Source organism: Chamaea fasciata, unplaced genomic scaffold (assembly GCF_029207755.1).
Source record: "Chamaea fasciata isolate MVZ Bird 193981 ecotype frontalis unplaced genomic scaffold, bChaFas1.0.hap1 SCAF_1, whole genome shotgun sequence".
Taxonomy (NCBI): Eukaryota; Metazoa; Chordata; class Aves; order Passeriformes; family Sylviidae; genus Chamaea; species Chamaea fasciata.
Window position 1 is genome coordinate 22,483,997 of NW_027094086.1, and position 72,089 is coordinate 22,556,085.

The 72,089-nt window shown below is 41.7% G+C and overlaps 1 protein-coding gene across 1 annotated transcript; it reads left to right on the forward strand.

The window, feature by feature from the left end:
* The first annotated feature begins 5,863 nt into the window (after positions 1–5,863).
* NIPAL2 (NIPA like domain containing 2) lies at positions 5,864–58,334 on the forward strand. Its single transcript, XM_066204635.1, is given in 14 exon segments — positions 5,864–5,872; positions 6,590–6,611; positions 6,614–6,687; positions 6,689–6,946; positions 24,277–24,345; positions 28,601–28,772; positions 37,542–37,601; positions 39,576–39,697; positions 45,740–45,836; positions 49,724–49,859; positions 52,211–52,299; positions 54,099–54,162; positions 55,478–55,572; positions 55,887–58,334. Coding segments are annotated over 14 exon segments (1,362 nt in total). The 3' UTR covers positions 55,982–58,334.
* The last annotated feature ends 13,755 nt before the right edge of the window (positions 58,335–72,089 follow it).

Below are 72,089 nucleotides of genomic sequence, written 5' to 3' on the forward strand. Positions count from 1 at the left end.
CTCCAAGACAGAAAAAGAGGACATGTTTTGGGAGACTTGGATGTATAGCTTTTTGACTCACAGCACCAAAAGAATGTTACTTTGCTCAGTTGTCCCTCAGATTCTGACTTTCTTATTTGGACTTTGTGATGGATCAATGTTTTGTGACTTTTGGGGATGTGTGCGGACAATGGCAGACATAGGTCAGAACTTACAGTGGCAGAATAATGATTTCAGCTCTGTACACGTTGATTAGAAAAAGCAGTTTTGAAAGGGGCTTGTTGCTTTGGCTGTTTTAAATGGTGCGTATGACTGGAGGAAGAGGAAAACATGAACACAAGAGTGTGTGTATGTGTGTATGGAACATAAATCATCAAGCCATCAGGATGTGGATTGGGCATGTTGGGTTGTAGTACAGGCCCTGCCATAAGACAGGTAACAAGAAGCAGGGAAGAAGCCTTGCTGCAGGTTACCTGACTCTGAAGAGTTGTGTCACTGATTTCAGTAGGAGAAAATACAAACCTCAGATACCTATATTAAAGTAGAAAAATTCATTTGTGCAGATCTTAAACTGGGTCATCCAAAGAAGAGCTATGGCATTCTAGCATCTTCCAGAGTGGGAAAGAGTATGTCAGGGAATAAAAAAATTACATCACAATTTTTCCTGCTGTTCATATTTTTTTCCCCGAGTCATCAAAAAACACTCTCTGTGCCTACCTCCTTGGTGTGTTCTCATGTTCATTCATAGCCAGAGCAGGTACTGCTGCAGTACTTGGGCTCGAGGTGTATCTTCTCTAACTACATATATGAAAAGCAGGACTCTGGATCCTCAGCAAGTTCCCCTCTCCCCTCTTGTCCTGGATTCGAGAAAAATGGAGGTCTTTGAGTCCATGCCAGGAAACCCCATGGCGCTATAGCTTGAGGACAGGGCCAATCCAGGCCTGTCATATACCTCTGGATGGGGAGAAGCGTTGAAGGCAGAGCAGATGGGCATGTCCCAAGGATGGAAGGAGTAAGCAGATATTTGAGCAAAACCTCACAGGCAATTTCTTCCAGCTAATCCCTGCCATAATTCTTCCCCCTGCAAACCATCTCTGGTTCATCATTTCCATGAGACAGAAGGCATTTTTTTTACTGCTCACTTCTCAGAGGTCTTAGACACTTGCTTTTAATCATATAGCGTATGCTGACATCTGGTGGCATTCAGCAACAAAATCTTCATTAAACAAATATGTTTCAGTTTTAAGGAGTCAGCATCCTTACTTCCCCTTAGCTGGGCGCAGAAAAGAATTCCTCCCAGACCACTTCAGACTGGGAATTACTCTAACACATGAGTATGGGACTGCCATGGTCGTGGAACTCTTGTGGGACATGTTTGTGGGCACTGACCTCCAGATCAGGAAGGGACCATCAGCCAAGGCACCTGACTGTGTTCAAACACAGTCACAAAATGGAGCACATGACATCTTGTCATTCCCTATTCTGAACACAGAGAAACAATGCACTAAAAAAAAAGTGATGCTAAACTACCATGGGTTTTAGCAGGAACAGAACCACTGTAAAATCTTAGGTGGTAACACTTCTGTAATTTATTTTATCTTTATTTCAAATTGGAGAAAAAGAAACAAAACAGCATGTATGAATATCCAGAGAGATGTACCAAAACCTTGTTTCATGGTATGTAATAAGTAGCATGGAACCAGCTGTCATGGTTAAAAGATACCCATGATGTAGCTGTTCCATTAAAAGTTGGATTAAAATCACGTTTAAATTTCATTTCCTTCAGTCCTTATCCTGCTTTTGATTAGTTTTAAGAGCAGTTGATGGTCTTGTGATTTGAAGATTTTGCATTTTAAATTTTGTGTACATTGTCTGGAATTTTATGTGAAATTGTGGGTTTGATCTTTGACCTCTGTTTACTACAGTCCTGATTTGCCACTAATTTGATAGCAAGACATAAGGGCCTACTGTAAACAAGCCACTCACTTTACATAGCTATGTTTGGCTCCTAAATGAAGAAGTATGTATGGAATATACTTTGGGTACTGCAGCCTCCTCCTAAAGAAATAATAAAAACCACATCACTGCTTAGTTCTCCAGGTAACGTTTACATTGGGAGAAAATAAGTTGCATGCCTAATAGAGAGAGAAAATGTAGTTCATATCCATTTTGGTTTTGTTTGCTTAAAATTATTCTTTAATGTATTTGAAAGCTGAGGCTGTCTCTTTTGAAGTCAGTGGGAACTTTGACTTTGATTTTAAAAGGATCAGGATTAAGCCTAAATTGGGAGGGTCTAAAAGACAAAAATGAAAATGTCCAAAGTCTACAAATCTCTCACTGATCCACAACGCAGAAAGGAAGGACGAAAGCCTTCTCCAAGGTCTGTAACGTACATCTTGATTCCAGGACTTCCATTTTTTGTACATTTGTAGACTTCAAGATGGAAAGCAACTTTCCAAAGGACTGTAATTGCTAGCATATGAAGTAATACATACTTGCACCATGGTCGTGTAAAGCTGCTGGGGGAAGGGAGATGAAAGCTGCTTGTAAAATCCAACTGACTGTTGGTACACATCTTCCACAAATTGTCCTGCGCTGTCCATTACACAGTATTCCCTGTCTGCAACCTGCTTCAGGCAGATCCACAGCTCACTGGTACAGCCTTACAGATAGTGAGTGACCCAGCAAGTCTGCGTGCAGACATTTAACTCAGAGACACGTCTGATCATCCTGCTCAAGCCCAGCACTTTTGGCACTCATCTGACACTAACAGCAGGGTCCTCTGAAGAGCAGGTAAAAGCAAGGTTTTCATCTGTCTCCTGTATCACCCAGCTGGAACCATCCATCCCGGCACCGAACTTCCCATCACTTGGGCTCTATCCTCACAGTGGAACACTTAAGTACCCTGGACAAAGGGCTATTTTCCTGTTTGGCAGAGAAGGAAACCATTGACTCTTTAATTTTCTGTCTTAAGAAGTCTCAGTAACTGTGACCAGAGCCCAGTAGTCAAGGATGGGGACCCTTCTCAGCTGAGAGTGGCTCATCTGCAGTGGCAAAGTGTAAGCTCAGAGAGGTGATGGAACATGGGCAAGCAAACATGAAAAGCCCTCTTGTTTCCTCTTCAGACACCCAAGTGCATTGAGTATCCCAAATGAGGGGGCACCAGCTCAAGCTCTTCATGGATGACTTCCAGGGACTAAAGCAACCAGGGGTAGGAAACTGCCTACTCTGTTGGTTTATGAGGTCCAAACATCATACAAGCTGGAATTCAGGGAGACACACAGATCAGGCACTGTCCCACATCCTCTGCACCCAAAGCTGACAAAGCATCCATTGCAGTCTCCAAATCCTTGTGACCAAACAGAGGAGCATTATCTATTGTTAACAGCAACCAAGGCTTGGCCCAAGAATATCAGCATCCAAGTGAGGGGATCTATGCAATTTACACCCAAAACAGTCTCTTGCCTCTCCACTGTTCAGAAGTAACCCAAAGTGTCAAGAACTTGATGGGAAGCACTAGAGAAGGTGGATGTAATCTCCCAGGCTATGAAGTCCCTTCTCTCCTACTCAAAAATGGCTGGAAATAGAATGAGAACAGTGAAATACTGCTGCCTTACAGATTACTCCATTTAACCAACCTTGTGAGTTTTCAGCAAACCAACTCAAGCAGCATCTACTCCATCTTCACAAGTCCTACCTTGTGCTGTGTGCTGCTCCAAGGGAGTGAGGTGCTACTCACAGGGAGAAACACTCCTGTCCTGATACTGACCTGGTCAGCCACCACAAACACAAATCTGCACATCTGTTGCCTTTGCCCAGGTGTAAAAACAGACAGATCCAGCAACAGCAAATCAGGTCACCTTTCTGAAGATACTTTTCTTGAGGTATTTTTGAGCCACCCTAGCTTTCCCACAGTACAACAAAGACAACAACCAAAAATACACAAACAGAGATTTGTACATGGTGCATTCTGCACGTATTCCCAGTTTTGTGACCTTGCTAATGTATTGTCCTACCCACTGAAAATGCCTCACAAATCCATGCTTTTGAAGTGGCTGTAGTCTGTTTTGCTGGACAGCTGGCAGAGGACACCCCTGATTTGAAGGACCCTCAAATGGAACTTGCTTTGGGAACAAACTTTCAGCACAGCTGTGCACCACTGAAAACTGGGAATAATGTTCTCAGTTAAAACATCCTGCAGATTCCATCTTCTGCTTCCACTTCACGGAACATCTCCTCAGGATACTTCAGTATCCAGTCCCAAGGATTGAAAACCTTTGTGCCAAACATCTCAACATCACTTTTAGCCTGAAAGTAGAAATGCACAAGTATAGGGACTTTGGCACATAGTTAGCTGTTTTTCCTAATAGAGGGTAGTAACTGAGCAGAAATAGTTTTTAAAATATTCTTTAATATTTTAATAGGGCCGGCTTACTATGTAAATAAAAGTTAAATTATTCTGAATAACTGAATAACAGTTTTATATGCAAGACAATCAGAGATCTTTAATAAGTAGAGGATGCCACAAGGGCCCCTGGCATGTTTAGACAGAGTGGGTATGTCTGGACCCAACTGGTGAAACAACTATATATCACTGTTAGATCAACTTCGAAAGCAATTCAACAAGGGCTCCATGTAGACAGTATTACAGAAAACCTGTTCCAATAGCTTTCTTATGCAAGAGAAAACCACAGTCACATTTGTATTTTAGGCAGTGAACCAACAAGAATGAAGCAAAACAACAGCAACTGTCCTCAAAAGCTATTTTGGGCTGCTCCTCTCCTCCCACTCCCCTTACACTCCTTTTCAATCTCCTACCAATCTGGGCATTTTTGTAAACAGAGAACCATACTGCAAAGGTCGTTGGCAGGGTGGTAGAGGCCACAGTGGCTTTTGGCTACCAAAGACAATTTCTTCAGCCTGGGGGAGCATCAACCTCTTTGCTTCCTATTTTGTGCTGGGGCAGAGTTGGCTGTGTTAAGAAGGGTGAGGAATGGGAGAACTTTCCTCAGCTTAGCAACCTTTGACAATCGTTTCTGCTTTTCCTCTTCACCCCAGGATCTGCTATACAACAAGTGCAAATTGAGGATGACAAATAAGAACATTAGCCTGGTGTTTCTGCTCAACTGATCCGCCATGAAGTAGCTGATGTTGACACTTAAATTGTCAGCAGACTTCCAGTTTAGCGCTCCAGTTAGAAGAATGGGTCCTTTCACACTTCCCTCTGGGCTATTGTTTCAACTCTCTTTGGTTGGGGCAAATATCATTGCAACAGTTTACACTCCAGTTTCACTGCACTGGTTCTTTTGCAACCATAACCCAGATTGCCTTGATTTTTTTCTATAATGTAAACTTAGACTATAGAGAATAATTACACAACACTGTAAAAAAAATCTGCAGCAATTTTCACAGCCGTGAAATACTGGAGCTGTTTTTTTCCAGTGTATCTATATATACATGGCTGCAGCTAATTCCAATATTTACAGAGAATTCATTGGAGCTGTGATCACAGAAACTGGTATTTCAAGTTAGACCACACACATGAACAAAATATTTATTGCTATAAGGCAACATTTTGTATTTTGGGGTGTTACACCATCATCTAACTGAAGCATTACCTTGCCACTTCTGTCTTTTCAATATAATTTTCTGTCTGGATTCAAATAACATCCTTGTGGCTCAGACATTACCCGTTTGAGTTGGAAAGTATTAATTTAACTACTGTTTCTTTCTTGTAATTGTGTGTTTCTTCTATTTTTGACCAAATTAATCATACTGGCAGTCAGCTTTGCTGCTGCTCATTTCTGTTAGGGATCATATCTCCTTGCCTGCTGGAAGCTTGCTCCCCAGCCTGCTATCCTGCAGGCTGACTTGTTCTCTCTCAATGCATCTTGCTGATGGCAGGACCAAGGGCCCTACTGGGACTAAGCAATCAATGCCAGTTCTTCTTAAGAGCAGGAGAAAACCACTGTAGCAGGGAGCAGAATAACTGCCCACTGACACCCTTGTGTGCTGCAATAATTGTCAGGATTTGGGGTCTTTTCAAACCCAGCTATGCAATGGAATGAACTAATAGAAGTCAGTTCCTCCAAGGTAGAGTATGAGCTCTCTGGATTGCATGCAGTTATATTGTCCGGAGCCTGAAGATGTGATGTCTTAATATTCCTTTCCATGTTTCTCTAGAAGCCTGCTTCTGTCTCCTGTGTAATTCTACCAAGCTCCTACCTTGCTAGCTCTAGTCCTCCTTTAAATAAGTTTGTTTAGTTGTTGTTTGCCTAGAAAAAATAAATTATCAAATCAAAACTAAAAGAATGAATGAATAAAGCCACAGACTGGGAACAAACACATTGCCTGAAGTCTCTGCAAAGAAACTATTCAGGAAATAATTAGAAGAGAAAAATACAGGACATAAGTAAGAATTTATCTAAGTGACTATCTGCTTTTGGGAACAACAACTTCTAAGTTTTGCAATCTAACAGTGAGGAATTAATACTTAGCCATTAGATTTAGGCACTGATTTGAAGGAGTTAAATTCCCAGGCTGCCTCTTCAGAGCAGGGTGGGGCATTGGGGAAGTCAGAGACAGAAAAAAAGGCACCTGAGTGCCCTAGGAAGGAGCAGCAAAACCTTCTATCTAGCTCCCTTCCTCTCCTATGCTCCAGCCATTCCCCAGCTAAGAGTGTCCTGGTGCACACCAGCAGTTCTGCAACTGGCTGCACACACCTGCGTGCAGAGTGACCCGTGTGAGGAGCCTTCCCCACACCAGGAAGAGAGTGCCACGTCCACATCCTGTTCAGCTCTCCTCAGAGCCACCCCTCCTCGCTGCTGTGACAGTGCATGGCATGGCCAGTGGCTGGGGCCTGAGGGCAGGGTCATGGACATCATCTCAGGCATCCTGGAATGAATCCTTTGGGGGGCCAGGAACCGGGACTGGGCCCCTGTCTGGCCCCTGGTACAGCACTCACAAGGTAAGTGCCCACCGTGCAGCACCAGGAGCAAGAGGACATGGGGCGAGGCTTATTCATGTCATCCTCTCTCCTGTGTCCTCTGCAGACCCCCATTCCAACAGCTGCTTTCTGCTGGCTCTGCTACCTCTTCACCCCACTGTTCAGCCTGCACGGCCCTGTCTGCCCCGCCGAGCAGTCCTCTCTGAGCAGGAGCTGGGCAGGGCTGTTCTGGTCTGTGCTAGAGCATCACTGGTTTTTGTCATCTGTGTTTCTGTTGCTGTCAGTGCTGACAGTGGATTTAGGCAACTGAGAAAGAGAGACTGAAGCAGCCCCTGAGAACTAGCAACTTGAAGCATCTGCTAACAATAAAAATGAATTGGAGGTTGATTAAACCCTTTACCTTTTCTCTGCTTTTTGTTTTGCAAGCTAGAAGGCATGGAAGGATACCCAACATTCTCGATTTTCTCTGCATAAGAGGCAAACCACTTTTTCATTATGTAAAGTATTGGTAAAAATTGTGCATAAAACAGCTTGCAACTAGTTGCTCTCCTTTTTCTAGGAGCAACTCAGTAGTAGGTGATAGCCTGGAGAACATCACAAAACCTTTCCCCACTGGATTCAGTAGCATTTGCTACTGAGTGGATATCCATTTGGCAGGGCACATTTTTCAGCCCCATGTTCTCAGAGTGAAGGAAAACAGAATTCCTGTGCACAGGTTCCTGGTGCAGCAGGACTTCTGGCTGATGGCTGGTGGCAGTGCTTCCCAGGGCCAGAGCTGGAGTCTCTTATTGGGAGACAAGAATGTGGAGCCAGTGGTTTTATTGTGGATGTGTGAATTAGGGTCTCAAGTGTGTGAGGAAGATGATGGCAGCAATAGGGAATTCCCTTGGCATGGGGATACCCACCTGCATGTCAGGGTGGGGGCTTTTTGTTTGCTTGGAAAACCTCCCAGTCCTGCCCCCGTACTCCTTGGGGTTGTTGCATGAGTATTGCTGGTTTTTAAACACGATAGTTTTCTGGGTAGACCTTAAGAATATTTTAGAGCTGCTTGGGTGTCTGTGGTTGAGACTGATATTCTGTTCTTTTATTTTTTAGTTGTAGCTTTGGAGCAGTAATGGGTAACTTTAGGTCATGTGTTGATGCCAACCTTAATTTTTCCAACAGTTAAATTCTTCTGTCTGTCCACCCCCATTTTCACATTTTACATTTTTGGATGCCTCAGAAACAATTTCCTCCTCCCATTCATGGATATCCTGGCTGGGATTCAGTGGATCATCCTATTTTCAGGTCTTCACACAGGGGCTCTTTCCCTTCCCCTTTTCTTGAGGTCATTTCATCCTCTTGGTTTGAAAAGGAGCTCTTTGTTTTCTCCCTCTGCAAGAGACCATAACTGCACTGGCTCTGATCTGCCTGGGAACATCCCAAGACAGCTGAGGTGAGTTATTTTGGGGAAGTATTTTTAAGCCCCTTCAGCCCCTTCAACCCCATCAGGAGGTGAAAGAGTGAGATCCCCTTTCAAGAGCTCCTAGACATGAGGGGCTTGGCATGGCTGCCAATTGCAGTTGCCTAGTGCCACATGGGCATCAGACACATCCACACAGGAGCAGCAGGTCTGATACATTTTTTAGGGAAAGCCATGCACTAAAAAAAGTGGCTGTGTCCATGTAGCTGTGTAGTATAATGCTTCTTTTTGTTAGAATTACATTTCTTTCTCTTGATTTAATTGGGATTATTCTCCTGAGAGTCTCCTGATCAGGTTGATTGGATGCTAGCTGTTGGCATAAGGGTAGAAGGGGGAACACATGGCCATGGGGGAAAAGAGCTGGAGGTGGGATTTCTCCTTGGCATCAGCGTGGATATAGCTTGGTTAATACTGCTTGAGGAGCTGCATCTCTGAAACCAGCAACACGCAAGCCATGCTCCCACAGCCCTCCCTGTGTAGGCATGGTGTGTTATGGGACATGAGTGTGTTTAATGGTGCAGTAAAATCTGATGAAATATGTACTTAGTTACCTGAAGTATTTCCTGCAAACTCATATCGTAATATTTTTGTGTCTGCTGGAGTAATGAGGGTAGGAAGCCACAACATGTGGGCTTTGTCTGCTTAATAGAAAGTGTATGTAATTGCCTCAGTGTAATACATTTTTATTTCCCTCAGGATTTCTCATAGGCTTTTACTTATTTACAATATTGTTGTTTATGGACAAAAACAATTTGCAGGATTAGTTGAGATTATTATCTGCAGTATTGATCTTGGTTTGACTTTGTATCAGAGTAGGAGAAAACAGCCAGGTGAGAACAGTCTCTGAGGACTCGGATGCAATAGAATAGTTTGGGTTGGAAGGGACCTTACAGTCCAGCTTGTTCCAAACCCCCTGCCACGGGCAGGGACAACTTCCACTAGACCATGTTACTCAGAGCCCCAAAACAACTCTTCTGTAACTCAGCATTTCACGTGTCTGTTGTGTGTAGACACTCTGTAGTTTTTCAAGTGCAGAAGCTGAGCCAGAGATAGAAATTTATTCCACTTCTCATTCTTTTTCCCTCTTTGCCTGTCACTTCATGGACTCGAAATTACTACTGGCTGCCTAGACAGCCACCTCGAAATATTGTCTTACTTTGTGTGTTGTAGGAATAAATAATTTCTGCTCTGTATTTAGGGGTTGACAATGCTGACAGTTCCTTCAGATGGATCTGTGGCCTCTTGTCCCCTCACAGTCTATTTCTGCCTGTCAGGTGGTGAGTATGTGCCTGATCCCTTGTGTGGTCTCATCAGCCAGCGGTGTGGTGAGAAATCCCACAGATGAAGCAGATTCTTGTACATGTCTTTCCACTCTGCCTTCTATCATATAGATGAAATCTAGATTTTGTGTGGAATGTCACAATTGAGGTTTTTAGCTCCTTCTGTTCAAGAAGAACATCTTCAGTGCTTCAACTCTCGCCTCTTTACTTGAGACTTGATGTCCAGTACCACTGAGCCTCAGCAAGGTGAGCGCATCATTTGGTCCTGTTTTTTAAAGTGTCAGCACAGTGCCTGCTGGTACTTCTGATACCATGGGGGCTGCTTCACCTGTGCTGTGAGGGACCCAAGGCAGGAAGACAGGGAGCTGTCTTTCTCCATGGAGAGAAAGATTTTCTCTCCATTTGCCTTGGCTGAGGAAGCACCCCAGACACAGTGAGGGTCTCTTTAGCTGGCACCATCACCAGAGAAAAATGTTGTCATGGTACATCCCTACAAACATTCACCAGGACATTTTAAACACTTAAACAATGACACTTCCAACCATGGCTTTCAATTAGGAAAAGCTCTAGAGCAAGTCAGGGTGTCCATAGGAAGTGTGGCTGGGCATCAGAAGGCAGCATGGTCATGGCGCAGGTGGGTTTCAATCAGGACATCTTTCCTATGCAAGAAGGAAGAGAAAGGCTGTTAAAGGTGAAGACACACCCTCCTGGGGTTTTTAATGATATTTTCTCAGTCTCCATAGGATACCTCGATCTCCAGTCTGCTCCCTGATGCACTGCAGATGTTAGCTTTTTCAGGTTAATCAGTAAACCAGTCCCTCAGCATGGGGAAAGTAGAGACAAATGTCCTCACCCAGCTTTCTGCTGGTGTACTCGTCTCTGAAGACTGCAGTGAAGCTTTCCCTGTTCAACGCCATCCCCCCAGCTCTTTATTCTAAAACTGTTCACTGAAAGCAAACAAGGGTTCAAAACACTGACTCTATTTCACCCTGTTGTCCTTTAACTATCAGATTTCAGAGTTCATGCAGTTTCAGTTTCCTTTATCTTGTTGGGAAATATGTTTGGGAGAAAATGCATACCATTTCTTAGGTACTAGGGCAATGTATATTATTTTCAACTCTAATAAATCAAAGCTTAGGAAAAGGACTTTGTTCAGCCTTTCAAATACAGCTTTTTTGAATCTCTCATTGGGAAATTCAAAACTTAAATGTTATAATGAAGCACATGATCACAGAATGGGTAAGGTTGGAAGAGATCATCTAGTTCAACTTCCCTCCTCAAGTAGAACCCCCTAGAGCACACTACTCAAAATTGTCCAAAAGGCTCTTGAACCATTCCAGAGAAGGAGACTCTACAACCACTCTGGGCAGCCTGTTTCAGTGCTTTGTCAGACTCACAGTAAAAAATTCTCCCTCATATTCAGGTGGAATCTCCTGTATTTAAGTTTCTGCCCATTGCAGCTAGAAGGAGGAAGCATTGTGCGATTTTCCGGTGTTGTTCTGCTGTCAAGAATCCAGCAACTTTCCATGGTTTAGTGCCCATTTAATTAGTGTCTGCTAGAAAACAATTTGTGGCTTTGGCTGGTACATGCAGCAGGACTCTCAGCTGGGCCAGCTTGCACACAAGCTCTCAGGCCCTGCCAGAACTATAGGTCTGATCTGCTGAGGGTTGTGCTCCGATTAGTTTTAGTGTGATCGAGAAGCTGACACCAGGAGGCAAAATTGAACACTGGGTAGAAAATATTGCCCATATCTTTTTTCAACTTCGTACATTCATTCTGCTGTGCTGAGCATCAACTGTCCCTGCAGATGTGAAGATGTGATGTGAGCACACAGCTTGTAGACTGCAGCCTCCAGCTTAAAGGGAGATCAGCTGCTGCTGGGAACCTACTCACTACTCAAAGATAAGGGAAATAAGTACAGGAAAGCATTACCCCTTGCCTGTCCGTTTGCACAATACTGTAAGCATCTCTGTATCATCCCAGCCCTCAAATTTCATAGGGAAAAATAGCTTTTTTTCCATCAACCATTGCAAGCAGAGTGGGAGTAAACAGCGGAGCTGTTTATCTCTCTGAATATAGAGGAGGCTGGACATGAAACAGCAGGTCTGGAACAGTGGGAAAATAGTCCAGAGACTGGAGGCAGTATGCAGTTTTATCAGCCTGCTTGAGGAGTGACCTGCATATCTGGTTTTCACCAGGCACTTCTCTGGGTCCCAGAAGAGAATTTTCTAGTGTGTGTTATTGGCAGGCCTCTAGTACCCTGCTTGGGTTCCCCCTACAAAGCCTTGTGCCCGTGGCAGTTTCCCTGCTGAGCCCATCGTGGTGCTGGGCAGCAAAAAACAGCGAACCAACCCAGCTCTGCATTCTGAGCTTGGGGCACACAGACTCAAAGCAAATGCTGATGATGAGAGAGCTTACAGTCCAACTATTCTGGACATTTTCTTCTCTTCAGCATTGCTGGTGGCATTGCTCTCTTCACTCCTACTTGCAGGAGTGTTTCCTCACCTGACAGACAACAGAAGCTGGTGAGCAAAACCCTTTTGTTTAGGCTGATACCTCACAATTCATTTTGAAGAAGTCTTGGTAGCTCTTCCTGAGCACCTCATCCAGGACATTGGAAATGAATGCTCTTGCAGAGCTGGAACCATGCTGAGTACAAGCTGTAGCTTGTCCCAGTGTCTGTTGTCTGATTCTCACTGGACTATTTTTCACAAATCTCAAACTGTTTTCAATGCTTCCTTTCTCAGCAGGTGCTATGGTAAAATGAGTTTTAATCTTTTCTGAGGATGTTAAAGAACATTTGCGTTTGGTTTTTTTCTTTTTTTTTTTTTTTAACTGATGATTGAGGTGACTGCATGTTAAACAGGAGCTTTGTAATTACCCTAATCTGTTTTAAGAGGTGTGAGAATGTTAATTAGGAAATTTCTGGCAGTAAGGAACATTAAAATACTTGTCATTTGTCAGAAAGTGGGGTGCAGAAGATGGATGCAAAGAAACTTGAGTCACTAATTACACATATCCTACCTAGTGCATAATTTAGTTTTGCTTCAGACTGCTTCAGAATGGTATGTTACCGAAAAATGGGGTGCACAGTGCAGGCTGTGTCTGATATCCAGCTTAGCCACTGACTAGACAGCTTAAACTATGGATCCAGCAGACCAGGGCAAGTCCTCCTCTTCCTTTAGTCAGCATTGAGTGGGAAAGACTCATGGGATGAATCTGAATCCCTCTGCTGCTTTGGAGGTGCCTGGCTCAGTATAGTGCTTTGCCCTTCCTGTTCCCATCTTCTAGACTAGTCTAAAAGTAATGACTTTAAATTAAATTGGCTGTGGCCACTGTGTTGATTTTCAAGGCTCACAGCGTGTCTGTGAGCTGCAAAGAGATGTAGGGTGAAAGTATGGCTGCTCATACCAACACCTGTCTGTTCCTGAGAATTCATGAGGGTGCTGTGTGGATCTAGGACATCACTGTCACACAAAGGAGTAGTGTTACTTCCACCTTGAATCTGTGCTTCTGCTGCTTCATATGCCCTAGCACACATCTGACTCCTTGACGAGGCAGTTTGTGTGGGTAAATTGACAGGAAAATACTCACTGATGTAGTTTTTAAAATGGAAATTGTCTTTCATGTAAAATCTCACCTGTAGCACCAGCCCCTTATGATTTTGTGATCCAAGACTTCATTGCTCTTCAGAGCTTAAGTATGATCCTTCTTTTACTATAGTCTCGAAATCTGCTTTGGGCATTGATTAAAAAGGTGTCTAAATCTTATCCTTGCTTGTCTCCAACAGTCTGCTGTATCTGATTAAGTCCTCTTTGAATGAATCAAAAGAAAACAAATTACTTTAGCAGAAATCTGACAAAACTCAAGAACCAAGGCCTTAGAAAGATGAACAGACAGCAGACTGTGCACTTCAGTCATAACAGAGGTGAGGACCTTTGACTAACCTGGTAACTAAGACTGTGATTATTTTATTTGGAGTTTTGGTGACATATATAAACTGTTATGCTCATGTTTATAATGTCATCACGGACTGTCCCAGAAGAATGGTGTTCACTAACATGGGCAGTTGGGAGGTACACTTTCCATGCTTAGACTAATGTGGATTTGGAAACGTGCAGCCAGAAGCTTCAAAGAGCAGCCAGTTGGTGTGTGAATCAACACCAGGCCTGGAGCAGAGCTCTTAAGAAAGGAATATTTGCAGTATGCTTAAAAGTAAATAGTCAATATCAAACTAAATGTGTGCTACTTACACTGAGGTTGTACTGGTGTAACTCCATTCTCCTCAACGACATTCATGGTTGATTTGCATCACCTTCGCCAGAAGCTTTGGCCTCGTTTGGTGATATGTTTATCCCATAATGGGGAAATGAAAAGAGATTATGGAACTGTGATAGCAAGAATCACAGAATCACTAGAGTTTAACTCTTGGATGGGGCACACAGCCACTCTCTGGCTATTTTTCCCTTTGTATCCTGGTGTGTTTTGCAGAAACAACGTTGTAATGTAGAGGTCTATGGTGAAGTGCAAGGTTTGGAGGAAGTCCTTCCACACATGAAAGCAATGACCCAGAGCAAAGCAAATACTGGCTCCTTGGACAGGACTTCTTCATGGTGGCTGAGGTGAAGTAGAAACATAGAAGTGCATATCCGTTTGTGAACAAGTCTGCCTCTTGCTGACATTCAATTCCCTAGAACCAAATCAGCCTCATGGGAGCTGAAATCTCCACCAGAGTCCTAGCTACCATGTTCAATGGCTTGACAGTCATGCTTCTGTAAGCAAAGGAATTTTGCCAGCTGATACAGATTGCACTTGAAGCCTTTTTCTTCAATAGCCAAGGATAGTTCCACTGTAAAGATGTTCCTGTGAAAAACAACTAAAGTGTGGGGTTTGTGTGCATAACAGACTTGTACCCACACAGTTAACTCCCGAGTAAAACCTGGTTTAATTTTCTGGGCTCCAGCCTGGGAGTAGAGAGATCGTGACTCTGTTTACTTTGCTTTATGACTCTAACCTACTATTTCTTAGTGTTTCTTTTCCATTTTTATTTGGGGTATTGCTGGGGTTTGGGGATTTTTTTTCTGCTTTGTAATTGACACAAGGTTCTTGCATTTATTGACTTCTTATCACATTATTTTCTTTCCTGTGTTTCTCTCTCTTTTAGTAACAGTCTTTTGCTCCCAGCAGTGACTAAAGCACCGTAAACATTTTCATACAGTGTCTATGTTATCATGCAGCAATGACTCAGTCCTCATGTCAAGAGCCAAGCTTGTAGTGTCTGCAGAAACTTTGGTCAAACAAATAATAGCAGCTTCCACCTGATCAACACTAGCTCCACCTCTTGACTATGGTACTGGTTTTCACCGGAGTTAATGTTCTTCATAGTAATTTGTATGGTCTGTGTTTGGGATTTGTGATGAAAAAAGTATTGCTAGCAATCAGGATGTTTAGTTGCACAGCACTAAGGTGCGTTTTGTTCCTCATACTGCCCCATCAGTGTGTAGGCTGGGGATGCACAAGAAGCCCGAAGGGGACACAGCTGGGACAGTTGACCCCAACTGACCAAAGGAATATTCCATACCGTTTGGTGTCATGCTCAGCATATAAAGCAGGGGGAAGAAGGAACAAAGGGGACATTTGGCATTGGTCCTCCGTGCAGCCATTACCCATGATGGAGCCCTGCTTTTGTAGAAATGGCTGAGCACTTATACACCAATGGGAAGCAGTGAATGAATTCCTGATATTGCTTTGCTTCTCATGCAGTGTTTGCTTTATCTATTAAACTGTCTCTATCTCAGCCCACAAGTTTTTGCGCTTTTACCCTTCCAATTTTCTCCCCCATCTGGCTGGAAGAGTGGCTCCAGCTGCCTGAGGCTGAGCTGCTGGCTGCTGTGATAACCACACATCAGAGACTGCCAGGACAAACTGAAGAGCAGTGCATGGTTTAACAACCATGCATGTGAGAGATAATAGCATCTGGCTCATGAAAAGGATACTCAGTTCTCCTTCATCTCTTTAATTCCTGAAAAGAAATTTATCTTCCTGACCCCATTTCCGTAGTAATCCCTGTCAAGAAGAAACTCTATAATCATTATAACCTATATTAATGCTAAAATAGCAGGGAAAAAAAGACAGCAAGTTCTATATTGGAGAATCCACATAAGATACAGTTTCTGAAAGACCAACAATACTCAAAACCAGGGGGAAAAGCACCACCACAACCTTCTTATCTCTGTAAATACAACAGAGCATATAAAATGGTGTTAAAGGTACGTAGAAAGGGAAAGGGATCATTCAGCTACACTAATTTTAGTTTCCTCTTGCAGAAGGCAGCTATGAAGTAGATGCTTTGGACTTTTGTGAACTAAACACCTACTCTTTATGTCAACATTCGCTGTGAATTACAAAATGCTAATAATACTTTTATACTTTAAACCACTAAACTATGGTTTGTTGTAAAATGTCAAAATGTACAACTGCAGTGTGTCACAGGGAGACAGCTGAGCAAACACAAGCCCACTACCTATTTCTTAGGCCCTTGAAAGAAATTTGCATGTGAGGACATTCCTTTAGAGTTTAGTTTTCTATTCCAAGATTTGCATCTTACAGTTTTGAACATAAGTATCTGCAAATTAAAAGCATCCAGCTGTATGTTTGTGTGTATGCACCCATCTACATACATGTGAATATTTCAGAGAATGCAGAACCTCTTGTTTTAGATCACCACTGATAATCTAGCAGTTGTTTATATTTAAATGAATAATGCTGCTAAACAGAAGGTTCTGCCTTCTGGAGTCCACTCATTTTTTTTTGCATTAGGAACTATCTGTAAATGATTAACACACTCTCTGGAAATGAAAGTAGGAGAGCCAAGTGCACGACGTGCAGGAAGGAAAGCAAGGAGCTATTGCAGAGTGCCCCTCCTCTGCAGGAACAGCAGACTGGAAGGGCCTTTGTGCTGCTCCTTCCCCTGCCATAAAATCAAGTAATTCTTTTAGCAGATGGATCCAACTTCATTCTAAATGCAGTCTGGTCTTGTCTTTTTTCCCTGTCCTGTTGTTACTCCTGTTAGAATATTTCTGAAATGCCACTGGCTTGGAAGCAGTGTGATTTCCTGCCTGTGTTTACCCCTGTCTGACATGAAACACTCCGTGTTTCAACAACTGAGTGTGTTCACTCAAGTTGTGACATGGAGAAGCATTTTCTGTGAAGATCAGAGGAAGGGTTAGTTACAGCTAACAGAAGATTATTTGAGTTAGAATGGGAGGCGAGCCTGCCTTTGTTTGAAAGTGATGCTGGAGAGGTGCATGCTGGAAGAGGCATGCCATTCCTCTCAACTGGTAAAGGGAGATTTTTATATAAAAATTCTTTTCAGGATTTGCTAAATAATGTATTAAGCTGGTTATATTTCTGTCAGGGTTTTCTGTTTCTGATTGAAGTAGAGTCAGAAATAGCTCATTTGTACTTCAGCAAGACGTGTACTACAATAGCAAGAGGGAATGAGCTCTCTGTGCTTGGCTTGGAGGCACATTTGTGTGTACATGCAGAGGTTGTGTGTACATGCAGAATGAGGCGTCCCTCCAAGAGTAGTCCTTGTGCCTAGCCCTGCCTGATGTAGCACTGAACAGCACTATTTACTCGGTTGTTCAGATAGCTCCCTTTTGAGCTTGCCTCCAGCTTCCCATAAGCCCTGTGTGACTTCCTTGGCTCTCAGTTTAGGGGTCCAGGGAGCCACATTAAGCAGGGATAGGAACCGCACAGCCTCTCAGTGTGAGCCAGACTGTTGCTTCTGGGGATTAATATTCCTAGGCTTGGAGTGGTCTGGCTTGGATCTTACCTTGTACAGCAGGAATTAGCCTGGGTCAAACAGGAATATCCAGACAGCCTGCTCCTGGGCAGCAATAGAAGTGCATCCTCAAGCCAGCTGGCCATTTTGTGGGAGAAGCTGGTCAGGCAGTGTTAGCTTGCCTCCCTGTTTCTCCTGTGGGACCTGGAAACTGGCAAAAGTTTATAATCCTATTCTTGCTTTTCCTGGTATGTAATTCCTGTAGTTGCCATGGAGACGATATGTGATGGTATGTGAGAAAATCTTTTATTAAGATGTTTTCAGCTATGATTGAGTTTTTATACAGTCATGGGAGAGGTTTTTGTTTGCAATCTAGCAGGCATTATTAAAAACATGAAATGGTCTTTGATTATGCAGCAAAATATCCCAGGAACTAAAGTGTCCCAAAGTATCACAGGCTGTTCATGGAAACAGTGTAAAAATCCATTCTGCCCCTTCTCCATTCTCCCATTTATTTCTAGTTTTAAGATTTCATACCTGAGAATAAGAAATTGAAATGTAGAAGTTGAAAGGTTTGGTTTAACTCTTCAAAAAGGAAAAAAACCCTGCTTTCATAGTGGTCTCTTAAAACTACCTGAAAGTAGGTTGTAGTGAGGTGGGTGATTCTTGTTTCCCTAGTAACAAGTGATAGAAGAAGAAATGGCCTCAGGTTGTGTCAGGGAAGGTTTAAATAGTACAGCAGGAAAAATTTCTTCCCAGAAAAGGTTCTCAAACATTGGAACAGTCTGCCCAGGAAGGAGGTTGAGTCACCATCCCTGAAGGTGTTCAAAAGATGTGTAGATGTGGTGCTTAGGGTTTAAGTGGTGGACTTGGCAGTATTGGATTATGGTTGTACTGAACTGCCTTAGGAGTCTTTTTCAACTTAAATAACTCTATGATTCTAGGCTTGTTAACAATACAGCGGGTGGATATGTTTGTATATAACCTTAGTAAGCACATTAAAAGTTACTTTAATTGCTTTATTTCACAGTTCATATTCTCCAGCTTGCTATGTATATAAATTAAAATAATCGGAATGACAAATATAAATAGGATCTCATGAAAGTGATTAAAACACAGAGATAAATAAAAGAGTTCCACTCCTGTAGTTGCTCTATCCTCTCAAGCTCCCCCACCTTTTCATAACTTACCAGGCTCTCATTCTAGCCTTTGCAATTTGTCAATTTTCTGAAAAAAGATATGTTTTAAATTTGTGAGGTAATGTATTTACCAAGTCTCTTCTCTCTATTCCTAACAATGATGATGCCAAATGTTTTAATTCTCTCCTTCTCATATATTGAACAATGTCCTTTTCCTTTTATGTCACACTGAACAAATCAAATGTATTTTCATTTCATGTTCCTACACCGGTAATTGCCCTTTTACTCTTATTGCAGCTGTCTTTCACTACTTCATATGGACCTTAACTCATATCTGAGTATATGAATTGCACTATGAAAACCATTGGAACAAGGACCTTGTTTTATTTATACATCTGTAAAATACTGAGTACAGCCAGAGCTCTGTGAATAATAATAGCTAAATGATAAGCCTCTCCCAATTCCACATGGTAGCTCTTTGAAAAATATGGTTTTTGTTAAGGACTCTGAATTCCTCTTGCTTCAGAGTTAACTCATAATTGGAAGTTTAGAGCATGTTCCGCCCCTTTCTCTTTTTTTTTTTTAAATAAGACCCTTTGAGGTCTGACAAAATCCCAGTTATTGGAAGTGGTGCATAGCTTTTGAAACAGTACATGCCATTAAATTTGTTGGGAACATCATTAGATCACAAATACATAGAGAAATCAAGAAAAAATAGGAGCAACAGTTTAACTAGCCTTGATGTGTGAGCTGACAACAGACATTTAAAGTGTGTAGGGTTTTTTCTGCTCATCAGTTCAATTTATAGGCATAGCAAGTTTTCATAAATAATGGCCTATACCTTTTTAGTCAATGCAAATTAAGTTCCTTTTTCTAAGTTTTCATTTCACAGACCTGGCAACTGCACTTTAATGTGCTTTAGGAAAACACACATGTAGTATGGATAAATTGCATTTCACCATATAGCTGAGTATCCAATGCAGATTTTAGTCTGCAAGTGATAAACTTACTAGAGTTATTGCCAAAGATGCTGATTTCAGCCTGGCTTTCATTTGCCATAAAACCCTTATTTTACTTTGACAATAAATAGAGACTTTGCATGTAAAATGTCATTTTAAAGTACTGTCAGAATGATGTGTAAAGGTGCTCTGGTAAACAAGCATCAGGTCCTGCCTGAGTGCTGGGAGCAGGACCGTACCCAGTTATGTGCCACACAGCTGCTCACTTACTTTGAATAGCAGTGTGCTGTCACTCCCTGTGACAAATGCATTTCTCCTGACTGTTGGTTCAAACCTGCATCCCCCATGGCTCAGCTTGTGCAGGACCCTCGTGTGGCTGGGATGGGGATGCCAGGAGAGTGCTGAGGGTGCCTTGCTTGAGGTAAATTTGCTGTTACTTGAACTCATTTACCCCGGCATCCCCTGTACAGGTCAGTGTCACCCCTGACAAACTGCACAGGGTCACCAGTTTAAAACTCTTGCTGTGGACTGTAAATTTTGACCCGTCTTTAGTGTTAAACATTGGCAGGTGGCTGATAAAGAACATAATAGTAATGAGGTATGTTTTGGATGGATTATTTCAGGCACTTAAGCAAGGCAGTGAGGGAGTGGCAGGCCAGAGGAAGGCATTCCTCAAGCCTGTTTTGCCACCAAGTAAAATGTTGGCAGATCCACAATCTCAGTCCATGGTCTGTGCGCTCAGAGGTTGTCTAGGGAGGACTTCAGAGTGGGTAGGTGACTTTCATGGCTTGTTCCAAAACATATTAAAGTGAAGTAAATTAAATTTCTTTGTTGTTTTTTATTTTCTGGAAAACTTAAGGGCAAGATGTTTCTGTGACAAGCCTCATGTATTTGGAAGCACTGGAAGAATGTGTCAACAGTTTGAAATCTGGGGTCTGACAAAGTGGCCTGTATGCTCAGACAGATGTTTCGGTGATGAAGAAACTTGCATTTTATGCCAACAGTTTTGAATATTTAAAGCTCTTTCCTGTAGAAGTCCTTAGTTGACTGAAGTAGTACCATGGCTCTGAAGTTGTGTCTGCAACTGAATTCCCCAACTGAGGTTTGTCTTGAGACATATGTGTGGGAAGCTCTGCAGTGCTGTGGATGATATCACAACTGGATATCACAACTGGAAACTCAGAGAATATCATGTTTATTACTTATTAAACTGGCTGTTCCACCAGTCCTTTAGCCTCTGAAGGATATTAAATGGCAGACACTGGACAAATAATGAAGCCTTTCACATGATAAGAGCCTTCACCAGAAGGGCTCTGGTGACCTTCAGGGCAGTACAGCAACCATTTTGTGATCTGTCTTCAGTTGCAAGTCATCTTTCATCCATGTATGGTTTTCCTGGCCTGAGATAATACTGTCCTATTTTTTTCTCTGAGCGCTGCTGTATGTGATAACCCTGGTTCGTTAGAAATTGCCTGCTGATTTAAGGTTCACTCTGATTTGAGATGTTTACAATGTAATTTCCCTCTTTACTGCATTTCCCCCCACTTTTATATTTAATATAGGCATGTGTGGGTATGGAGCCTCATGAGACAGTTTTGCCATGCTGTAGCTACGTGGTGTTACTATACTTTCATCTCATTTCCCTGAATGGATCCATGTGATATTTGATCTCCTTAGGGCATCGTATTCTGCTCTTAATCTTTAGGGGTCTGTCCAGCCCTGGGTTTGGAAGCAGGGTGCTATCACCATGCTAAGCAGAGCTCATTAACACCTGTCAGCCTGGAGCTGGCAGTGCAGTATATATGCCAACAGCAACGCTCAGGTGAAACATGTGGTCATTGCAATGAAATGACCTGAGCCATGAGGGGAAGGTTTGAGCTCAGCCTGTCACTACACATTTGCCTTGATCATACACATGCACTGTTTTCTCTTGTGTGCAGACCAGGAAGTTGCTTAAGTTAGGCACAGAGGAATGTCACAGCATAATGATTTTAAGCTAAAAGATTCAGATTAGATTTAGACTAGATACAAGGAAGAAGCTTTTCACAATAAGGGTGGTGAGGCACTGGAACAGTTTGCACAGAGAAATTGTGGATGCCCCATTTCTGGAAATGTTCAAGGTTGGATGGGGCTTTGACCAACATGGTGTAGTAGAAGGTGTCCTTGCCCATGGCAGAAAGGTTGGAATTAAATGACATTTAAGGTCCCTTCCAACCCAAACCATTCTGTGATTCTCCAAGAAGAGAACTGACCTTTGCAAGATTATTTCTGTTCAGACACAGGCTGGTCATTATGATAGAAATCTTGTGTGTCCCACAGTGATATCTGAGCCAAACTCACAGGTACCTGATGAAGCAGCCACTGTGGTACAAAAGCAGTTGCTGTTCTGAGGAGCACACCCATGATGCAGGGCACTGGAAAACCCACTATTGGAAATTTGAATCACAACCTCTAGAGGCACACAGCTCAGGTCATCATCAGTACCCACACATGGATCTGATTTAGCACATTATTTTAGATGACCAGTGGAACACATGACCTCATCCTCTGCTCAACAGCTGCATTCAGGAGCTGGATGGAGACCCTCTTGTGGTCTGGCTTAAGATCAGTGGTGTTTCCTCCCTGGTGTGCTGGTTGCCTACTGAGTCCTCTGCAAGGTTTGTGATCCCCTACTGAAAACTGGGAGGAAGGAGCTGCAAGGGGTTGCATCCAGAGATGCAGCCATAATGACAGGATCAACTTCTGGAACAAAAACAGCCATAGAGAGACTCAGTTCTCTGCTGGGAATAGTGGGGATTTGTTACAATTAATAATGTAAATGCAATAAAACGATGGGGCAAATGAGGGGGCAGTTTCTGTTTTCTATTCCCTTCTGTCTCCTTTTTCTTAAACACTTCATGAGGAGGTTGACAAGACCACTTCTCCACCTCTTCACAAGGGAGAATGTTGTCATTTTAAAAGTCCAAGTCTTTGGTAGTGAGAAAACAATTGTGATTTAGTTGCTGTTTTTTGAAGCTGCTGTGTGTGCAGGATGAAGTGGTCAAACTTTGGACAAGATCAGTGCACAGGATTTGATGCTACAGCGTTAAGACCTGGGTGGTGTCCATGTGACAGCATTTCCCCAGAGAGGAAGGAGGCTGCTGTGTCCTGTAACAGGGAGTGCTGATCTCAGCAGTGATGTCTGTGCTGGGCTCTGCTGAGGTGTCGCATCACACACTTCCCACTGGCTCCAGCAAGGTGTGTTCCCAGAGCATGAAAAACACAGTGTGTGTGAGAGAGCACAAGACATGCTGCTGGAACACCCACTGGAGGATCCTGGGGAGAGGGTGCAAGAGGGGAAGGACCTGCAGTGGCTATGCACAGGAGGCTATGGGCTAAAATCTTGAGTAATGCATCTCATTAAATGCTTGTATGCAAGCTGTGACACTGATGCTGTAATAGTTAGCAGAGGGAGCCCTCTCACTTCTTGCATTCTTGTCTCTGAATGCCTTTGAACCCATCAGTCATGTCTTGGTGACACCTGGCTGGCAGCCAATCACTTCTCTCAGAGTTGTTTTGCTGTCTGCTTCTCCTGCCGACTCCAAGCCACTACAGAAACACAGGGGCTGGAAACAGTTGGATTCTGCTGTATGGCTTAAATATTGTATTTGACTTGTAATACGGCTGTTGTTTCTTCACACTTTGGGGGATGCCTTTCCTCAGTCTGGGAACTATCTAGCCACAATAGCAATCCCCTCTCCAAGTGCTTTGGGACAACATTTTGGGACAACAACTCTTTATAACTGTTGAAGGGTAACAGTCCCTGTGGCTGGTAGGCATTGCCTGTTCAGAGTTGCCCAGGGACCTTTTGGATAAGTGTCATGAGAACTGATGCTGTAAGCACAGAGTTGGATGCTGCTTTACAGCCTGGAAACAGTTGCTATGCTGGGTTATATTACCATGACCTTGTTTATAAAAACTGTTAGGATGTTTGTCTTCTCTACAAGCTAATGCTCCTCAAAGCACTATAGAAGTGACCTTGAATGGGTTTTTAGTACACTTAGGATGGCTTGAAATGTGTTAGAACATTTTGAAAGTGGACAGGGAGCTCTATCAAGTACCTGTTGTTTGACCTTTCTGAAATGGCATCTTTAAATTACTTCTTCCCGAAGTAATGAATCGTGCTTGAATGTTTTTCATTTCTTGTCTTCATAGAAAGCTTGCAAATCTTACTGAAAATTAGACAGTCTGATAGGAAATTAATGAAATAACACAGTACATTAAAGAAACTGTCAGGAGACCTATGTTCCTGGCTGCCCTGTCAAATAGTGGATATTTTAACACATAAGATAATTATGTTCCAATAGGAATGGTTTAACTGCTGATGATTTTCCTTCTGGATAATGTAAAAACCAGGTCCTCTTTTGGGGAAAAAATCCCCTCTGTCTGTGTTTTTCAACTGAAACCTGCCTAGTTTTGTCTTTCATGAGATTTAAGAAGGTGTTCCACTGAAGGACAGCAAAACCAGTGTCACGCCCTTTCCATTCCCACTTGTTTACTACTTAAACTCTAGTCAGCTATGCAGAGGTATTTCTTACCACTTTACTCACTGCAACATGAACTCAGTGACTGAAAAGTACAATAATTTGGTTTTCATTGGGTTATGTGCTATCAGAAAACCACCATTATATTGCTCTTCTTAAACTAAAAAGTATTTTTGTATTTCTTTGTTTTGTGATTTGCAGACTCAGCTCTTGGGAGTTTTACTTGCTGCTGCTTCAAATTTTCTCATCAGTGTCTCTTTGAATATACAGGTATGATATGGTTTCTCTTTATTCAGAGTTGTTTATATTTAGCAAGTACTTACATTGCAGTTTGGTTTTGATGAAGTTCAAAATGCAAATTTTGTTGCATTTCATAAACCTTCTCTCTTTCTTTCACTGTAATCTAGCAGTGCCCTGCTGTAGTTGCTAAGAGCTAAGAGTTGTTGGGAGCTCTTAACCTGTTCTGTGCTGTGATTGTCACACAGGAATAGAAGAAATGTTCATAATTCCTCCTCCTTTTAATGTGACAGAAAGAAATACCAGCTTTGAGTCACGTATGGTCCCACTGAACCTGGGAGTAAGGAAGGATCCTATAAGAGACAGTATCAAAAGTTTTGCTGAAGTCCAAAAAGATTACATTACCTGGCTTTCCTAGATCAGCTAGGTGGGTTACCTTGTAACAGAAGGAAATCAGGTCTGACAAGTTGAACTTTCTCCTCATGAAGCTGTGCTGGCTGTGACCAATGACTGCATTGACCTCAAGGTGTTTTTCAATACCTCCCAGAATAATTTTTATATGATTTTATTGTCACTGAAGTGAGACTGACAGGTCTGTATTTTCCAGGGTTCTCTTTCTTGCCTTTCTTGAAAATCAGGACAATGTTCACCACCTTCCAGTCAGCTGGGAACTCTCCAGATTCCCAAGACTGCTCAAAAGGAACTGAAAGAGGCTTTGCAATTACATCATCTGGTACATTGAGGATTCTTGGATGAATCTCATCAGGCCTTATAGATTTGTAGGGATTCAACTGGAGTAATAGTTCCTGCTCAAGTTGAAGGTCAGGTGGGATTTGATCAATCTCACAGCCATGGTCCTCCAGCTCAGAGCACTGAGCCTCCTTGGTCCATCATCTGTGTTGAAGACAGAGGCAAAGAATGCATTAGACACCTCTGCCTCGTCCATGTCCCTGTTTGTGAGGTGCCCATCCTTATCCTGTAACAGGCTGATGTTACTTCTATGCTGCCTTTTGCTATTATATATCTGAAAAATCTATTTTTATTGATCTCCACATTTCTGTCCATCTTCAACTCCAGCTGAGCTTTGACCACAATAATTTTTTCCCTACAGTGGCAAGCTGCATCTCTGTAGTCTTCCAGGTCACCTGACCTTGCTTCCACTGGGCACACACCTTCCTTTTTTGCCTTAGACTCAAAAGAAGATCCCTGTTTACCAAACCAGCCTTCTGCTTGACTTCTGACACTGGGGAATTGCTGCTCCTGTGCCCTTAGGAGGTGATGTTGAAGAAGTGACCAGCACTGACAGACCCCAGCATTACAGAAACATTTCCCAGAGGACTCTTCTGACTAGTTCCCTGAGAAGCCTGAATTTGCTCTCCTCATGTCCAGAGCTGAGGTTTTCCTGCACTTTTCTTCCTGTCAATGAAGATTTTAAACTCAAATGTTTTGTGGTCTCTGTGGCCAAGACGGCGCCAGTCACCACGTCATTCATGAGAGTTGACAAGCAGCAGATCAAGGAGGGCATCTTTCTGAGTGAGCTGCCTGTTCCATAAATGCATAAAGACATAAAGGTTTTTACAGTCTTGGACCCCAGAATAATTTTGGCCAATTTATCTTTCCTTCTGCAATTAAGATAAAATAATCTGAGTAAACACTATTTAAATCATGAAAGTAATGGGAGGTGTTGCCCTTTAAACTGTGGTAAAGCGTTGTAGGATGTCAATTATAAAATCCTTTCTGTTTCAACAATTAGAATACATACTCAGTAGAAAGTTAAATTTTTCATTATAATCTGTATCTTGTAGACTTCATTGTATTTTTGGGTCTTCTAACAAAAGTTTATAAAGCACAGAAGACATTGTTGTGTAAATTGTCCAGAATCAGTATTTTTGCTAGCTTGTATTTTAGAAGTTGTACGGGTCTCATATAAAGCTACTTCTTGCTTTTTCTGGTAAGGATGAAATAGAAAGTTGTGGAATATGAAACCTTTTGTTCATAGTAACCCAGTTTATTAAAGCTAGAAGGTTCTTCAGTGATTACCTTCTATTTAAACATCATTAGCTGGAGAATCCCAGAAAGAAACCTGTTTAGCCAGAGGTGGTAGGCAAGTTGAGGTAACTGCTGCCTCTCCAACATGAGTTCCAACCTGCGGGTGGTGATAGTGTTAGGAAAACCTCTGAAGCTGGAGTAGAAAGGTAAAGGTGGAGTGAAGAAAAGTGAAGGTGAAGTGGAAATTCAGTCAAGCTATAATAATGAGGTTGTTCAGATTTCATATCTTCTGTCTGCTGAGGGTACTGAGTGCCAAAGTAGATGCTTTGCAAGGCATCTACTGAGGCATACAAGCAGACTTTTATTGACTTGTAATAGTAACAGCCCTTACTGGATTTGAACTATCAGCTATTTAAATGCTGATTAGGGAAACACAATGGCTCTCATTGGCATTTGACAGAAAATTTAAACTTAATTTTTTAAAAATCCTTTTAATTAGGTTTTTCTCCATTGAGTAACACTATCTTCTAAATATGCATAATGACTTTCCCTAAATCTCAATGTTTATTTTCACACTCCTATTAACTGGCAGGCCAGATTTTTTTTTGTTCTGTCCCTTTCTGATCATGTAGTCTGTTATCCTGCTTCTCTTCCCTCAAGCAGGTTGTCTGCTAAAGAACAGCTCATCATTTGCAATGTATTTCAGCCGAGTTATAAACAGCCTCCACCTAAATACCATTTGCACACATTACTGTGCAAAGAAGACAGACATCTGGAGAAAGAAGACTGTAGGGGAGTTACTGAGCACACCTTCCTGTGTTTGCTGCACATCTTTTCAATCTCACTGTGCCCTCAAAAGCTAATCCTACAAGAATCTGGAGTTAAAATACATCTCAGGATTCATTTAAGAATTTGTCCTATTTAATTTTTGGCAGAAACTTGGATTCTTGAATACTTATTTAATATTCATATTCATATAATATTATTTAACATTCATTTAATTTGTACCCTTATTGGGCTTTTTTTTCCCTTTGTTTATAAAAATTGAAAATCCTGGATGTTACTCTGAAGAACATCTAGGTGTGTGGCTCAAGTTTGATTTCCTTTTGCTCTTTTTCTCCTTGGACGGCTAAATCTCTTCCTAGAATTTCATCCCCGGAAGATGTGCCACAGCACGAAGCTGCAATATGTGCTGCATCTTCTCAACAAGAGCACTGACTGTGACAGGCATTGCTGTTTGTCCTGTGCTCTGTCAAGTAGCCTACCGAGAAGGATGGGAGTATTAGGAAAATCCTTTACAACCTCCCCAGGCTGAGAAGGGAGACTTCTAAAATCAAATATCAAGTGATGGAGAAAAAAAAAAATTACCACCATTTGTACTGTAATAACTGTATCATTTGATTTCCACTTTTTTTGACCCATGTGCAGAAAGGCTGGACAGTAATCTGAGAAAGGAAAGGATAATCTGCAAAATTAATTTGGTAAACATTGCATCATTCCCAGTAATGACACTTCCTTGACAGAGACTGCCTGGACTGTGTTTCAGAAGATCAGTGTGATCAAAGACCAATTGTCTTGTTATATACATGTTCTTGCTGTACAGCCAGAGAAAAAAAACAATTACAACTTGTGCAAATGATACCTTCTTCATGTAACAGGAAGTGTTAATGAAGTATTACTTGAGTATGTGTCATACCTGTGCCAAATGTTTTTTCTTTAGAAAATAATGCTTTACTTATGATGTCCTTCTAAGGTCAAACAGGAGAATGTAGCCAAATCATAAATTCTATTTAACTAATTTGAAATCCTCCCTACAGAAGATGTGATTAAGTGCTGCCTTTTTCATTTTAAAAGTGTATTTCTGGTGAGGATAGGTTTCACGGACAGGAACACCCTCTTGTCTGTTCCCCTGTCCCAGTTCGTTGCCACAGTTCTGATTCTGCCCCGTCTCCTGCCTTCGGGTGTTTCCAGATTCAGAGCACAACTCCTGAGCATTGCTTTGAGACAAGAACAGATGTGTGCAGTGATAGCTAGGAAGCACTAGCTAGTATTCACTTAGCATTTTTCAGGTTTATAATTTTTCAGCCCTTTCCACCATGGCCAAGAAAATACATCTGAAGCAGCGCTGAGTTAATACAAAGCTCTGCAACAACAAGCTCAAAGTCTTGTTTAAAAAGAAAACCTCAACGCACCTGGAACTTGAAGTTGACAGCCCCCTTAATTATTCCACTTTTGTCAGACATAAGAACACAATGGAAGTCTTTCTATTCATGCCTGTTCCTAATAATTAATTTTCTAGAAATGCGCTCATCTCCGACTGGTTTGCCAAGCAGAGCAGAAGCCCTACTACAAGAGCAAGCTGTGGTGGTGTGGGATTACCCTCCTGGGGCTTGGAGAGGTGGGAAATTTCACAGCCTATGGATTTGCCCCCATTACTCTTGTCGCTCCACTGGGATGTGTTTCTGTCATAGGTGAGATGATTTGCCATTTCTTGCTCGGGTATATGCTTTAATCAAATGCTTGCTTCTGGCTAGAGGAGTAATCCCACAGAAACTGCAGCAGGAACACAAGAGGAAAATGTTAATGTTGTGGTTTGAAAATAAATTATTCATATAATTACATGAGCTGACAGTTTGACAAAAACAGTCTGCTTAAATCAAAGACTGTTCTAATATATTTCTTTTTCCATGGTTTTGTCTTTTGCGTCACTCTGTGCTCTGCTAGCTCCTGCCCAGTGCTGTGACAGTGTTGCCAGCTCTGCAAGCCCCCAAAGAGGGGGACTGGCATCCTGCTGCATGCACAGAGTTGTGCTGTGATCCTGAGTACCTACCATGCATTTTCTGGGTTACCATCACACCAAGTGGTTTCTGCTGCCTGTTCCCTGCCCATCACCATGATTCATGTTGATGTGGGCAAACTTGCTTGACACTCCTCAGCGTGTGACAGAAAGGGCCATGGGAAGGTAGAAAAGATGAAACATCTTCGCAGTGAACTGCCTAGCTGTAGTGGAAGGAAGCAGCTAACAATATGTGGGTGCAATTTAGCAGAGAGGGAGGGGGAAGGAAACTGCAGGCAATTTACTGTAACCTTTAATGTTAAACTATTGCAGAATTTCAGATATAAAGCCATGTTAGTTCATCATAGTAGGAAAGAGTTATCAAAGAAAGGAATGACATATTGCCTGAGATGAAAATGTAAATTAATATGACATATCCCAGTGTGATTTTGGTGGCGGTAGTTGTATCTGTAAGAACTGTAGGCATTGTCAGACATCTCTGAACATCAAAGAATATTGGCCAATCTCATTTGTTGTCCAAACTGAATAAAATGAAAATACAGAAAATTAGAAAGAAAAAGCAAAAAGCAGAGAGTAGGAAGAAAAATCCCAATATTTATTAAACTGAAAAAGATGAGATCACATTTAGGGTTGATTTTTATCTGAGCAGATTCCTTCTTTGCTTTTGCAAAAGGCAAAGAAATGTTGCATCTGATGATTCCTTCATTCTTCACTTCCCTTACTTACAAAAAATACCAAGAAACCATTTTCCTAACTGTTATGTCTTACCAAAATTCTCATCCACTTTCATCTTTTAAACTGGCCCAGAATGCTTAATCTGGAAGATCCCAGAAAGCACTTTAATACCTTATATTCCACTTCCGTAAATCAGCTGACAGTATTCATTTCATAGCCCAAACAACAGAAATATCTGAAATTTTATTTAGTCTAGCAAACATTCCCTTAAGGAAGAGCAAGTCAAAATCGTGTAGACAGCCAATTAGAGCAATAACATCCCAGTAACACAAGATACTTTCCTGTCTTCAGGAATTAAAGCCAGAGAAAGAGCATCCTTTTTATTGTAAGAGCTCATCATTTAGGGCAATGATAAACTGCCCAAGTCAGATGTGCATCATCTGCTAACAGCTGGGCAAAGGGTAGTTTGGGCAGGAGGTCTTCCAATTTAAAAGATCAAGAAGTATTTTTTCTCATTAAGCTGTGACCTCTTTTAAGTGGTGGAGGGTGGCCTTTGCAGAGTCTAGCTGATAGGTTTTTTTTGAGGTATTGTTTAATGTGTGTCTTTCATAAATTAGTTTTTTTAAATGAACAAATTAAGTACTTGATAGCAAACTCCAAATGCATACCTGAACCCTAAGTCCAACCTTCTGAGAAGCATTTTGTTCCCAAATTCAGTGTCAACATGTCCCATACGGTAGGGGCTGGCTGTCACTGACACTGTAAATGCAGTACATGTGGTGCACAGAGGAGAACTGGGCTTTGCAGTATGTCCAGTCATCCAGGGGATTCTCTGCAGGTCTCTGTGACTCTGGGTTTGCAGGGAAAGTTTCCTTTGCTTGGAAACCAGGGTTTGGAGGAGGATAAGGCAGACTGGAGTCTCTGCCCAGAATGAGTTTGGGCTGTACCCGTCATATATCTCCAGACTTCTGAGACGGGAAGCATCTTAAAATAGATGGAGCCAACATCTATTATGCTCTGCTACCACATTTAACTACATCCAACTGAATTTTGCACTTAACCCGGTATCAATTAAATAGTGAAAACTTTGTGCCTCTTTCTATTGAGCTGGATTGTTCCAGTGGCTTGTTTTAAAAAGAATACAGCACCAAAGATCATGAACTGGCATGGCACCAAGAGATTTAATTTCTTTTTTTTAGAATTAAGCTAGAAGAACTGTATTTTTCTTCTTACACAGTGGAAGTATTTCTGTGTGTGGTTGCAATGATGCAAGCTCTACATCTGTTCAGGGTTTTAAATAGTTTGAGAAGACAGCAGTTGTTTTCTTCAAGAGGAGAAATTAGTAAATTTTTAATTTAAAAGTGGAGGAGTAATACATGTTTGATGTGATCATTAAGAAACTTTCTATACTTGAAAAGTAAAACTCATGTTTTACACGTAGCTTGGGTAATTTTAGGTTGCAGTGGTTTTAGCTCATCGTCTTGCTTTTGCCTGCAGAAATGACTTGGGGATGGAAAAGGTGAGGAGAGGCCAGTGGCATTGGAGATCATTTCTTCTGCAATGTTCATCATTCTGTGGGGTGTTGTTTTACACTTGCCTCACTTAGCCTGACATTGTTAAGATCCCTTTGCATTTTAAATGCTCCTTATAAACAGCAGTGGAGGGGGGCTTTAGGCTTTGAAAAACTATTCCTGATGTACTTCAGGAAGATTCTCAGATACTCTGTAGAAATGGATTTCTCCCACTCCCTGTAATGTAACATCTTTGTGGCCCAAGAACTTGGAATTCTGAGGACTCTGTTACTAATGATACCTAGGAAACATTAATCAAACTGTTCTTTAAAATACTTCATTTGTACTTTTCTAGAAGATGCAACAAAAGGATTTTCAGGGTTTTTCCTTGTCTCTGCAGTGTGTATGTCCTATAATCCAGGTTCCAGAATTAAGCTCATCTTAATGGTCTATCCTTTGAGCAATCTCTCAGATGGGGAAAAATGTTTCATGTTTTGTTTACCACTTTTCCAGTACTAATGTTCGATCATGTTGGAAATCTTACAGGTTCAGTGTACAGGACAGCTGTCAAGAGGTATCTGTAAATGTTTTTCTTTCTATTCAGTGGAGCCTTACTGTCCATCATATAAACTAAAAATAGGTTTTAGAAACCAATTAGATGTAATGAATTTGTTCCCAGGTGTCATTTGAGCTGCAGAAATTAAATGCTTTATGTAACTCAGCTTCTCTCCAGTTTTTTGTGACTCTGTGGCAGACTACAATAGCTTGTGTTTGGGGATGGATTGAAGTATCTTCAGGTTTTTCAGTACTGGGAGGGTCCTGAATCACTTCAGCTTGGAAGATAGGATGAGGGTCTGTTCATATAAAGCATACTTTGAGGTCACATCTCAGAATGTGACTGGCAGCAACTGCACCCTTGTAACCTGAGCACTGCTCAACTGGTTTACTGCAAAATCAAGTGGGTAAACTGAAACTGCGTGATTTGATGGAAGCACACCCTTAAGTTGCATAAAACAGAGTAAATGCTCGGTCTCAGAGTGAAGTATTGTTGCACAAACTGAAAGAGGTGCAATAGTCTGAATCGTATCTAGTTCTTCTTCCTTGGTATTTCATCCAGACCACCAGTGAAGTGTTCTTCTGGATGGGTGAGTTTAAATGCCTTTACCTGACTGAGTCTGTGAAGCTTAAGAAAATGAACATTGAAAGCAAATATGAAATTTTGTGGGGTTTTTTTGCTTTCTTTTGAAAAGTGTTGGAGAAGACAGAAGTAGTGCAAGCAGTCTATGCATTAATGAGGAGAGCACTAATCTTTTCAGATAGTACATAAAGCTCATCTAGGAATTGAAAAGAGGAAAAGAAAGTCCACAAATGAACTTCAAACTGTTCATTTGAAGTTATGAACAGTTGCTACAAAAATTATTTCGTGTAAGATTTGATAGTAAAAAAAGAGGCAAAAAGATCATATTCATAAATAGCTTGAGTACCAGGAAAACAGCTTAATAGCGAAATATACTGAAATAGTTTTGCATAAGGAAAAATAAATCTTGCACACTCAGTTGAGTTTTTTATGACTGGATTGAACAAAATACAGAGAATACATACTATGAATCAGTATGTATTTTCTATCTTTTACTTCTTCTGTTGTGTATTATCCCCTTCTTAAACAAACAAACCCCAACCCCAACTGCAGCTTTGATGTCTAGGAAACAGACGAGTTATTTTGTGAGCTGGATTCTCACCATTCATTGTCTGCTAGTGGCAGAACCCACACATCACACTGCTCTTTATTTCTATTTGTGCTGGAGAAAACCTACATATGGAGATAATTGTAAACGATCACTCTCCTAAGAGAATGAGCAGCTGACTGAGCTATGTGTAGCACCATTTCAGCCCTTCCTCAAGTCACTTAATTGCTTATAATGAAAAACCTCAATTTTTGGATCATTTTTTCAACTTACATTGAAATTCACATGCTGAAATGAATACACATTCATTCAATAATGTGAATATATGATCATTCAATATATAATGAATATATTAATTCAATAATGAATGTAAACGTGCCTGGTTTAGACTGATGTATGAAAAGATGAAGACTTTTAGATAACAATTAAGCTCCTGAACAAACCCTTTTCCCCCATTTCCCACCCAACAGTTTTTATTATCATGATTTTGATGTAGTGTCAATTCATATTTTCCATTAGAGTTTCAGGAGCATTAAGGAAGGCTCTGTTGTGTAGATACAAACATTTTACAGGACCCATTTACTTCTCAAATTATGGGTTTTAATATATGCATGCAATCAAGGCATGAAACAAACCCAAGGATTACGTTAGGATGTGTTGGTTCTGAAATGTTTAATCCTCAACAGATCATCTCACAGATTTTCTGCCCTTCTCTTCATCTAGCAGGCTACCATTGTCACTAGGAATGGGAGTTGGATCTCTGCCTACTTTTGAAAGTTTTACCTTAATAATTAGTGAAAAAGCTAAAAATTATTCTGATTCACCCAAAAATACACAAGTCTTCTCAGATGGCCGGGGATACAATCTTTGCCTTGATGACTTGAAGGCTGATAATCCAGGCCTAAGGTTGCCCCTGTGCTGTATTCTCAAAGCCAGTGGTTCAAAACCAGTGAGGCCTCAGAACAATGATAAATTGCTTGTTTTGTTGCTGAGCTACTGCCTGCTTACTCTCTGACATGATTTTTTATATGCATTTCTGTGTGGTATTCTATTGCTAACCAATTAAAAAAACAAAACAAACAAAAAAAAAAAACAAGAAGAAAACTACTCCTCATGCTGACACAGATCTCAATCTTTGTAACTGTCTATGTTTTTTTAAAAAAGAAAGCAAAAAAAAATGCAAAGATATATTCATACTTTTCAGCACAGCAACTGCCCAAGTTCCTCAGTCTATTCACTCATAGACTTAAACATAATGCTCAGTGATTTACTTCTCACATCAATATAATGGTGGAGGAGGAAGCACAGTTTCTCTGGAGAGGGAACAAGAGAATTCTGGGATGGGAAAGGAAAAATTGTGGCTGAGTGGTAGGGAATTAAACTTACATTGTGGTGATGGGCTGAAATCAAGGGGAGTTGGTCTAGGAGGAGAGTATGGGGGTATAACATCACGGGTAGAGAGGAGGAGAGGTGGGAAGATACGAGACACCTCACCTGTGATCTGAGGGAGGGTGGGAAAGGAGAGGGGAATCTAGGGAGTTTCAGCAGGTCTGCATTTAAGAACGGAATTTGGGATACAGTAAGGGCTTATATTCATATATCTGGTAGGCCTAGTTATTAGTCTCTGGGTACCCACTTACTCTCCTGCAAAGAGTTCACGTGTCCTAGGACAGCTCAGGTTAGAAGAAACCTCAGAAAGTGCCTAACCCAACCTCCTGCTCAAAGCAGGATCAGCTTGGAGGCCATCCAGCAGAGAGGAGAGCAGTGTATGTTGGCCTTTTAGCATATTGTCTTGAACTACCTTTTCGGGAGGAGTTAATGTCTTAAGCCACTGAGTGCACCTTAGATTGTAAGTGTGAGCACAAAGAAGCTAAGGAAGAGGAGCAGAGCATTTGTGAGGGTTGTGAATTTCTTACTGGGCTCCTGGGGAACACTTTGGTGTCTGTCATTTGTCTTGCCTGCAAAGGCTGCAAAGCCAGCAGAAGGAAAAACTGGCAAACACCAGCCTGCATTCCCAGGGCTCCTTTCATACCCCTCCTCCCCAACCCATTTGCAACAAGACAAATCGGCTTTTGGTTTCTTTGCTTTAATCTGAATCATGCCTACCTCAAAATTTTAAGAATATGGAAGACTATCCCAAAGTCAAACCTGGGAGTTAAAACCCCAGAAAACTAACAAAAGTAAAATTAAAATATCATGTTCTCTTGGCCATGCTACCATAACTTGACTAAAATTTAGTCCTGGAGGTAACAGCCAGAGTTTGCGAGGCTTCTGATCAGCCATGTATGTCTTCTAGCATCTCATCAAGTCTGTGTAATTGTTCTCTGCTCATTCTCTTAGATCTACCCCATTTCCTTTTCTTCTTCACTTGAATGCAACTGGACCATTAGCAGCTTACCCACAGAGGGAGTTGTCTTTTGCGTTCAGAGTATCTCCCGAGTCTCATTCTCCTCACCTTGGTCTTGTACCTCTCCTCCTACTTCAGTTTTTTCTTTACTCCCAGATGGTCTAATATGTGTTCTTAAAACCTCTCCTATTTTTAGATTCCTTTACATATGACTCTACATCATAAAGAGTATTAATTATACACAGATTCTGCTAAGCTCATGATCTCTGGTGCAATACCAGCTATCTCTGGAGAGAGAGCTAGCTGCATTTGAATCCATTATTAAAGCAGAGTGACAAGTTTCATTATCTGGCTGCATTCCAGCACCTCCATGTGCCCACTGCCAGCCTCAGAGGTTGTGATCCCCCTAAGTCTACACTTGGGCATAACTCATCTTACCCCAAATTGGATGCCAACCATGGAATTGCATTTAGTAGACCTCTGCTGAATGCAGAGAGCCCAGACCTGGAGTACCCTAAACAGACAAACAAAAAGAACAGAAAAAAAAAAAAAAATCAGTGAGGTATCAGTCCTTTAAGCAGCAGCTCTTTGCTGTGACAGAGACTGTCTAGGTGAGTGGGTTGAGGTGGGATTTGTGAAAGCTATGAGAGCAGGGAGACAGAGCAGTAATTAATTCCTGCATTATCTTGGATGCTGCAGCTTCTTTCCTGGTTTTTGTCGCTTCTTTTTTTTCTAAACCTAGGTAGCTCTGCTATTACCAATGTTGCTTGGATACCATCAGGCAAGTCATCGCTGAAAAATTGAATAAAGAAAACTGTATCAGGCAACCTAATTTCAATGAGGCATTTTCAGTTGAAGACCCTTTTATTGCACTTACTCATTTGCACAGATCCCCATCATTCTTGCTACAGTTTAATTTTATGACTTCTGCTATATCTGATTTTCTACTGAGTGGAAAACAGAGGTCTGATGCCGAATTCCAGTTCTCTGTTTACCTCTTGGTATGAACCTCTCTAGATTTTTCCAGAATACATCTACTAGCTAACCACAAATTAAATTTTCTGTGAGAACAATAAAGATACAGAGGCAAAGATAGTTGTAAAAATGTTAAACTGTTATTTCAAGAATAAACCATGCTGTAGACAAGCAGAGAGCTCTTGTAGCAGCATTCCATGGCTCTATTTCAATGTGCCCCTTCACTGTCCCTCCTGAACCGTCCTTCTTTGAGGATTCTGAATGAATCTAACATTACTGATGCATCTCTCCCAGAGGACTTTACTCATCTCTTTTACAGAGGAGCTATCCAGCCTCTTTTTGTTCTTGTTAGAGGTAGATATTGCGTGCTGGAATAGAGCCATGTCTCCCATCCATCCGAGGTTCAAAGCCCTTCTTTCCTCTCTAGCACATGTCCACACTGAGCTACTAGCCACAAAACCTGCCCCAACCACTTCTGCTGCTCATTTCCTCACTGCTGCCCATCCTGAAGAGGCAGGACTAGGAGCTGGCAGAGGCCAGATGCAAGAGCTGAACAAGAGAAAGTGTTTCCCAAAAAACAGGAAATAATTTCTAGGACTCTCTTCCAGTTTTCTCCTTCCTCAGAGCAAGTCACTCTGAAAGACCGTGGACAGTACATGTGTGGGGTTTTCTCCCTGTTTCTCTGCAGATGTCATGACCACTTCATTCATACTAAATACTATGTTTTTGCAGTGACTTTCTTCTTCTCTGTTGTACTGCTGTTACACTGCTTATAAGCTTCTAATACATTTAAGACTAAAAGAGCAGAATTTTATTGTATGCAATTAATTTAAGACTAAAGGAGCAGAATTTTATTGTTCTATGATGCAATTCGCCTTGAGCAAGTCCATAGAGTGACTAGGTGGCCAAGTGGAGAGTGAAACAGTAAGGTTGATCAATGCCCAGTTTTCCTGACATTTCCACATGTGACTGAATCAGAGCAGTTTAAGCAGTGTCCCTGCGTGGGAAATAAGAAGGGTATTGAATCTTTTCAACCACGTAAGGGCCTGCTGGGTAGGTCTGAAATCTTACAGAAACTGAGTGTTGGTGGGTTGCAGGAATGGACTGCTGGCTGTTTATATCATGGTATGGTGCAACAACAACACCCATGAGATATATTTAAACTTGTCCCAGGGCAGCTTTTTGCTTTAGCACTTGATATTCTAACAAATACATGTATATATATAAAGGTCTTTATATTTCTGTTCTAGGTAGTGCATTTATTTCTGTCTTTTTCCTGAAGAAGACCATGAGGACTGCTGATATATTGGGTAAGTGAGCATTTGCTAATTTAGACATGTGTGCTGCCATATGCTTACCAAGCTGTAACTCTCACGCAGCCCCCCACCTTCACACTCCCACTTTCCCAACCAAGCGCTTCAAGGCAGATACTTTCAAAATTGGGAAAAAGTGATAAAAAGAGAGAGAATCTTCAATGCATGAGGAAAAGACTGTATTTCCAAATCTCTGCTCTTACAACCATAACCCATTCCTTATGTGTCTTTATTGCTCAAATTTATTTTCATTTTCTATTTTTGCCTCTGAGGTTGTCTTTAGTATTATCTTTATGAGTACACCACAGAATAAATAAAAACAGGGAATTTATTGAGTTACTTATTCAAATATAAGATTTTTTTTTCTTACTGTATAGATATTGCACAAAAATTCAAGCTCAGTTTAAAGTGATAATTTCCCCTTGGTTTTAGTTTTATCACTTCAGAAAACAAATAATCATATCGTCAAGTCTTCAGCTAGCAACTGCGGTCTTCACTGTAAAAGCCTGTCAACTTTTTGTCTGTGTCCAAGACTTTTTGCATATCAAAACAGCCCACTTTGAACGCAGTAATTGTGAGAGAGAAGCACATTTCAGGATTTGGGCTTTACACCAAGCCATCTCAACTGGGACAGTGCACCTGATGTGAGGCACCAGATATTTCTGTGGGTTCCTAACATCTAGGCTTGATTGTCCAAACTGTAGTGAGGACAGCTGTTCTCATGAATGTGTTGGAGAGATCTGTTCAGTATCGTTCCAGGAATACTATATACGATTTATTTAGGTTTGGAATCCAAGTTTGCCAGCTCAGCTGCTAAATTCAAACCCCCCCTTCCCTTCACTGATCATGTTTCCCTTATGGCCTGTGTGTTGCTTTAACTAGTGTTCAGCTGATTTATTTTATTTCTGTGAGTTTGACTTTGCAAGATGGATTTAACAATGTTGCTACATTCCATAAGAATGAGCTGTATGATGGGAAATATGGTGATGGTTTTGCAAGCACATAAATATAACACAGTTCTGCTTTTCCAAGGGAACTGTTTGAGATAGCAGTGCCAACAAAGCCCTCCGGATGTGCTTTGTTTTGTATTCCTGAGCCTTGCATTCCGCACCGATTTATAGGTTTACCAAGAATTTCAAAGATTACTTGAAGAAAAATTGATTAGCTAATATCTTCCTTAATCCAATACAGTTTACGATCTTAGGATCAGCTCACTTATATCTTGATACTTCAATGAACATCTGTGTTTGTCACAGGCAGATGTCCACAAGGCAGAACTTGCAGCTTTTTATGAAAAGCATAATAACGCAAGTTCGACCTTGAAAAGGGGCCCTGGCAGTCTAGTGGCTGAACAGTCTATTGCAAATCATCCATTTATAAAACAGTTCATAGATCTGCAAATGCAACAGGGAGTGGCCAGAATGTTGGCCCTGTGACTGCTTCACTTGAGCGTTGGACTGGCACATGTGCGTTGCATCTGATGCTTCCAGGGCAGGTTGATTGCTGGTGCAGATCTCTGTGGCCACACTGACAGAGATCAGTGGACAATGATGTTTATTTACACTGGTTAATGATCTAACTGACTGCACTAGTAGGAAACTTGTCCTTTCAGTTTAGGCTAAGTTTGTGTGATGCACTTTGTGCCTGGGAGAAATACAAAGGATTAATTCTTCTTTGTCATACACTTGGATTTAGAATTGTCTGTATTTGAAAATGTATTGTTGAGTTGGAACCCTAATTCACATGGTTTTACTGACAACTTTTTTCACATTTCCAAAATTCTTTGAGTCTTTAATAAAAATTAGACTAGGTAAGACCACAAATGCAAGGCAGTCCAATTGCCTAAGTATAGATTTGTTTAAATGGACTTAAATTTTCTTATGGAAACTATTTCTGAATCGGCTGCAGGTCAAGTATGACCATGATTAGCAAATACTGTATTGCCAAAGTAATGTGTCCTTTTCTTTAAAGGAGGAACACTGACAATAACTGGGATATACTTGTTGGTGACATTCGCTCCAAATGTACCTCAAGAACTCACAGCAAGACAAGTGCAGAATTACTTAGTAAGCTGGCCTTTTTTGGTATATTCAGTGAGTATCTGGTTCACACTACTCCCTTAATCAGAAAAACCAGGGTTACTGGGCTTTTTATAGCATTATGAATTAGTGGTAAAAAAGCTGCTCCTGAAGATAAATGGTGTGATTTTCATAGGAGAGAAAGTCCCTCATCATCCTACTGAATCCAAACTGAAAATATGCAGCAACAAAAGATATTTTTTAAATACATGTCAGGGGAAAATCATAATTGTGCAGGATTAACAAGAGTGGAAAGATTTTGATATTTGGGGAACTTGAGGGAAAACGTAAATATTGGTACTGTTTAAATTTCCTATATATGTCTTCATGCCACCCTGTCTGCCTATACATCTAAGTTTCAGGGCTTTTCTGGAATGTGATGGAATTGTGCTTTTAAAAATCAGGCTATGTATGTTCTTGGTCCTTCTTTTTGTCTTTCATACCACTCTGTTTTACTTCCATGTTGTTAAGCCTGGCTGAAAGGACCTTGTATGGAGCTGAGATGTGAAGGGGTGGCCTACTTCACTGCCATTTAGGTTAATCTGAACCTGAGATAGAATTCAAATACGAAAATACTATTTTGATTAAAGTATCTATATACAAACATCAAGCACCATACATCTTCTTTGATGTGTTTAATTAACACCAGGAACAAGACCAGAGTGAGTAGGATGAATTTCTGTCCTTCTTTTCCTCTGGAAATCTGAAAATGTTTTCTGCCAGCTGAATGTAAAAGATGCAATATAGGAGCTTCAGAAGTGGTTACTTTTTCCCAGTAAAGGGACTCACTCAAATTAGATTCTTGGTGCCCAGGCTTTTCTTAGTAGGCATCTCACTTAGAAAGCCACTGAGTAGACAGTTTAAGGACCTTAATCTTCTAGCCAACCTGCAGATTTTACATGCATCTAACTATCCATGAACTACTGATTAAACACAAATTGCATGCTACCATAAAAAATGTTGATCCTCTCTTTCAATTTTTTGTGCATTTTAAACTCTTTCAATTTTTTTGTGTCCTTTAAAAGATCCTGAAAGATGATGATACAGCTCAGTGGAAAAAAAAATAATATTCATGCTGTATAACTCACAACATGTACTTTCAGTTAGGCAGTAGAGAGGCTTTTGAAGGCAATATCCAAGAGTTTTGGGGTACCCAGTAAAGGTAGCTTCAGCATCTAAAAGAGTTTCAAGAAGTCCATGCAATCAGCAGAGTAAGAGGAGGGAGTTCAAAACAGGGGTATCAGTGCTCTTTCTTTTCTACTGAATATCACCCTCTACCATGCAGTTCCACTTACAGATGATAAAGTAGCCTGACATTTTAGGCACTGATTTTACATTGTTGATTCACCCATTTGTGTAGAAATGGTGGAGAGAGAAAACTCCCTATCTACAGCCGGTGACACCAGAAAATTCTGTGTGATATACCATTCACATTTTCTTGAAAACAACAGGTTCCTGGAAAAGGGCTTTTCCCCACCTGAGGACTTATTTGACTTAATTTCAGGAAAAGTTTTCAAGAACACAATTGAATGCATAGGAAGAGTGTGCTGTATTCTTCTTAGGAGACATTGTGAGGAGGTCGTAGGTAACCTCTGAACTTTGTTTCTCCTCTTATCTCTTTTCCCTAACTCAGCGCGCATCTAATTCTACATGTATAGCATAGGTTGTAGGGAAGGATGGAGCAAATACAAAGCAAATCCTGACCCAACAATTTATCAAACTTTCTATGTTCCTTCTGTTCATCTGTGAGTTTCCTCTGACCAAAGAAAGGGTACGAACAAAGGGCTTCACAAGAGACTGAGATATCAGCCTGATTACCCTGGCATGCTGCTGGAAGATCAAGCAAACCCTGCTGTAAACATTCTCTTTGGGCAGGGAACAAGCTCTTCAAAATTAGTTGTAAAATGCCTGGCATATGTTGGCTGTTGAGATATAAAAAAGTGGAGCAGAAGCTGCAGAATTTCCAGTATAAATATACAATGAGGAGACAGTACAGAAGTATAATGCAGCCCAACGATCTTTCTAAAAGTAGCCACAAAGTGTGGTCTGCTGAGAAATACAAAGCTCCAATGGTACAAAATGTTCTCTGTGGGTGGTAAACCATCCCCCTGTGGTGCTCCACTGGTATATTCTGCAGAAGTAGCCTCTAATTCCCACAAGACAACTTTGAGTCACCTTCTGAGACTCTGCAGTAACGTAATTATGTATAAGCAAGAATGACTATCCTAGCTTGTTTTTTTCTCTTTTGGTTATGTGCACTTTGAGTCTCAGCAGAAGTCGTAAATCATAGATGAAGCTCTTAGGTTTCCCTAAACAGAAGCGTAGTAAGAATTGGGTTGTTAATATTTAATCTCTGCAAAATCAGGTTCAAAACATTTCTACTTTTCTTTCAAAGCGCCGAGAAGATCATCCTGTATATGCCAGAAAAGCATTTGAGGCAGGCAACATGGTATTTTGTTTTGGTGCCTTCTGGTAATGCTCAGAAACATGGAAAACATGATTATTAAAACATGTTGATGAGATGTGGGCTGGAGGAGACCTCAGTAGAGATTAGTTGTGATAGCAAAGATGATTGTAAGCAGGTGGAGTTCCTTCATTTCCTCTAAACAGAGTATGTGAAGCTGATATAATCTCTGCCCTTCCTATTCCTGGACTTCATATTCATCACTACCACAGCAATCAGTGATGAGACTAAGGACTGTTTTGGGTAGTTCTTGGAAGACAATTTTAGGCAGCAGCTGGGGCACCCCAGCTGTGTGAGGCTTTGTTAGAAGCCATGGACTCTGCTCGCATAACTTAATTGTCACAGACTCTCCCTTGTCTTCTTACTAAAGATGACCTGTAGGTGGGTCACCAAGTGGCAGAGAACCATGGAAGAATAGTGGGTCATGGCTGCTGGGCAGCACTGAGATCAAATTGTTTGAATTTCTAGCTTAGTATGTGGGACTTGACAGAGCTGAGTAAACTTAAACAGCAGCCCTGAAAAGCAAACATCATTTATCTCCCTAGGTCTGGCCACAGGACTGCCATCTCTGGCCTACACCATGGCTGCTTTTGGGGTTTCCCTAGGAGATAGAGGTGACCATGCACACAGACCTGTGTTTCCCTTCCAGAACTGCTGTAAGGAACTCCTGTGTCCTTTTGATTGTTTTGCTCGGCTGTTTGTTTCCTTTCAGACATGTCTTCTTGGTGGGTTTGCTTGGTTTGCTTTGAAGCAGGAGGAGATCACAGTGGAGCTTTATTGTAGCTTTAGTGAGAGAAGAGATGATGAAATGATGAGGACCAACAGAAGGCTGATGGACAGAGCCAGCCAGCAATGATGGCCTGGTTCAGTCAAAGCTGGTGCTGCTTGGCACTACCTGCCACTTAGGGGGCTGGACTGAGGTAGAACAGAGAGTGGAATGACAGAGCTGCTGTGATGGAACAGTTTGAGCCAGTGACTGTCCCTTGGCTTGTTTATGAATGATTGTTCTTGCACAGTTTGAAATCTTAGTGACAGGACAGATGATGGTGCTTCCCCCTGCTGCGGTTGTCTAGATGATATAAAATGAATCAATGTAGGTGTAGCTGCCTGCAGTAGGGTTGTCTCATGGCTTTCTGCACAATCTGTGGTAACCACATCAAGGGTCTGGGAAGAGTGACAGGTTTGCACTGGTGAGGGAAGCAGAGTTCACAGTGCTGTTACCTGTGCCATGGCCCAGTCCAAGTCCCACCATCCAGTGTGCCAGTCCTGAATTGGTGTGTCATGGAAGAGGATACCTAGGACATCTCAGGGACTTTTTTCTTAATGTGGGTACCTTTCTGAGGGGAATATTTACTTAGCACAGATTTCTTCTGTTCTGTTACCGATTGTTCCGTCAGAATAGCAAATAAAGTTACCTGGTGGCTGTGGTAGCTGCAGCCTGATAATGTGATATGCCCCTCTGGCCCACAAGGATGTGTTGGGCAGTGGCATGAAAAGCAAAGCTGCCACCTTTACTTCTCCTCTCAAGTCCCCTAAAACCCTGTCACAGTTTTCAACAGGGAGGCCAAGATGAACTCACCTGTCTGCAGATCTCGACATTTTTTGTGCCCTGGTTCATGGTTTAGACTTACCCAGTGTTGCACTGTTGAATAAAGCTGGAGAGGCTGGCCAAGTTACTTACTGTGAGATTGAGGCAAAAGCCTCTTTTTCCCCCAGCTGTTTGCCAAGTTTTCATCTCTGGGTGCAAGCCTAATGGGGAAGGGCATCAATCTGGAGGAAGAAGAGACCAGCACTTCATAAGAGATTGCGAAGATTATTCAATTAGGATTAGCCTGGTAATCCAGGAACATTTCAGGGTGGGGTGTTTTTTTGTTTTTTTTTTTTGGTTTTTTTTTTTTTTTTTTTTGGTTTTGGTTTTTTTGGTGTGATTTTTTTAATTAACCCACAGCCAAATGCTTTATTCTATTCAACACATTTGAAAAACAAACAAACACTAACCAAACACACCCTCCCCCTCAACTTTGTAGTTTTGGTTTTTCTAATCTTGTGATAAATATTTGACATTTTTAAAAGAAAGATGGCATAAAATCTGAATTTGTGCTCTTCATGTTTTGAAATGCAATAGTCTCTTGGTTGTCTTTGGGAGCAAGGGATCCACGTGAAGGTAAATAAAAATTGCCTAAAGTATAATTGTGTTCTGTTAATATTTTTAAACACTACTGAATTGGGGAGGGTATAAGTGTGGCAGAGAATTTTAGTAACTGGGCAGAGCTGACAGCTTTCCTGCTGCAGTCACTCTCCAAAATGAGAAATGGGCTACTTACATTATATTACCATCACTAGTAACTGTTCAGTCACCTCTTTGGAAATGTCATCAGCACAACACCCAGGTACTTTTGAGTCTAGTGCTGCCTTATGGTGGCTGTTGATTTAAGAGCGAAGTGGCGTTATAAAACATAAAATAGTATGCTGGTGACAAAATCAAAGAGATTAACAGGTGTTTCTATGATTTGCTTTGTTGGCAAAAAATAACAATAATGAGATTCAGTCATGATGACAATCTCATTTTCTGTCTTATTTCCCCCCATTTGATTACTTTCTGACATGCACAAATGACATCTTCATGCTGTCTCTAAGGCTACCCGAGTTCTGAGCACCCCTTAGTGCAGAGGTGCATCACTCCTGCTTTCATAAGTCTTCTGGGCTTCACAGAAGCCTTATGGCCCTTGCACTTGCTGTTTTCTTTAGGTATAGAGGGATATTTGGGCAACCCATTTGGGTAGGAGGCAAAATACCCACACTTTTGAGATAACAAGAGTTACTGAGGGAATCTGCAGAGACATTTGAACAGGAAGTCAGCAAATTTAAGGGTCGTTTAGCTGTCACATGTTATTAAAGGAGCAAAACTGGACCGTGCATGGTAGAGGTGAAGCTGCATCAGCATCTCAACACGTCCAATAGTGTGGTCTGCTAATGTGTCGTTGAACTTTTCAAGGTAAGGTCCTGGCAGGTACCTGTGTTTTGAAAACTGCCATTTGAAATAAATTCTTTCTTCCTTATGATGTATGGCAGAAAATCTGGACAAAGTTTTGAGGAGAGTTTTTAGTAGGAATCGTGAGAAGGGCAAAGAGGGTAGCAAAAATAAGCTGGCACGTCACAAAGAGTGAGTGACATTAGGAATACTATAGCTGAAAGGAGAGTTTGCTCTTCCTTTACTCTGTAGGAATTATAGACAGAATTTCTGTGCGGATTATTACTGATAAATATTGGTACCTTTTCTGTCACATTAAAAAAAGTCTTCTCAACATTACCAGTGACAAAATGCAGATAGAAGTGCAAAATGAAAAACTGAAGATATAAAAAATGCTCCAAGTTTAACTTTTGCTGTAACAGGAAAGATGGCAACAGTTGTTTGATAGCTCATTCACGTAGTCAATAGTTACTTTTTAGCAGAAGATACTTTATAAAGCCATTCTTTGCTTTGAACAGATAAAGCAGCAAAAATGAATGTGACATCTCAAAGACTTTGAATGAAGCATTTCGTAGTTTCACAGCTCTTTTCTTTTATTAACTTTCCTTTCTTTTATTTTCAGATTTTAGAAATTATAATATTCTGCATTCTCCTCTATTTTTACAAAAGAAAGGCTGTGAAGCACATCATGATTTTGTTAATGATGGTAGCTCTGCTGGGTAAGAACATATTATTCACTTTAATGTTCCTGTCTGTTATCTGATAATTCCTTGTCACTCCATCTCTCCAGAGAGATTAGATTAAAGTCATTTCAAAGCAGTGTGCTGAAGAAGAAACATTGAAACGTGATTTTTACTGGGGTCTCTTTTTGAAGAGAAAAGCTGATTATTAAACGTAGTCTCTATGCTTATTGCTGGGACTATTTCTTTTTACAGATACCCTCAGATTAATATGTTATGTACAATGGTATTCTGAAACTTGTTTTAAATAACACTTTAGGTTTAGATCCTGGGTAAGTGGACTATTCAAAACTTTGTTTTGGAGAGCGGGCTGTGAAAATCAGTTCTCTAAAGCAGAGCAGCTGGAGACCTTGTAAGCGCTCTGTAAAAACATGCAGTTATGTGCTGTGACTGTACAGCAACTTTTAATTATCTATGACTATTTGCATGTGCAACATTTTATATTTTACCATCTTTCCTGAAGAAGAACAACTCAGTGGGCCACTGAACTTCATTTTCTATCATTGTCACCATAATCAATAACCAGGGGAATACAGGAGATCATGTTATCACAAAAGCTTTCAATAAAGTTAAACTTGAATCAGTTTTGAGTAGTGTCAGAAGTTCATCTCTAAAGCTCCTGTGCTTGCGGGGTTATGTCAAGAATTTTCGCCACTCCATGTGACAAATTCTCCTGTCCTTGTCTTGTCATTTCTCTGTGAAACCCTCACGGGACACAAGTCTTCGGTTGAAGTGAAAGGTGCCATTGAAGTCAAAGGTTATTTTTTCTCCGAGTTCAGTGGGTGCATGTATCAGTCTGCAAAGACTTACATTTCTAATGGAGATGACCATGAGGGTTTTGATAAAATAGAATTTCACTAAAGTTTTTCAGTTACAAGATTTAGATTTAACTGAATGTGAAAAACCCTCAGAGATTTATTAACTCCCTTCCTTCATATCCCTGAGTGGTTTCTTACTCAGCTGAAAAACTCAGACTTTCAGAACAACTTTTTGGGGACAGTATTCCTATGTAGGTTTCCCAGCCCTAGGAACATTAGGATCTGTAGCTTTGCAGAAGCATTGGAGGATTTCTGTGCTCCCTGAATGAGGCAGAGATGGAAGACCCCCCAGAGCCTTAGGTCTAACTGCTCTTGGTTAGGAGGAGGGAAGTGTGAGTGTGGATATCCCCCAGCTCCTAGCACAGAGCCTTGGAGCTTTGGCAAAGCCTGAGCTGCTCTGCAGCTTCCAACACAGCCATGAGGAGTGTGAAGCATTGTGCACTCCTTCCGCGTAGCTGGAAGCCTGAAGATTTCCAGATGTGTTCCTACACATCCCTGCTGCAGTTCTGGGCAGGCCCACCATGATGCTGCCCCGAGCAGCCCTTGGAGACGTGGGCAGTCGGTCTGTAGAGCCCTGCTGGCTCTGCCCTGCACCCTGCCAGCCCTGGTGCTACCACCGTGAAGGGGACACTCAGAGCTGCTGAGCAGCAGCAGGGCTACAAACCTGGGCCCTGGCAGGCACTAACTGCAGTCTGGTGGTCTGGCCACAATCACCCAAAAATACATTTTCAACTCGTGGCTGCTGAGGTTCTTGTGAACTTATGCAACCTGAGGAAAAATGTGTCGTTATTTCTGCTCTCTTAGAAAAGACACAAGCAAACAAATCCTGGTTCATGGGACCTTCTGAAATACTGACATTTCCCTTGAGCATGGAACTCAAAACTGCATCTGACTCTGGTTCCTGCAGCTGTCCTGGAGCCTGGCAGTCCCCACAAATCTACACTTAGAACACTCTGGTTGGACTCTGACCTTTCTGCTGAGTGAAGTAATGGAGGGGCTGAAAAATTGTCCCTTACTTTGCTCCCAGCTGTGTGACACAGCCCTTGCAAGGCCCCACCTGCAGGAGGGGTGTGTGCTCATGGAAGCTGACAGTGTCCTGGTGGAGTGTTCATACAGATGTAAATTAAATATGGAAAGGAGAGAGCAGCCTTTTGTTTCACTGAATATGCAAGCTACTTTCACCATCAAGAAAATACAGAGGTGCTCACAAAATCTGATAAAGTTTTGCTTAGTACAGCTCTGCAAATCCGTTTGGTGAAAATCATCTTACCACGTGTATGTACTGTTATCATAAGTTTGGGGGAAATATTTTAGATTATACTGGGATTTTAGAGGTTTCTGCCGTAACAGCTGGAAAGTGACATCATTTATCACACTAGATTTGAGAGGAGATCATTCTGACAGAGAAAACAACTTCTAGGTTTGAAACTTGTTTCAGAGTTACTTTAATGAAAAATATAATTTCACTTCTCAAAGAATATACACCAACCAACCAACCAACCAAACGCCCTGGTGCTTTCATTTCTGTCTTGTTAAAATTATAAGGCATGGAAACTGCCCTTCCATCAGAAACAAAATTTAGCAATCTAAAATACTCATTTTTTACCTGTAAGTGTTCTTTTAAAATAATAACTTCCCCATGTTAGAGTGCAAATTTCAATTTTCTGTAGATGTCTTTTTGGAGCCTGAGTGTATTTTTGACTTTTTATCATAGCGTTTGCTTCACTGCAGGCCAGCGTTTGACCTCTGCTCAGTTTTAGAGCTGTGTTTGTTAAAGCACTTCACCTGTTTCCATTACAGAGAAAGAAGTGAAGTGCTGGGTGGAAAGGTTTTCATGAAAACAGTGAATTTCATGGTGATGAATAGGATCATCACAGGATATATGCAACTCTTAAACTCCCCCTGAACTTTTGGACTTTCTATAAGAAAAATGCTTGCAATCAAACCCGCAGACCTGCATTCATTCTTCTTCCCCCTCCTTTTCTCCCAGCCTCTGGCCTGAACCTTTTGCACAGTGCAGGTCTCCTTGCCAATCTGAACGTTACAGGAGGATGAATCAGACCACTGAAATCCAACACTCCTCAGCTCTGCACAAGGGTGGAACTGGATCTCAGCTGGGAGATGGTGCTCCTGACAATTAACTACCTTTCTTCAAAGGTCATCTCTGCAGCCTGACTCTTGAAATTTTTAGGGTTTTTGAATTTGTTAAATTTTATTTGCAGCAATCACAGACTTGGTTAGCTTCCACAAACCAAGAGCTCCAAAAGGAAATCTAAAGTAACTCTTAGCTAAACTCCCAGCCCCTTTTCTGAAAGATTTGTCTTGAAAAACCTCTCTGAACTGGCAATATGTATTAAAACCATTGCCTGCTGTCTGAAATTTGTTTGTGGTGATCCAATGATAGTGATTAAATGGATTGACAACACACTACTGAAGTACTCCTTCTGTGGGATAAATCCAGTAAATGGTCGCAAGGGCCTGGCCCTTGAAATGAAGTGCAGACCCCTGTGTTGTTTGTCTGCTCTTCATAAATATATAACACATGGGGAGAGTTAGGTGCTATGGGATGTGATCCCAGTAGTCAACTTTGTCCAGCACCTGTTTCAGGAGAGAAATCCTGAGGGTGACAAGTTATTTGAGGCTACCAGTGATGCATGCAGGCTGCTATAAAGAGGCATCTTAACTGCTTTGAACAGATAACCAGACCTCCCAGACATCTCCTGAATACTGTAACATGGGCTCCAAATTAGCACTTGGAGCTAAATAAAGTATGTGTGGAAGATGTGGAGGCTGTTGCACCTTCAGCTGGGAGTCCAGCGTGCTAAAAAGACTTAAAGGCAAAACACAAAGCACACTTGGATCTAAGGCCACTGAGCTTATACAGTAGCTTAGCAAGCATTTATGAAATCATACACTTGTTTTAGGTGCCCAAGTCCTTCCTCAGTCTTATTTTAAATGATCAGGCCTGTGGCTCTGACCTGGGTCCTTGTCCTCCCTCCCTGATATGCTGAATTCACTGCCCTGCTAATCGCTTCCTTTCCCTTTCAGCATCACTGACAGTCATTGCTGTTAAGGCTGTGTCCAGCATGATAGCACTTTCCGTGAAGGGGAAAATGCAGCTAACTCACTCTGTTTTCTATATCATGAGTGTTTTAATGGCAACTTCTTGTGCTTTCCAAATCAAGTAAGTGAGATTCTATTTACCTACTAACCTTCATACATGTTTTATCTGACAGTTTTATTTGGTACTGATAATGATTCCTCATATAAGTTGCATTTTAAGGTAACAAATTCTGGCAGATCCTTGACAGATGCATAAATTGTCTCCAGCTGGTTGTATTGTTTATGTAAACTTTATTTCTTAGTTTATAATTGATTGTTATAGACACCACCTCCTCTCATTATCACCTTCAACAAGGTCTTCCCAAATTCACTTGCCTAGTTTTGGCACAAGTCTTAACACACTAAGTGAAATTTATTCTTATGTAGTCATTTGGGGGTTACTTTCAGAAATCTTTATTGCTGAATAATCAAATGGCCATGTTTATCCTCATTATTCATGTCTGTGCTCCAGCTTTACGGCCCCAGTCAGACTGAAGAAGAGAGTTTATCCCAACTTTTTCCCTGCCTCTGTTAAATCTGCATGTTGCACTTTGCTATCCTGTATGATTGTACCTTTCAAGTTTCCCCTGCAGGCCCCTGGTCTGTGAAGCGATTGGTTTATGCTGCCTTTGCAGATTGCTGGGGGTGGCAGCATGGTAAAATATGTCTTGCAGCTGAACAGAGTCTGTTCCCTTTCTGCTTGTCCTTCTGCTTCTGGTGCTGATAGCAGCCGTCAGTAATCTCATCTAGACTGCTCCAGTGTGAGCCTGAGTAGTTAGTTGCATGATTATTTTCCAGCAGAAAAGCCAACCCAGCTTTTTCATGGCAGGACATACCATTCCCATGTGGAATCAGAAAGTCCATGCATTATTATGCACTGACTCTCCATGGCTGACTCAGGAACTCCCCTGTAACAGATTATAAAGTGATTTACATCCAGCTTGTCTTTGCTGGGAGAATAGCTCTGGGCATTTAAAATAGGAAATAAGAGCTTGCTAAATATGCTGAATTAACCTCTCCATCTTGTAATTTTTTTCTTTCTTTCTTTTGCTGGCCAAAATTAAAGCAGAAGTGAAATGTGCCCATTTCACTCCCTGGGCTCAGTGTCCCTTTCTCTCTACCCTTTTGGATGCATTTTCTAACAGGGACAGTGCTGTCAGTCTAAATTTTTCATTTTATTTGTTTTCTCTCTTATTTTATTTGACTGTCATTCATTAGCTGAGAACAGCCTGTGCTGCAGCAATCTCCTGGATCCAACGCTGTGCCTTGCTATCACTGTTTTAGTCCCTGTGACCAAGTTTGTTGCAAATGGGAGAAAATAATGAGGTGTTTTCAATGACTTCAAAATCCTGACTATCCTGTGGATATGCAGGATTTCTTTATTTTTAAAGCACCATGGAGACTGTTCAACAGTTGCTAAAATAACCACGCAATTATTTTAATGGCTAAAACAGATCCAAGCTTGGATTTTTACTGTGCACATATATTGCGCCAGTGAAATGTTCAAGTGTGGTTCTTTTTACAGGCTTGAATAATACTCTGCAGACTCCTGATTTTTCTCTCTGAAATGACCATTCACATAACAGAATATCTACAGGTGCATCCACAATGTCAGCTCGTGATTCATCACTCTATGGGTGAATGTTGATAGCTGTGGTCTCTGTACAAGTGGGTTAATTGCTTTGCCTTTTTGCAGATTGTGCAGGCTGCTCCAGAGCCAGTGTCTCAGTCTTGCAGGTCTGTGTGCAATGCATGCTCCTGTGGTCCTGCACACTCTTGCTTATGATTCTGGTGAGAGTTCATGTTGCCTTTCGGAAGAGCAGGGCAGAGAGTTTCCAACCCAAGGAGCACAATCTTGAAGCCACCTTCCTGGGCTTTCCCCTCAGGACAGTGTCTTTCTGAGGTGTGATTGCATGGATAAACATACAAATAGGTGTTTCAGCCAAGCTAGACTGAGCAGTAGCAGCAAGGTGAACTTCAGCAAAGGGAAAGTTCCTAGGAGAACTCACATGTTCGTGTCCATGATGCCAATATACCCTTACACAACCTGTTTGAATTGGAGCAACTTGTCCCCGGCTGCTTGCAGGCAGCGCTGCTTCCAAGAACCCATGCAGATCATGAGCAATAATACCCTAGCATTCCTCCCTTATCTGTGGCAGACAAAAGTTTTCCAACAGTGCTTCAAAAATATATCCATTGAGAGCCTATGGCCAGAAGAATCCATGCCAACCTCCTTGCTTTCACCTATTCATTTGTACTCTGCAGAGTCTAAACCAGAAAGTAAATTCAATATGTGTATGCTGTTCAGGGCTACTTGCTATTGTGGTGAGAAATGGTCGCACTTATTGTTAAACTGACAAGAAGTGGCATAAGCTGACTCAAAGTGCACGGAACATCCTGTAGGCATGAGATGCAATAACACTTATCTTGCAGGTTCTTGAATCAAGCAGTGCATCTGTATGAAGCAACAGCAGTTGTCCCCATTAATTTTGTGTTCTTCACCACCAGTGCCATCATTTCAGGTTTGTTTCTGACCTTCTTCCTCTACAGAAATATTTTTTAAACGTCAGATTTTCAAGAACAGGAACCCTGCGAATAGGAACCCAAACCAGTCATACTTGTCTTCACAGAAAGAAATTTTTCCTAAGTCATAAGTGTTTAAGTTCTGAAAAATAAATAAGTTCACAACTTCTGAAACAAAATTAATGGCAGGGTGTTAGAACTGGATCATCTTTAAGGTCCATCCCAACTCAAATCATTCTATAATTCTATAAAAATAATCAAATTCTAACCTTTCCAAAATAGATATGTGTGATTTACTGTACCTTGCTGGCTTACTAGAAGTACCTGCATTTATCCTAGCCTCATGCTGACATCCAGTAAATGCATTTACCATGTGCACACCCATCTCTCCCTATACGAACTGGTAGAGTAATTTTAACAGCCTGGCAAACTACTCAAATGACAACCAGCTGTGCTTCATAGTAGTTAGCGTGTATTCCATTTCAGAAGGTGGAATTCTGGGTTAAGTGAAGGAAATAAAATGACTACAAAAACTTTTTAAGCGTTTAACATTTTATTCTGGGTGAGAACTTTGAACTCAGCATTGTTAAAGAGGGACTGCAAATCTTGGAAATGGTGTGCAGCCTAAGAACATGAGCTGGGAGGACGACTAAGATGCTGTATCAGCAATGAGCCAAAATGATCATGTTGTTAGAACATTTATGACTCATTTTAACACACGCTGGGGGCTTTCCTGTCATTGCTGTGCAGGAGTTTCTCATGCAGAGCTGCCATTAATGAGAAGGGGAGTTAGCTTCATGCACAGATTGCCTCAACACCTGTGTTAGAGGAGACCTACACTTTGTGACTGAGAGGAAACTTGCGCCAAAAGGGGGTTGTGTTCCTGTGACCATATGGGGAATTTGGCCTGGTGCCTCCTTAAAAGATCAAGTACCTATTCAGGAATGGCTTAATAGCTTTGAGAGTGGATACACATGCATTTGCACCAGGTTAGTTAAACCAGTGTGGGGCTTAGGAGAACAACCTCTGCTGAATCTTGCTGGTGTGCTCATAGAAGGTACCTTGTCTCATGATTCCCCCATTCCCAGTTACAGCCTTTGAAGACACAGTCGCACTTCAGCTGCACTGGGTCGCACTCTGGCGTTTCTAAGCAGAGCTATGCTCATCAGTGGTTTAAAGCTAATATACTTGGCTGTTAATAGGGGCAGCTGAGACCCAGATACACATCTGGTTCTGTCACCTCCACTGCAGAGGTGCTAATTCCTGGAAGAGGGGTGACCAGAAAGAGCTAGTGATCCCTTCAGCCAGAAAGATTTGGCAAACTTGGCCGCTGGAGCCCTTCACTTGGTGTAAACATCAGGGACAAAGTTAGTTATTGAAAATCTGTTCCCAATTGGAGTTAAGATGTCCACATGGTCTGCTGGAGTAGCTTAACGAAGTCCATGAAGAACCTCTTAGTTATATTGGTATGTCTCTGCTTGTGAATAAGACCTCGAGTTTGACCTGCACAGAAATTGTTGCTGACAATGCAAAAGATATGTGCATCTGTGCAATTGCTAACCCAGCACATGTTCCAACCTGGTTGACTAAATCTTCTCCAGTCCTATGCAGTATCTTGAGAAAGCCTAGATTATGGAATATGGGACATAAAGTGAACACATCACAATGTGTATTAATACTTTATTTGGGATTTTTTTGCTCCGTTTAAGCATGACACTTCTCCTGACCCTCCCAGCTGTAATTCATATCACTTGGAAGCCAGTCAAGATCTGCAATTCTTGTTTCTGTCACATTCCAGGGGTCATATTTTATCGGGAATTCCAAAGTGCAGCTTTACTGAGTGTGTTCATGTTTCTGTTCGGGTAAGTGTATCAGCCTAAAATCTGCACTAAGGTTTGTACTGAAACAGCACTGCCTTGTGGAATCTCTTCTTTTCTCAGTAAGAAGAAACCCGCCTTGTTATTAAAGTATTATGGAATAGCCATTATAGTAGGATAAGAAAAACATTAAAGGAAAGATTGATGTCTGTGCTTTGGGAGTTTGGAGGCCTGGTTTTGAATCCAAATATGTAAAAATGTGAGACACTTGTGAACTACTAATCTCATGATGGAATGAAAAACCAGCATCATGTGTTCCTCCAGCAGGAAGGAGAAGTCACTGCTCTCTACCAAATATCAAATTATAGAGGGTGCTTTCACAGCTGTGAGACATCTCCTCCCATGTTACCTTCCACTGGTGTGTCTGGCTGTTTTTTTCTGCCCCTAGGCATGGGCAATTGTATGAGCTGCTTGCTTTCAAGGCAGTACTGTAATAACTTTCCCCCATCTTCCCGTGTCAAGAAAGACACAGCATGCCTGTGGAAAAATTCAGAGCATGCTAAATAACTTTCTGAAGAATGGCCTAGGTGTTGTGAGAGCAGAAACCTTCTGCTGGCTCTCCACACCACAACAACTTTTGAGAGAGGTGACAATTATAATTATGGGCACAAAATGTTTAAAAGGCCTCCCTGAACTGCTAGAGGTGTCTTACCACAGTGTTGTCAAATAAATAGGGCTGATAGCTACAGACATCTCCATCTTCTGCAGTTGGGCTGGAGTAGGTGCAAACAGCCGCTATCTTGTCTGACTGCTGGAAAAGAGACAAAAATGGAGATGAGCAACCATGTATTTGGCAGATAGGAATTAGGGGTTGTGTGTCCAACACACAGCAGATAGAAGATGCGTCTAACCACAGCAGTTCTTCACTGCTCCTGGCTTACAGCCTGCCCCTGAGACACACAATCAAATGAGAAAAACAACAGAGATGTCAATTGTCCGCAGCATGACTGAGTTGTTAATGAAATTGCACGTGCTAGAATGCTAGCTTGGATGATCTGTGAAGATTTGCTCAGGGATTCAAATGTTGAGGTCTCACACTCACAGGCATCTGATTAGGTATATATTGCTGGAAGTGTAATTTTGGCTGTGGAGCCTTTGGAACTGATAATAAAGCTTCAGGAGGCAAAAACTAGACTGAAAGAAGCCCAAAATAAATTTACAGAGCTGCCAGGAAGAAGTGTTTCTTTATAAACTCAGCAACTTGGGTTTGGAAGTCCTTGAAAAAGAAACATGGATAGAAATTCTCATCTCAGATGCAGTGAACTGTTTCTAATGATACTGTGCCGCTGTTATTTTGCAGGTGTCTCCTATCTTCCCTTGGTGTGATTATAATTGCAAGAAATAAAAAAGAGGAGCATTTACACATTCCTTTCATTGACTGTGGACATATTCCTGGTAAGTAGGGCTTTTTTTCTGTCTCTGTTTAAATGAGGTATCAGATAATGGGGTGACCTAGGAGAATTGAGTCACGAATGTTCTCTAGTCATATTTAATAAATATACTGTTCCCTTAATTTCTGTTCCTGTTCCCAACAGATTTTTCAAAGGGTTTTTTTCAGGGTTTTTCCAAGCTATTGTTACAACCAGTCAAATGAAAATAATGATTAGTGGAGCAAAAAATGTTTAAATGATGGATTGGTGGGGAATTTGTTTTATTAAAATTCTTCACAGAGTTGTTGTTTTTTTCCTTCTCTCACCATATTTCCTTAGGACAAAAATTGACAGGCAAAATACAACCAGATTCTCACAGTTCATGCTATGGCACACTGAATAAGGAAGGTGACTTGGTGAAAAGGCAAAGCTGAAAGAAGAAAGCGCTTTATGAGCCAATTAACAGGAGGAACACCACTGGAACAAGGATCAGTAGCACCTTTTTATTGAACATATTCAAGTATACATTGAACTTCTGTATGTTGATAAGTCATATTATTATTTAATCCTAATTAATTTATCCCATGATTGTACCAAATGTGTTCTAAAGATAAAGGAAACCTTAACAAAAACCAAATAACCATTAATGAAATGGAATATTCTCGGAGTATCAATGCCTCTTGAGGACATTCTTAGAGCTTTAATCGCTTTTAAATGCAATGAGCACAGAACAGGATTATAAAAATTCTCCTTTGGAACCCCTCATATCTGTGTAAATGTTTAAAGATAAAGGTGAGAAATTAGAATTTTTGTAAGTGATTTCAAAGTATTCTGCTATATGTAAAATCCATTTTAAAACCTTTTCCTTCCTGTTCAGGAGTCAAAACTGTGAGCATGTATGCAGTAGACACAAATAGGTACACAAAAATAATTTTTGTGTGTAGAAAAACAATCCTGATTATCTCCTATCATCAGATTAATTCTCTTATCTGCCAAGGAAATCAGTACTTGTGTGAGGAGTGGGAAGATAGTATTTGCCATAAACACAGGCACACGGGCACACGTTTGAGGTGCCCAGGCAAGGCAGGACTAGGGTACTATACTTGACATTTTACATCCTTCCAGAGGAGTCCTGTGCACTGGGCTGGACTGGGCTGGGCTCTACAGTCTGTTGGTATAATCTGGTCTGAGTTTTAGCTTCTGTTTTCAGCAAAAGAAGGTTTCAGTGAAGAAAATGCATAGTTCTTCAGAGGAAGTAGGGTAGCCAGGGGCTCTCTCTTGGTATGTCTTGGAAAAAGACCCCTAAAGAAGTAGGGCAACTCCTGTTACCACTGGTAATTCTGCAGGAGGAAAGGCTGCAAAAAACAGGACCACAAAGAGTCACGGTAACTGTACAATTTCCCCTTCTTTAAATGGTTGTGTCTCCACACTGATTTGAAGAGCCAGCAGTGATGGGAACAATGGCAGTACAGGCTTTGTGTTCAGATTTGGGACGTCTGGGGGTGTCTCAGTCCCAGCGTCCCATCAAAAAGGCTTCTTCTAGGCATTCATCATGGATGCACTTATCCCTGTGCGATGGTATTGATCCATCTCAGGCAGCACAGCAGGGGTTGGGCACATCCTCTGCATAAACAAATGAAAGTGCTCCTGAAAAATGTTCATGTCTTGTTTTAGGATTGAATTGATCTGCAGTAATGGGTAGGGGCAGTAATGGGTAGAGGCCACAGACTGTGTGTATTTTGTTTCAGGTGGGGTTTTTTTCCTCAAATAATTGTTTATTTAATTTTAAGATAGGTACAGCTGAAGATCCATAAAACAGTTTCATTTCAAATACTGCAAAACTCACATAGAGCTGCAGTATTTTGCATGCAGCAATGTCCCAGGAACTATGGCATTTGGGGACTTGTGAAGTTGTTTATCAACATGGATCTTTTCCAGCAGACACGGGACAAGACTCTCTGTCTGCACCTTACTTGTACCAACTGTTTAGCTTGGCCTTCCTTTCCCTTCCTAGCATCTTGAGTTCAAGTTTCTAAAGATTAAAATAAAAAAAAAAGCATATGACTTTTACAGGCTTTCTCCAGGGAGTAAGGACATGCCTGTCTTTCTTTTGCAAGTCAAATTTAAGCTTCTTATTAAGTCTCAAGTGAGAGTATGTGCTAAAGATGGAAATAAGAGGCCTACAGGTTTTCATTCTGTGACCTGGGAAACGAACGGGTGAAAGGATTTTGTATTGTTGCTTTTTTAGATGATTGGCCTTGGGCATCTTTCCGAAATCTGTTTCCATGGCTCAGGAGGGCTGCAGGAGGCAATAAAGGTTACCAGGTGTGGAATGTTCTCTTTAAAGCAAGAAATCAAATGTAAAAATCTGTGGTGAAAGTTATTTATTTTAAATTACTGTATTTCTTCTTGAACAAAGGTTTGTTTTTTTCTTCCTATGGGTTTATTAAAAAATTATAAGGGTTAGAATGTTTTCTTTTAACTCTTGTGTATTTCAAAATAATTTGTTGACCAAAACACTGGTAGAAATTTTGTGCAATTAAAAGTTGTGATTTGACATGATCTTTGAGATGTTAATATAGTCCAACTAATTAATATATTTCAGGATTGGAAAAACTCAGTTATGAGAATTCATTACTACTCTACCAAGAAACGGACATGATTTGTTTCAAGTATCAGTTTCTAATCAATGTTATTTTCAGATTTTGCTTGCCATACTTAGGTTGCAAATACCACAGATAAATGCCTGCTAAAGGAAAAGCCTTTGCACTGGAATAAAAAAAAAAAAACACCATTTCTAGAGCCCTTCTCCTTAATGAGTTGTTTTCTTGCAGTGGTTTTCTTGACATTAAAAATGTGGGGCAGATAATAAGCTGCAAAACTGGTGCCTGCAGACTGAATTTTCCTGAACAGGTCCTCCATGGGACCCGCAGAAACCAAACCAGGAGAAGGTGTGGTAGGCAGTCAATGTCTCACGTGGTCCCTCAGGCTCCAGCTTGGGATTTTTGACAGAGCAGGACCAGCAGGACTCATTTAGTGCTTGTTCCACTGCTGGTCACGCTGCGGCAAAAGATGAAGTATTAACTGGCCATGGGCCTGGAAATGGGAGCTCTGGAGTAGAGCAAGACTGTTTAATTTCTGCAGTAAAATATCAGGATGCATTTACCAACAGTTTCAGCTGGCAAAAAAATGAACAAAGTTTGGACTGGTTTTGTCTGTTTGCCCTTGGGAGGGGACTGGTGTTCACCTGGCAGGCTGATTGCTTGCAACTCACTTCAGCCCCACTTTTGGCAGACTCACATTTTGCTTGTAAGAGCACTGGTCACCTAAAACTGAAGTAAAGAGGCCGAACTTTTTAAAGGTTTGAGTTTCTGTGCTTTGAAGCTGTGGTTTCATGCACACGGCAAGCTGCTTGAGTGGATCAGCACTACCAAAAGGCTCATCCTCTTTTTCCTGGCTGTGAGGTCCTGTGGCTTCCTGTGGCCAGTTCAGCTCACCCATCCTGCAGAAAGCATCAGCATCCTTCTCCTTGCTGGGATGGCTCTCTGAACTGATCCAACCAGATTGACTGCAATGTGTGTTGGGACTGATGTGAAAAGGGGGAGAGGGAGTGAGACCTCTCTTGCTTCAGGGGAACTGTAATGTTATTTCTCTCCTTCTGAGGAGATTCTCTATATAGCAAGCACTCTGCTAAGATCACTCTTCTTGTATCACCATGCCCCAAATGCAGCTGATAGATTCCTGAAGCTCTTTTAAGTGCCAGACTCACTGGCTTGTGTATACTGAGTGATGAGTGGCCCCAAGAGGGACTGTGATAGGCAGCTTGTGGCAACCAGCAGTGTCCCAAGGTCAGCTAAAAGCCTGGACACATGTCTGACTATAAATGATTCTAAGGGCTATTTTTTTTTTTTCAGTGACTGTTTGCAACAAGGTGTATAAACAGTGCTGGAAGAATGGACTGAAAAGTCTTCTATACTCAAACTGTTCTCTCTCTCAATGTCTCCTTCCAGCCCTCTTTATGCAGGATTGATGGTCGCTTGCAGAGAAAAATGCTCCCTTTTATAACACTGGGGTGCAGATGATTAGACTGAGCTGTCTGTCAGTACGCCCTTTTGTTACTGTCCTCTGAGGCCTGACATTTTTCTTGTTCAAATTTGTTTGTTCATTCCTTCTGCAGAAATCAGCTGGACTGTGTTAGCAACTAGCTGAAAGGAGAGAGAGGCTAAGTACCATAATTATTATTGGAGAGCCAAGCTGGAAGATTTACAAACCGAGACCACTTCAGGAGCAAAAGACAGAGAAATGTTTAGTTCTCTCAATTCTCAGGAGTTTGAGAAATCCTGAGTTTGCAATGTTTTTGGGTTCTGGGATAGAGTCAGGGACATCAGTGAATAAATAGTGATTTGATATAATTTTGTTGTGGTTTTAGTTTGGGGTTTGTTTTTTTATTTATTTCCCACCAATTTGGGAGTGAAGGATGACTGTTCTCTGCCTAGAGAGGACATATGACATTCCCATGGCAGATGGGAGATGTTTCAACCTTTTGAAGCTGGGAGATTTGTAGAGGCACCTCCCAAGCACCTGGCTGATGTAACCCTTCAGTTATAACATAAAAGGAGGCAGCACTGGCAAATACATCACTGCATATTAAGCACTTCTGACCATGTAGGAAGGATCCTTGTCCTCTTGCCATGTGTCAAATCTGCTCAGAGCACATGTAGCCAAGCTGGCCTCTGAGGCTACACATAAATATAATTTTGAGACATGCTAAATGGCATGCCCTGAGCATCATTTCAGTGCCTCTTGGCCATGTAGTGTCTTTAATGCAGAGCTCTTGCTGAGTCTTCCCTACGGGGAAATTAGACTGTGTGATATCTATACAACACAGGATTGCTCTGATAAGAAGATACAGTACTGCCAGGATATTCCCATGACCTGGGAAGTGGTTATAGGGAGGGCCCATCAAGGAAGTTGTGTAAATCTTCACTCTTGGGTTACATTCCCTTTACTTTCTGGTTACCACTAGAGTAAGCATGGACAATTTTGGTATCCACAGAAGCAGAATTATTAGCACCTCAAGAATCTCCAGGCCTAAGTAAAGGATTAGGTGGCTGCTGAGTAGATTTTTTATTTAGTCTAAATCCCAGTTTTGCAGTTAGGCCCCTAAAGCATGTCTAAGACTTTCAAAGTACATTTCGTAGTACAAATCTCCTTCAGTATTTTGCTTGCTAATGGACCCAGGCATCAGTCTCAGGGAATCTGTGTCAGTTCACAAAGTAGCAATGAGAAGGATGCTGTTGAGCAGCAGAATCAGAAATGTGTCATGGTGGCAGGAAAGTTTTGCATGAACACAGAGAAATTACTCCAGGGGACCTGTAATGTACAGTGGTCTCCTGAGCTCCTTTTTGACAGTGTCAACAAGGCACTTGTTGACAGCTTTCAAACTACAGCTACTGTAAAGAAATGATTAAACAGGTGCTGCTAACACTGACTGCTTTACATGAAGTCAATATATCACTCCAGTCCATGGCACTAATACCCTAAACATGAAAAGTGGCCTATGGCCATTGATGAAGGAGCCAATTTCTGTACTTTCCTAAATCACTTTGGGAAAAATAGAAATGATTGATTTAAGCCTCCAGCACAAACATGCACTTGCCAGCTCTCCAGTTGAAGATTTCCACACTTGGAATAGGCATTGCCTTGCCTAGATGAAATCTTTGGAGTCTGCTGCCAGGTCTTTTGCCAGAATCATTAAACTGCTTGAAATAACAGCACTGTCATTTGTCTTCCATTTGATAGCTTGTGGGCATAAATCCAGAGCAGTATGAGCACAAGATCAGGACTTTTCTCTCCATTTGAAAAAAAAATTTAGAAGTTTTTCTTGAGTTTCAACAGCATGTGTACCAGGAGCAGAGCTTTACGCTGTCTAATGCTATCCAATGCCCTTAGCCAAGAGTAGGAGAGAATGCTTGCATGGCACAGAGGCTGCCCATTAGGTGGCTCTTACCTGTCACTGAAGGTCATGGCTGGTAACACATTGTACAGCAACAGAATACAAGAACGAACTACTGGACCTTCTGTTGATTTTTCAAGAACTGCTGTTCGGTGCTTTACAATGCAAAAGAGCTGAGGAATATAATTTACTATGACTAAGCATCGCAGTTACCCATGTGTTTATTTTTCCTGACAATATTTAACAGTTAACTAACAACATGTCCTGACAATACTGACTGGATTCCGGGTGCGTGGATGTGTTGCAGGACTTGATTCAGCACTGTGAAAAATGAAGGTTGTTGATTTAAGAAGGCAGCTTTATGTCATCTGGCCTGGGCTCCTTTACAGTTCAAGTCAGGCAACCTCTTCCAAGCGCTTGTGTGAACCCTTTGACCCATCTACAGAAGGAGACAGCCCATCCTCTCCCACTACTCAAAGTAGAGGAACCACCAATGCCATTAGTAATTTTTACTAGCAGTGAGTCATTGTTTGCTTTTAAACTCTGCCTTATGTCTATTTTAACTTGTTTAGCTTGCAGCTATTTGCCTTTTGCCAGTGGTTTAAAGCACTTGGTAAGTCCCTCTAGCAAAATACAGTATGATGGATTTTTTCACTAAGCTAAGGACAAATCTTCTCTCTCACCATCAGATATTTCTGTCAGCCCTCAAATTGTTTTCTGTGGTTGTTTTCTGCTTTCTCTCCATTTTTCCAGTGTCTGCATTTGGCAAAACACAAAGTAAAAAATCAGATTGTAGCAGCACTGAAGGAGTAGCACAGACCAGGATGAGACCCAGTGTGCTGTGGTTAGATGCCTGGTTTCCCCACTTCCCACAGCTGCGGCCCTGCCACCTCTCCAGGGAGGTGCCTATGCTTTGTTTTGACACTGTAATTTATTGTTGGCTGTTTTGCACACCCAGAGATGCAGCAGCATCAGTTATTTTCAGTGATTTGATTTCTGACTCATTGCTGAATTTGGTGGTGGTCCAAAGAGTAGATGCCCCTGCCCAGAAGAAGGTCTCCAGGAAGACCAGCACAGCAGGAGACTTGGAAAGCCTCTGGCCCAGGGTCTGACATTGCTGGTACCTGGCAGTGGTAACAAGCAACATGCCAGAGCTGCTTCAGCACCTGAGAGATTTGAGAGCTCAGCCCAGATTTGGGAGGAGGGTGACTAATTCAGTGACTGTTTGAGGTGTGGTAAGTAAATAGGCCCTGGGAGGAGTGCCTGGATGTGGGAAAACCCTGCTCTTGGGTCAGTTGGTCTCTTCTCAAGGATGGCGACGGTGCACCAGAGAGAAAAGATGCTGATATTTGACAGATGCTAACATATGACAGAAAGGTTTCTGCTCTCTCTGTCCCCCACTGCTCACAGCCTCACAGTGAGCCAGTGTTCTGAAAGCAGCACTTTGGGCATCTTCCCTCCAAAAGGACACAAGCATCTGGCAATGCTGACTGGGACATCCAAACCCCAAAGAGTAGCAGGATGTGCACACCAGCCCTAGCATCTTTGGATTGCCGTTCAGGTGATCAGCCATTTATTACTCAGGCCGTGGATCTCCCCACCCTGAGGTTCCTAAGGCACCCCACAGGGTCCAGCTCCTGGGTGGACCCTGAGCTTCAGGTCCTGCCTCTCTCTGAACAAGGAATGAGTGTCCCCCAGCCCTTTTGGGGATATAGGATTTGAAATACATTTGCAGTGGAGCGAATGTTGTGGTGCTTTTACAACCCAAGGTGCTATGTTAAGCTACAGAACAGACACAGCTATTTTGCTGGCAGCTTTACACAGTGAATGGTTTGGATCCAGTGCTCTGAGGTGTTTGGGGTGGTTTTTCTTGGTAATTTCAAATGAAGAGATCCCTAATATCACCTCAATTAGCCTGAGATAATTTGTGGTAGTGTTTTTAATTTTAAAGAAAGTGTCTTTTAATAGTGAGATCTTTGCAAGTAGAAGGCCCTATCAGAGCACTTTAAAAGTGATTATAGTGACTCACATTTTTAATGGCTTTTTTTTTTCAATCTCAAAAATGGCTTTTTTCCAAATAAAATCCTACAAGGCCTCATATAACAAACAAGGGTTACTGCTCTTTTCCACACATAATATGAAAAATATCCTTGAGCAGAGTGAGCTGCAGCCCATCTGCCGCAGCTTGGCCGGCCATTACACATGGCTCTGGGTAAAGCAAACCACCTGCTTCCTGCACGAGGGCCCACAGCCTCCCCCGCGCTTCTCCGAGGAGGAAACTCATCCAAACTGCTGATGGGGAATGACAACCTTGGCATTCCCTTTCGTTGCATTTGTTCGTATGCCATTTGTTGTTCACTCAAGTGCTCCATGGACTTTCGTCTTCTTTTCCATCCAAACTAGAAAAAGGCAGGCTTTGCCAGAGATAAATAGACTCTCACTTTCCTGTCTATTGCGCTCCCTTAATCCCCAGCTGGAGTCAGCAAAGTCTTCATTTGGGAGCCCAAAAGGGCACCCATGGAAGGGCAGGGAAAGGAGAGAAGTCTCGGGGTAATTTTGCCAAGGAGCAATCTGAACATCCGCCCCCTCCTCCCTGATTCAGGGTCTGATGCTGCACGTGCTTAACTGAGCTGAGCCTTTCATGTTTCCCACTTATGTCAAACAAGTACTCACTTTAATTCCAGAAGCATCCCTGACATATACTTCCCAGACACATTTCCTAAACACTTACTGCACACACAAACTGTAATTTTGCAAAGAACGTGCTGAGTAAAAAGTGGCATCTCCCCCAAGCTGCTTGCCATCATGCTGCAGAGCTCTGCCAGCACCCTAAGACTGCACATGCTGAGCATCCTCTCATGGCCATCACTGTCCATGAGGGAAACCTCTGCTCATCTCCATCACTGCTCAAAGCAGATGAGGGATGCATTCATCACTCATCCACCAGCTACAAGGGGAAAGTGCCCTGCAGCCTTGGGTCCAAGAGGTGTGCACGGCTTCAAAGGATGCAGCACTTTACAAAGCAAATGGCTTTCCATGGCCTAAGTGAGGTCAGGGTACACACTGCTGCAGGTACCTCTTAGTGGCCAAAACATTAATGTGAAGTTTAAAAGTACAAGTTGAAATCCTTTACCAGTCTGAATTGGATACTGTTAGCAGTGTCTTCAGGAACTGGAAGAACCAGACTATTGGGAAAAGAGGACTTCTGCTCAGCCTTGACTCTGCTGCAGCTGTCTGGAGGGTGCTGTGGCAGCACTTCATATCACCATCAGGACAAGATGCTTCTGTTCTTCTGTGTTAAAAAAGAAATTAAATCCAGTGCTGTTTTTTGCTGAGAAATAAAGTTTTCACTGCCTTCTTCACTGAAGTTAAACCATACTGTTAAATTCACTGACTATAAACAACCATCAGTGGCACTCTGAGGTAAAGTCCTCATATGAAAAAGTTCCTCTCAGATGGGAAAAATTGACACTTTTATGATCAGCTCAAAATGTGATCTTATAGCAGAGAACAAAGCTGTGCTGCCAACTGTGCCCAAGACTAGGATATTTTTCTTCTTGAAATGTGTGTTACTGGAGAAAAAAAATGTTTGTGGGTATGTGTGGTTAATTGCATACTAATGTGACACTGATCAATATTTCATTTTACCCACCCCATCATGTGTTTGTTAGAGTGCCATGTTCCATGCCTCTCAGTGCTCAGACTGCCCCTTTTTATTATTTCTTTCTTAGAACTGAAGTTGTGCAACATGCAGTAAATATCATTAAAACTCAGTAAAATTAGTTCTTTATGATGTAGAAATAAGTTTTCTAATGCAAAATAATATCACATTTTTAAGCATGTCATTAACTGTTGGCCAAAACAAAACCATACCTTAAAAATGTATCATGTTTATCTGGCCAAAACTCAAGGCTATGTTAATTCATTTTGTTATGCTAAATTATGGCTTTAAACACACCAGGCCACTGGCAGAGTGAGGGGGCACCTGGGCTGCATGAAACAGGGTAAAATGTGCAACATGCACTTCACTAAAGCATTGGTTAAGGTTATCTCAACATCAAACTACAAGAATAGAGTCCAAAAAAATTACAGGAATAGTCCTAACTCTGTTTCAACAAATGTTGGTACTCACAGACTGCAGAAGCCACAGCAGACACCAGAGTCCCTGTGCTTTACTTCAGCTGGTTAATAGCTAAGAACCAAACTGCTGAGGTTAGCTGGGAGGTTACTGGGAAGCATTCAGACTCTTGTCTTGAGCCTGCAGTTACAAAACATTGTGTCCCAGTACAGGCAAGAGACTCTTGAATTCCTGTCTGCTTGTGGGTAGGGCAATCTTCTGGTTCCCTTTTCCAAAAAAATTGAAATCAAATTAAGTAAGTACAGCTCTAAAACCTGGCTTCCTCCTTTCTGGAGCAACTATTCCTGTTGACTCTTCCCCATACCCTCCATTTGCTTTTCACAGCAGGACTTTGGGGTATTGCTGTGTCCCTGGTGATGAAAGAGGCAACAGAGCTGTCAGCAATCAGGGCACCAATTTGAGTCCTCTGCACACATTTATATTTGACATCTTCCACTTACAGTGTTGCCTTGAATCCTTTGGGTCAGCCTCATATGCAGTGTTTTTGAGTGCTCAGAGGCATCTGGGTAGGGCCCATGGGTGTGTCTGCAGAATGAACCATTCACTTAGATAAAAGGCAGCAGTAGAAGCCAGAAGATAAGGGGCTAATCGGTATGTCTCAAACGCCGATAGCCAGATAGTTATGGAGCCAACCAGGGATTGTTGGTAATAACCGTGCCTGTGAGAAAGAACAAGGATGTGTCTGGATAAGGGTGGCATACAGAGAAAGGGCAGCACTCCTCTGGGTCAAATGTTCTTGATCTGGCTCTTGGAAAGCACAGTAGAGTGCAAGCACAGGAACGAGGCTGAGAAGTGGGCATGGACTGTCAACCAAAGGTCGATCCAGCAGAAGTGGATCAACACCATGTGTGCTGCCCAAAGCACTCTGGCTCAATTCCAGAAAGGTCAGAAAAAACAGACTGCTCACAATAACTAATTTGCATAAAATGCAATAAATTTAGGGCAGGAAAAAATTGTCTATAAAAAGGCACCTCCAGAACCCTGGACAACCCATCAGCTGGACCAACTCTGGAGGCAGGACTGGCCTTCCTTCCTTCCTTCCTTCCTTCCTTCCTTCCTTCCTTCCTTCCTTCCTTCCTTCCTTCCTTCCTTCCTTCTCTTCCTTCTCTTCCTTCTCTTTCTTCTCTTCCTTCTCTTTCTTCTCTTTCTTCTCTTTCTTCTCTCCCTCTTCTCTTTCACCCTCCCCCTTGCTCAAAATCCACCAGTGTGCCCATACTAGACCAACTGAGAGCAACACAGCTATTTCCATGTCAGGTATATAATTTACTAATAAAACTTCGTAAGTTTTTTTTGGACCCTCTGACTTTTGTTGCTCCTTTTTGAACACAGGCATCTAGGAATCTTGAGTGCTGCCTTTCCCTTAAAGTGGGACGCCGCATCAGCATGAACAGAAGAGTAAATTGGCTTACATATGCCATTAAAAAATGTGTCTGGTTTTACAAAGTTTCTAGCAAGTTCTGGCAGAAGGAAGCAATGGAAGAAGGCTCCAACAAGCTTTACAGTTGAAACACCAGGAGCAAGACACCTCATAGTCTTAGGATGGAGCCTGCAAAATGGATGATATGTTTATATGCAACAGCACAGGAGCCCGTGATGAGGGGGGGTCACTCCCTGGCCTGTGCTCCACAGACTGATGGAGCTGTTAGATTCAGCCTTGGCTTTCTGCAGCCACAAAGCTGTTATGTGAACTTCTGCCCATAGCAACAGTCACCTCTTCTCTTTATAGCGGAGCTGTGAGGAAAGAAAAAGACTTGCATTTCACCAGAGACTACGCAGTAGCTGGGTTATTCCAGGAATGATATTTATATTGGAAAGGCCAACCTGGCCTACTGGAACAGTGCTAATTAAGGACTTCAGTAACATCTGAGGTGGTGTCCAAAAAAAGACAAAAAGAGTGCAATAAATATTAACCTGCTGGTTTTATTAGTAGTACTGTTGCATCTAGTATGCTTCATTCATAAGTATTAAGCACCTGGTGGAAGATGGAAGCCTGGTACAACAATCTGTCATTGACTCTAAAGAGTACAGACCACACATCAGGCAGTATTTTGTGTCTTCACAAATAAATGAAATAGTGGACAGACTTCTCCAAAGCAGTGCTTCTCCATGCTCCTTAACCCAAAGTTCCACTAACTTTTTTGAGAATTAAGGTGCGGACTGTTTGAGCAGTCTTAATGCAGCAGTTTTCATGAATAACCAGCTGAAGATCAGGCTGCCCTTTGGAAGTTGTGTCAATGTGTCTGAGAGTGGGGGCAGTTTTGGAATGGGGGAGACAGTGGGGAGAGTTGCTTTGTTTTAGTTACCTCAGAAACCATTCTCTGAAGTCTTGCAGAAAGGAGTGCTGCCCAGAACACAGGTGGAGAAATGTTCTCCCAGGGCAGGGACACAATAACATCTGTGAGCAGAACTGCACTGTTCCCTAAAGCTGCCAGGTTGATCAAGGAATGCTTGGACAGTGGGGCATGGTTAGACCTCTCCATTGTTATCCACAGCTTTAACTTAGAGCAGAATAGAAAATAGCACTCTTAATTGTTGTCATAGTGAAGGAAATGTTTAAACTCAGTGCAAATACAACCATGCTGGTCTGCTGTAAGCATTTGTGGAAAGTCAAAGATCAGGGATCTCCTGCGTATTCCCATGGAGTAGAGTATAAAATCAGAGCTGATACAGTCAACACCTTATATGTTCTGACTGATGTCAGTGATGATCAAAACATGCAGGAGCTGAGAGGGAGTGTAGATTTTAAGGGCAGTTGCATCAGCCTTCACAAATGTAAGACCATTCCAAGGAAAAAAGGTGGAGGGGCTGTCCTAATCTAGATGATTAGGACAGTAAATGTACGGATCCCTGAAAAGAGCCAGATTTCCAATGGGTTTCTTTAACTTTCTAGATTGAGGAGTAGTCTTTTAAGAGTCTGGCAAGATTTTCTTAGTGCAGAAGAGGTGCTTCAGAAATGAGACATATAAGGATGTTCTGACTAAAAGCAGAACTCTCTCCTCCATCAAATTTCCTTTCAAATAGTAATAAAATGTAAATATTGAAGTCTCCTCTCCTTACAACAGTCCTGCTTTTCTGTTCTTTTTGAGGACCACTTAAGAAAGACATGTCTTTTTCTTTCATCTGTAGGAAAGCAATAAAATTAGAGTCATCTGAAAAATATTGGCATTAGGTCAAAAAAGGATTACGCAGAAATATGTCAGAGAAAAAAAAGAAAATTAAGTATTTGTTACAGTCTAAGATAACTGAATTCCTCTAAATGAGTAGCACATTTATTGTGAATGTCAAAATTTTCAAAGGTAATCTCTCAAAATGTCAACAACCAACACTCACATGGTTCAGAGTCTGTACAGAAAAAGACAGTAATGAAACTTGGAGTTTGAATAATAAAACTTGGAACTTGAATAATAATGGGCTCTTCTCTCTGCCCATTGCTTTCTTTCTTTAAATAAGAGTGTGTGTGTGTGAGAGTGTGTGTAAAACAACCCAAATCTATCAAAGAGCAGGACTTATATGTCCCTGCATTTACCATACTTTGCTGACTCCAAAATACGTAATCCTGGAAAACAAACTCTTATTTCTCCCCTACAGGAAAAGCTTTCTTTTTCTTGCCTAAATCATCACTTAAAACATTTTAGGATTAAAACATGACTAAACGTAAATGTTTTCATTTGGAGTAAGCATTGTCCAGCAAGTTTGGGTGGTCAGATTTGATAATTTGGCTTCTATGAAGCCATTTGCAAAGAAGAAAAAAGTGTTGTAAGCGATTTCAGGTTTTTTTCAAAGATTGCTTTCTTGATAATGTTATACAATAAATCCCTAAAAGCTGGCTTATAGGCCAGCTCCACAAGACAAATAGTGAACAAATTGGCCTGGGCGAGGAAAGCTTTCCTAAGATAATTGAAAACAACTTGTGCCGGCACTGTGAGAAAGAAGACAGCTTTCAAAATGTTTATCTTCAAGCTAAAATACAAGTCCCAAGTCTGAGCTTGAAAAGCAACTGAACAATTTTTGTCTTTGGTGAGGAGCTGATGCGAGGTGGGGGTAGGGGGGGCAGGCTGTGAGCATCACCAGGTGGGACTGGGGCCAGCAGGTCAGCTGGGATGGCCCTGGGAGGAGCTGGGCAGGGACCTCCTTCCTCTGACACATCCCCCGGTCTCAGAGGCACATCCTGTGCCAGCTGTGTCACACTCCCTCCTCACATCCACACCCAGTACCTTTAGCCTCTCTGCTTCTCCCTTTTGATCCCTCCGTCCACCAGCACCTATGGATGATCATGATCATGCTGTACAACTCCTTTGCCTCTCCTGCATTTTCTGTGGACCACCCTAACGGTGGGATATCCAAAGTACCCTTTTCTTCGCCAACATACCCTTCTCCTATTGCTTCACTTCATGTTGGCTTCATGCAACTTACTTAGGCAATGGTATACACTAAAACCTAGGGTCAGAACAGAGGCCAACATGGTGAAAAGACTTGGGTTGAAACCTCACTTTCAGTCCCTAACCTGAAGAAACCACCATTTCCTGATTCCAGATTCCTAAGCACTTCAGTTGCCTGCAACTCGGTGGTTTTGTGTATTATGAAATATTTCCTTCACAAGAAGAAAGGAAGCAAAGTTCAGCCATTACTGCATGAGCAAGAAGTAGAGGAAAAAACCTCTCCTCATCAAAAAAAAATACTCAAACCTTTCCCTGCTTTCCTCTACAGTCCAAGCAGGACTTCAAGCAGAAGGCAGTTTCAGGCAGTGGCATTTGCTATGGAAGTATGTCCATGGAATGCAACACAGGGCCATGTCCTGGAGAAAACTTTTGCTGTTAATGGGGTAGTTACAGGAATTTGGATATCACCTAAGGAGCCTGTGAGATTGGGTGTTACTGTCTGAGTCACTCATTAAACCTGCACATGGTACATTTCTGTGCGGCAAACACCACTCGCAGGAGGACCATGGTCTCATGAAATAAACAGGCTGAGGAAGCCGAGGGTCTGGAGAGGAGGACAAACTCTATGCCCAGGGTGAGCTTTTGCTACGACAAAATCCTTAGTAAAGGTCTCCTCTGCAAGCCTCACTCAACCTTAGCTGTTTGCCAAGGTTGCAGATGAGAGCAATGTTTAGCTGTTTGCCTGCTGCAGATGAGAGTTTGGACAAAGCTTGTGGGCCGTCCCCTGCTCGCTGTCTGAGTTCTGCTGTGCCACCTGCAGAGGCTGTTGGGCTACAAAAAATGCACCTTGCTCCAAAAAAGCAAACAAGTTGGACATCTAACTAGAGAACATGGTCACAGTGAATTTAGTTCTGAAGATCAATTTCTTTGAGAACTAGGGAATAATAGAGCCCAATAACCCACACAAGGGTACAGTAAATACTGGCCATCTTTTCAGAGTCCTTCACAGAAGAGTGCCATCTTTGCACAGGGATCATCTCTTACTTCTGTCTCTTACTTTTATAGGTTAAGAGTGGCATCTCTACTTAGTAAATACCTTATCTGTCCTCAGTGCATTTTGTGCTACTGAACAACTTTATTGAGACAGGAGATGGCACAGAGGCACAGAAGCCAAAATTTCTTCAGGGCCTCTGAGGCATCATATCAGCTGTATCAGGAATAGCACATAACATCCAAGGGAAAAAGATTTTAAAAATACTTGTGAAAAACATTGTTAAGCAGAAGTTCCAGACCTGCGACGATTTAGGCGGAGTCGTTACTGCTACAGCAGCTCTGCAGCCCGTCCTTGCAGACAGAGCAAAACACAAATACTGAAGTATGTTAGAGATCTGTAGCAATATGGGAAAGGGCCAAAATGAATGGTGGCAAATAGTGGGGAAAAGGTCATGAGAAAAAAAATGAGGGAAGTAAGTGTTATTAAGCAGAAAAACAGGGCATGACCCTGCCATTTGGCAAAGTTACAGAAATGTTAACCTTTGGAAATGCTATTAGTTCACTGCTGTTGGAAAGTTGGCTAGAAAGGCAACACTCAGGACTGACTCAGTTCTAGGGTTTCTGCTGTGCTAAGCACAGTAACTAACACATGAACACACCTCCTCCCCTCTTGGAGGCACGCTCATAAGGAACAGCCACTAAATACTGTTATTCCTAATATTTTGCTACCCTAGGCAACCAACCATCAGCTCCACTCGGCATGACATAGCCTGCAAGAACTAGATAGTCTAGAATCAATTTGCTACTCCAGTTGAGTTTGATTTTATGATCTTAACACTTGTCATTTTGGGAAGGAACAAAACATTCACTGTTCCCAGGGTATGTAATGCTACTGGGAAGCCATAAATTTTAATTCTGTGCTTTATTTCCCTCATGAAGAGATGTTGTTCATATGTGCTGTCACAGCTGGGGGTTCCTCTGTTTTTCCTTGTCCCTTCATTAAGTTGGAACATACTCAGAAACACGACAGCTTTTGTTTCCATCAATGATGGATGTTAAAGTGAGAGTTTTGGTCT